Source organism: Triturus cristatus, chromosome 12 (assembly GCF_964204655.1).
Source record: "Triturus cristatus chromosome 12, aTriCri1.1, whole genome shotgun sequence".
NCBI classification, from domain to species: Eukaryota; Metazoa; Chordata; class Amphibia; order Caudata; family Salamandridae; genus Triturus; species Triturus cristatus.
The window spans coordinates 15,319,349-15,391,437 of NC_140595.1; the positions used below are offsets into that span (position 1 = coordinate 15,319,349).

Consider the following 72,089-nt stretch of genomic DNA (forward strand, 5'->3'; position numbering starts at 1 on the left):
CTGAGGGCCGCGACTCGAGTCGGCCATTTTGAATGGAATAAAGCCCATTAGAAACCTCTTATACCACGGATTCTGCCTCTTGTTATTTTGAGCTATTTACTTTAATTTAAGATTCCGCATGAAATTCAGTCCGGTAATATTTATTTTATTTACCACAGGGGTCAGGAACTGTCCACCCTGCCCCCTTTTCACGTTCTCCACCTTTGTTTTTCACCCCCTCAGACTGCGAGAGACAAAATGGCGGCCGACACTTCCTAGTTTCGACCGATTCGAATGTTTACTAAGATCTAACAACCAATCAGAATCGCGCTCGCGCACGGTGCGCGCTTACAGATATATATATGCTTTTAAATGCTATTTTCTCAGGAAATACTGAACAGATTTACACCAGACCTGCAAAAGGCACATCCCTGACCTGAGGACTACCTCTCTGCCAAATTTCAAGTAATTCTGTTCAGCCGTTCGGGCTGTAGCTTGGACTAAAGGTCCTATGGAAAAATGCATGGGGAAAACGCGTTTTGGGACCCCCCCTTTTTCTCAGCCCCCGCTTGACGAATCCCCCCGAGACTTTCAGGGAAGGAGCGGAGCGGAGCGCCCCACCTATTTTGAAAATTTCGCGAGGATTCGTCAATCGGCGCCAGAGTTATTCCAAATAGAATGTTGCGGATTTCCTATGGAAACACGATCCTAACTATAACTATCTACTGGCGACCGCCAGTAGATAATATATATATATATATATATATATATATATATATATATATATATATATATATATATATATATATATATATATATATATATATATGTATATATATATACACATCACAAATCTTCAATAAGCCGTTTTGGTGCTCAAATCAGTCACTGAGATCTTGTCATGTGAGGTTGAGGAGATGCCGAACGAAAGTCCATGACATGCACCGGTGACAGAGACACTTGCACATTTGTTGGGCTTCTATCCGCATAGGTTTTCATTTTGCATTTGTGAGACAAACCAGCAGTGTGCAGCTTATCAATGTTAGTAGATCTCGCAGTGGTCCAGTGTGGCAATTTGGTTCCCATGGTTCTCCCAGACATTAAGGTGGCAAGGCTCCCAACCGTGGTGGATTGGGGAGTTGACCTGCATGCACGAAGAGTAGAGTGAAGAACTGATTTGAGTTCAAGTCTTTCCAGCGCAGCGCGCTGAACGCTTTTCTTGATGTTGCTCATAAATCTCTGGACCACACGTTTCGCCTGTGGCCAGAGGGTTGTGCTTTTCTGATGCTTCGCATTTAAGTGAGTGATAAAGTCTTTAAATTTCTGACTATTGAAAGGAGGGCCATTGTCAGATTTCACAATCGAAGGAACACCCCATGTTGCAAAAATACTTTCTAGTCTCTAAATTACTCTCTCATGAGTTGTTGACGACAGATCTTCCACCAGGGAAGCACGTGAATATACATCAACAAATACTAGTAGATGATACTCATTGTCAAGGGGCCCAAAGAAATCAATTGCAATCTTCTCCCATGCATGTTTTTGAAGATCAGACATGTTTAATGGGAGTGGGATTGTTTTGGATGACAGGCAGGTGCACAAATGCTAAATAGCCAACATGGGACCCCTGTCTGACCTTACTGTCATACATCGGCCGTTTGACACAAGTGTGCCGGTGGCTCAACATCAACTCAGATCCATTTTGTCATACATTTATTTGCATCGTATCTTCAATTACATCCATTTATTTTTTATAATATAATCATTTAATCTTTGTCATTGGATACATGACTTGACATGCGCCATTAAAAAAAGCATATTTAAAAACATTCAACAAACACATGTACACCATTTGATCTACTACTCACACATACATTTCACATGCTCATTCACTACTCACTAATGTTGAATCGGAAAAAAAAACAGTTTGTTGTACATTTGCATGCATCTCAGGCTTGTTACAGGCTGATTACTGCATACTATTGTCACGGATGTTCTTCATTTGGAATTTCTTTACTTCTCTCGCAATACACTCAATTATTCAATATGTTAACAATACTATGTGACTTTTTACTTCTATGTAACACTTCACTTCCATGTGGCATTTCATGTAGCATGTAGCATATAAATTCATAGCATCATCACTTTATAATTCTTCATGAACTGTTGTTTTCTGATGTGGCGTGACCAGTTATCCTCAACATGCGTTTTGGCGTAGCGCCTTCCTCATGAGTGCCACAAACAAGAAAACTGGTATACGATTCAAAGCCTGTAAATATATAATATGATAATACTGAGCCCCACCTAGCAGCAGTGCACTAAAACTGAAGTGCAATTCAGTTAAAACCATATTTCTGGCCACCAAGTCCACAAAAGAATGAATAGATCCATCACCCAAAATAAAAAATAAAGAGCAATACTGTGTGGACATACGGTCTCCACCATTCGACAGAAGAAAATAGTTGAGTGAATTGCCTCAAAGCAGGCCTTACCAAACACGACCCGCCCAGGGCTACCGTGAAAGGGAAGAAAACTATCCAGCATATGCTCAAACGTGCTCCCAAAAGATACATGCGAGATTGTTTTGCCCACATGCAACTCCCATGGTTTTTGAGTGTAGGCTCTGAGAACCACCTACCGTAATTAATGCCTTTAGATGATCTCACTCATTGATAAAGGCTCGAGCCCTTAGATGTGGCCATTGCACAAATGACATGCCCGTAACTCCTTTTCAACTCTTTCATCAAAACGAGGAAACCACACTCGGTCCCGTACAGCTTGTTTAGTCACAACAGCTCCATGATCCCCCTCATGGGCCAGTTCAATCACTTGTTGTCTCAGACTCTCAGGTGTGACAATTCTAAACCCTCGTAAAATGATGCCTTCTGAGGGTAACTGAAAGTTCCTCCTGCACATTTTAGAATTTCTGGTCTTCAAGGTCATCATGAAGAGTTTGAGTATGTTTTTGCCACAATTGATGCGTGATAATGTCTTTGAGTATTAGCAAATCTCCATCAGTGCTGCTTTCAGCAATGATTTGTTCCACCGATATGGCAGCCGGGGTACTGGGTTTTAATGATAAAGTTAACATAAGCATCAGCCACTTTAGAAGTAGTGTCATGTATTGGTACCCATAAGAAGTAGCCAGGAGGGTTTTGATCTTTTTCTGGATGATGCACAATCGTATAATCATACTCCTGTAATCGCAAACCCCTCCTCTCAATGCGAGGGGGCATCTTGGCTTTAAGATTGAACAAGATGATAAGCAATACTTGGTGGTCGGTGACAACTGTGAAAGGCTTTCCTTCTGGAAATGCTCACAAGCCCACACCACAGTAAGGTTTTCTTTTTCAGGTAGTGAATGGGCATGTTCCGTCGATGACAAACATCGGCTGGCATAGGCCATAACATGCCTTGGGGCATTGGGATGTCCAGTGTGCTAGGCAAGGATTGCACCCAACCTCACTGGGCTTGCATCCACAACAGCCTTCGTCTGCAATTTCGGATCAAAGTATTCCATTTTGACGGTGTTCTCAATTGCACGCATGATTTTCTTGAAGCTTTGTTAACATTCATGTGACCATCGAAATGAAACATTTTGTTTCCTTAAGTCTCTGTACTTACAGTGGCAAATTCACATATATACCTTGAACAGTAAATGGCCATATCAAGGAAGGATTGCGGCATAGTTACATCTTGTGCCAGAGAAGTGGATGACAAGGCTTTTACTTTATTTGGATCCGGAGTCATTCCCCCATCAGAAAAGGTATGACCAAAGAACTTGAGTTTGGTTCTATGAAACGCACACTTTGCCGCATTTAAAGTGACACCTTCATCGGCATGCATACAACACTCTTGTGTAAGAGCTTTATCATGTTCCTATTGTGTGGCCCCGACAACTAGTATGTCATCACTGTAATTGAAAGCATTTGTGACTGGCTATATTTTGCAACAAAAGACATCCTGAAAGAGTTTTGCAGCTGATGACTCTAAGAAACGTAGCCTTTTATATCTAAATAAACTAACATGAGTCAAAAAGGTAGTAATGTACCTGCGATTTTCTTCCAGTTCGAGTCGGTGATACCCTTTGTTCAAATCAAGGCGGGAAAAGACTTTAACTCCATTCAGCTACGTAATCATGTCAGCAATGTGCAGACCTGGATGTTATTCTCTTCCAATCACCTAGTTCGCTTGGCGCATGTCAACGTAGATACGCACAGCTCCTCCACTAGCCTTCTTCAGTACTGCCACAATGGGTGACACCCATGGCATCAGACCAGTGGATCACTCAATGATGTTGTGCTTTAATAGTGTCTCAAGTTCTATCTCAACAGCCTTTTGTAAATGAAATGCAATTCGAAGATATCATTGAGCAACAGGACGGATGTCCTCCTTTATGTGAAGTTGCACTTTCATGGTCTTAAGTCTTCCTAGTCCATGAAACAAGGATGGAAAGTGATTTACTATCTCATGATTGGCATTGACATTGTAATTTACAGAAATCCGTCCCATGTCAGCAGCAGTATTGAAACTGAGTAAACATGCACTCGATGAAGTGCCTTGGAATACATGAGTTGGTGCTTGTACTTGCACCTTTTTATGCTTCACTGTTTCTATGAATGAACCATGACTTTGCAATGGTGTTGAAGCAGCCCACATATACACTTGATTTTCGATTGGGATAAATGGGGCTCTAGAGACAGTTCATTGTACTTTTCTGCTGGCATAATGTTTATCGACGTGCCACTGTATATGATAAAAGGTATGGAGCACTCATTCACTTTTAGTGTAATTTTGGGACAGTGTCCAAATGAATTTCACACTTTCACTTGTCGACCCAGCTGCAACCTGCCTTCTTCCTTGCAAGAAGCTAATCCTACATGTGAATGTCATCCAGCAGTTAAGCTTGACATTGCACACCCATCGTCCTCACTGTCGCTTGACAATGACAAACTTTTAGCTGAGGAATTTTACGACAACCAACGTCATTCAATTTCTACTTGCCTCAACTGATGTGGGCACTTGGCCTTGTGGGTGTGGTTGGAACGTCTCTGGAATTTTCTGGCATCCATTTTTTCTCGATGTTACGCACTTGATCTTTCCTCCATTTTGTTTTCTCGGTGTGATGGACTTGATCTTAACCTCCCTTTACAAACCATGAAAAAATGGTTCTCTTTCCCACAACCGTTGCACATGTGTCCAATGGCAGGATATTTACTTTCATGTGGAAAGATAAATCCACTTTAAAAACACAACTTCTATTTCTTTGGAAACATTACTTTATGGCCTTCTACCTTGCATTTCGACTTGCTTTTCACACTCAGCCCTGATTCGTTTTGGGTCATTCCAGCCTCTAGGTTAGCTGCTTGTCTGTCAGCTCTTCTTTCCACTCTGGCAGCCATGAGTACTCACAACAAGCTGAGTGTCTCTTTCAGCATTCGCCGGCTGAAGGAATCGGAGAGACAAGCATCTATCACTCTTGACGTGTAGTTCCTACCAATCCGTCGGACCTGTGCATTGTTGGGACAACATAAACTGATGACTTGGTCTCAAGACTGATTCAAGACCGTCCCCCACAGGAAATCTTGGCCTATAGACCAGCTAGCTCACAGTGCCACTGTAAGCCCCCTAACCTACCAGGGAGCAAATGGCTTCTGGCAACCACTGAACATGACAACCCTGATTCCTGAGGAATTGTGGAAACAGTACAGAACCTTTCGCCCTGTCCCTCGTGCTGCACTAATTCTCAGAGAAGTATACAAAGAATACACAGTGGGACATTTTCAATAATATTTATTGAACCAATGTTATTCTTGCATAAAATACTTTTGCTGCAACGAATAGTAGACAGAAGCACATCAACGTGATGACAAGCACCAAAAGTGTAAATAGTAGATATAGTTCTACCATGGTGCGGTAAAATTGTATATATGCAGGCGTATAAACAAGGCAGTATTCTAGAGTACTCCTACTATGCGGACCCTACTCTAGTTGTACCTAGAGTGTGTACGTGTAGAGCCAAGAATCACCACAAGGGACAATCCAACCCCATTACCTGTTGGGATAGAGTGAAGGACCCCATCTTGGTCACGAACTGGACACTCCTCACAAGATGCCAGACCGCTGCATGGTGGATTCTCTGCATTCAAGGACTCTCGATGTCAGCAGACGTGCCTCCTCTACCAGCCTATTGGGATGCCTATTATTTATAATAAAAGGTGGCCTTAATATGTGTGCATTAGTGATGTTATGGATATGTAGATAGCTGTTGTCACCTCATGGATGAAGATAGGAGGACTTTTGTACCCAGTGCGTAGAGGCCTAGTACATGATCTTCAAGGTGTCATGATAATGTTGTGCGAAGCTGAATGTGTGAACAAAGGAGTTTCAGAGAAACTAATCCAACATTGTTGGGCATGCAAATGTGTGCAAAAGTTCACAGCTGAAATGTTATTTTCTAGGGCAATGTAAAAAATAAGCTGCTTCCCTACATGGGCCTAACTCGGGGATATAACACCCACTCCTCATACTAGGGGTCGATGTAAAAAGCTATCTAAAAAGCCAGCATACCATAGATGGAATAAAAGGTTAAACATTACTTTTAAAATCGTCTAATAGCAAGCTTCCCTGAGACGCATGGTATCTTCATCATTGGACTCGTTGAACTTGCTATACTTGATGAGCAAATCAAGTCTTTCTACAAATTCATCCATAGTTTTACGGGCTTTCTGCCTTTCCTGACTGAAAATGTACCTTTCATAGTCGACATTCGGCGTTGAATTGAACTTGGTGATTAACACCTTTTTGATTTGACAGTACGTCACTTCATCACCTTGCGGTATTTTCTTTATCACTTCTTTTACCACTTTGCCCGCCAAATTCTTTAGATTTTTAATGATCTTTTTGTCATTTACTTCGTCCATCGCATCAATGAAATCATCAAAAGTTTTGATCTATGGAGCCCATCTTGCACCAATATTTTGCTTTTGGAGGTGTTGAAGGGAGGCGGTGTTTTTAAGATTGCGGCAGCATCGTAATCTGTTGAACTTTCTGCTGTTGAGACTGAAGCTCGCTCTGGCCGTGTCAGCTGCACACTGGGACTGGCACCTTCGTAAAGCACTAGCTGTGTGCTAACATTTAGATCATCAAGCCCAATCTCTGGTTGTGAGGCTCTGTCTTCTTCTTTGGCGGTGAGTAGTGGCTTTGTTTTTTGCACAGGTTTTTCACCCATCTAATTTCTTGCCGTTGTACCTGGTTTCTAATGCCTTTAGCATTTCTTTGCATCAGAAATGTTTTTTGTTTTTAGCGATTTTTTGCCTTTGGCTATCACTCACTTTAGCCCTTCTCTGTACCTGGTTGTCGATGCCTTTAGCGTTGTCGTACTGTATGAATGATGGATCTGTATTAGGCTGTGGTGCAGTGTCTTTTGTCTTGACTTTACTCGCAACTTCACTTTTTTCACAGCCTTGCGCTGGCAGGAGTGGCTCTTTAACTCCACGGACATATATTTTTTCCCTTCGACTGAGGCACACGTGGCATGCACGAGACGTTTGCTGGACCACGGCAAACTCTCTGGGAGATAATTTTCTGTTCTTCAGGTTGTGGGTTTAAGTAATCCGCTATCTCGTCTGCAGTTGTAGCTTCCTCCCCAGCCCGGGTACATGCAAAGGATCACGCCGCACACGGAGCTTGGTATTACACATCTTTATTCCTCAGCGTGTAACCGTTAACTAAACATTGTAGATCATGAATTGTATCACCCACGCACTTACGTCACTGTTCTACTGAGTCCAGCAGGAGCCAAAACAGTACTGTCATCTCTAATTCACAAGACTCTACGCTGACCCCTCAAGCCTTTGTTGCGGTCCGCACAATGGAGGTGCTGGAACAATTTTCAGAGTGGGGTGCTGGGCATTGATGTATACTGACGTCTCCAGCAATGGATTTTTTATAGATTCACAAGGTTGTATCAGTCCCTGCCACCAGATTGGGAATGATTCAAGCATGTGAATCTACGAAAGATACCAATGATGGAGAACCAGAGTTTCAGGTAAGCAAATTATTTCCTTACGTGCCATGAATGTACATTCAAAGCTGCTGATATACATTTCAAAATATTTGTATTTTACTTTGTATAGGAAGCACATTTTTATTTATACATGTTACAAAACCTCTGCAATACTGTAGTGTCTTCCTTTTACCTTCACCCCAGCAATAGTGTCACCAGGTAAAATTACAAGCTACACCAAACATGCAGGCGCAGGAAGGAACGATAAACACAGCTCTCCATGCTAAGAATGAGCAGGACTCTGTCAAACAAAGGTTCCGGAGTAATAAGTAAAGGCCTTTATTGTCAGTTCTCCACCTAAACTCCATGAAAGATGATATATGGGGGTGGTGCAGCACACTGCAATCCCCTGCTTCAGGCCTGTTTTGACCCTCGTGCCTGTATTCTGCCCCTGCTGTTTTTCTTCTAGACCTGTTTTGTCATTCTGGCTTCTGCTGTGCCCTTGCATGCATTTGTTTTGTCCTCTATCTTATTTTCTGCCTAGTAATCCTCTGCTCTAACTTTTAGGCCTCTGTCGGCGCCTTGAGTCTACTTAGGCGTAATGCCTCTTTCTTATTCCTTCAGATCCGTGTTCTGCCCCTCTTGTTTCTGCCCACCAATCTCCGTTGCTATATCGTGCCGCTGTGCTAATATTTACGCCTCTGCCCTCTCAAGCCTCAGTTTTGCCCCTCTTGTCTCACTATAACGCCCTTGGTGCACAGGTCTGCCCCTCTGGTCTCTGTTTTGCTTTAAGACCACTGTAGTGTTCTCTGAGTCTACCATGTGCCTCCCCTGATCTGCTGTACCATTCAGGCTTTTAATCTGCCCCAGAATTAACTTCTGCTTTTCCGGCCTTTGCCCTGTCCTGCCCTCTAAAGCTTCTGTTCTTCCTTTTTGTTCTCCATTCTGCGCCTTCTGCCCCTGCCCCGTATCTAGACCCTTGCTCTGCCTTTCAGGCCTCTGTGTTCTTAGAGTCATCTGTTCTGCCCGCATTCCTATGTCCTTTTCGTCAGTCCTCTGTTCTACCTTTCACACTTTTTCAGTCTCAAGCCTCTTTCGGTCCCCAAGACCCCTTTATGCTGCTCATTTCTCTACTCTACCCAAAGACTTAATTTCTGCCTTATAGGCCTCTGTCTAGTGCACTGAAGCTGCTCCCCTGACCCTTCAGGTGTGTTATGCAATTCATGAATCTATTCTGCCCCATTATGTATCTCTGTTGCCTCTTCAGATCTGTCTGCTGAAATGCTTTTGCAGGGTCTCTGTTCTTACCCACGAGCCCCTCTGTTGCCACCTCAGATCTGCTCTGCTTCTTAGGGCTCTCTTCTGCCACCTCTCATCTGTTCTGCCCTTCTTGTCCTGGCCTCTACTCTGCCCCTTAGGCCTCTCTGTCCACCTTAGGACTGTTCTTCCCTTTAGTGTCATAGTCTGGCGTCTCTTCTACCCCTCGTGACACACTTCTGTCCCTCAGGGCTGTCTTCTGCCACTTCTCATCTGTTCTGCCCTTCTTGTCCTGGCCTCTACTCTGCCCCTTATGCCTCTCTGTCCCACGTTAGGACTGTTCTTACCTTTAGTGTCATATTCGGGCGTCTCTTCTGCCCCTCATGACACACTTATGCCCCTCATGGCTGTCTTCTGCCACCTCTCATCTGTTCTGCCCTTCTTGTTCTGGCCTCTACTCTGTCCATTAGGCCTCTCTGTCCCACCTTAGGACTGTTCTTCCCTTTAGTGTCATATTATGGAGTCTCTTCTGCCCCTCAGGGCTGTCTTTTGCCACCTCTCTTCCATCCTTCCCTTCTTGCTCCTAGTCTACCTCTATTCTGCCCCTGAGGCCTCTGTGCTGCCCCCTAAGGTCCTTCCATCACTCTAAGTCCCGCCCAAGAGCTCGGCACGTCTATCATCCCTGGCAGCCAATCAGCGGGGCGCGCCTGATCCGGGTGCCTGCGCCGCTCGCGCACACAGATCGGACGGAGCCGGCGCCATGGCGGAGGTGAGCGGAGCTGAGGCCGCGGTGACGAGAGGGGGCGGAGGGAGGGGCGGGCCCGAGGGCTCCCGGGCGGAATGAGGGGGCAGAGGTCTATCTGGGACCCTTGGACCGGAGAACCGGCCCAGGGAGCCCCCGATGGCGCCCTCCAGGAACGGAGCTGCCAAATAGTGAGCTATTAGAATCAACCAGGCTGCCAGATAGTGAGCCACCGGCTGTGCGCATGCGCGATCAGTGCCCCGCCTCTTTCGAAACTTTCCAGCCTGCGTGTGTCCCCCCAAGCCCATCTCCAGGGGAGGGAGCAGGCCCCCCGACAGCAGCACAGTCACGGGGATACCCCAGGACCCCGCTCTGTGCACGAGAGCCTGTGCGGGACAGTGTGCAGGGCCCGGGCTGCAGGCCACAGGGCCTGCTGAGTGCATCACTCCTGCAAACATGCAAGCTGGCTGCAGCGTCATGCAATGGTACAGGGTGTACATGGGCTGAGGGCTGCACAGCAGTGCAATGGCTCTGCGTGTGCATGGGCCGCACAGCAATGCAACGGCATAGCCTGTGCATGGGATGCACAGCAATGCAATGGTACAACGTGTCTTAGAGCTGCAGAGCAATGCAATGGCAACGCTTGTGCATCGGCTGCAGGGCAGTGCAAGGGCACAGCCTTTGCAGAGCAATGCACCTGCACAGCGTGTGCAGCTGTTGTGCAGTACAATGGAACACTTGTTCACATTGGCTGTAGAGCAGTGTGTCATGCACTCCGGTACCAGGGCTGCAGAGCAATGCAAGGGAGTTGTGCCGTGCCCTCAGGTACGTACATTGGCTCAATTGTAGTGCAAGGCCAGTGTGTGCAACTGCTGTGACATGCAATGGTACAACTGCAACATGTCCATGTGCTGCAGAGCAATGTAGGGGCCATGTGTCATGCACTTAGGCTTCTGTGCCTAAGTTCTGTCATGCATTGGCACAGATAGCGTATACATGGGCTGCAGAGCGCAGCAGTTGTGCAGTGTGTGCAGGTGCTGCAGAGCAATGCAAGGGCGATGTGTCATGCACTCGGGCTTCAGTGCATATAAACTGCCATGCTATGTACACAAGCTGCAGAGTAGTGCAAGCGCAGTGTGTCATGCACTTTGGCTGCTGTGCAATGCAGCTGCCATGTCAGGTGCTTTGGCTGTAAAGCGGTCCATGGGTTGTGTCTCATGCACTTCAGATACTGTTCAGGGCAACTGCCATGGCGTGTCTATGGGCTGTTGAGCAGTGCAAGGGCGGTGTGCCATACACTTTGGCTCCTGTACAATGCAACTGCCATGGCATGTACACTGGCTGCCGAGCAGTGCAAGAGTGGAGTGTCATGCACTTAGGCTGCTGTTTAATACAACCATCATGGCATGTACAAGGGCTGCAGAGCAGTGCAAGCCTGATATATCATGCACTTATGCTGCTGTGCAATGTAACTGTCATGGCGTGTACACTGGCTGCAGAGCAGTACAAGGGCAGTGTTTCATGCACTTAGGCTGCTGTGCAATTTAACGGTCATGGCTTGTAGACGGGCTGCAGAGCAGTCCAAGTGCAATGCGTCATGCACTTAGGCTTCTGTGAGATGCTACTGCCAGGACATATACATGAGCTGCAGAGCAGAGCAAGGACAGTGTACCATGCACTTATGCCGCCGTTCAAAGCAACTGCCATGGCATGCACATGGGTTGCAAAGCAGTCCAAGGGTGGTGTGTCATTCACTTAAACTGCTGTGCAGTGCAACTGCCATGGCGTGTATATGGGCTGTTGAGCAGTGCTAGCGCAGTGTGCCATGCACTTAGGCTGCTGTGCATTGCAACTGCCACTGCATGTACCTGGGCTGCAGGGCAGTGCAAGAGTGGAGTGTCATGCACTTAGGCTGCTGTGCAATACAACCATCATGGCATGTTCACGGGCTGCAGGCAATGCAAATGCAATGTGTCATGCACCTGCCAGGACATATACATGAGCTGCAGAGCAGAGCAAGGACAGTGTGCCATGCACTTAGGCTGCCGTGCAAAGCAACTGCCATTGTATAATCATGGGCTGCAGAGCAGTGCAAGGGCGGTGTGTCATGCACTTAAGTTGTGCAGTGCAACTGTCATGGCATGTACATGAGCTGCAGAGCAGTGTAAAGGCTGTGTGTCATGCACTTAAGTTGTGCAGTGCAACTGTCATGGCATGTACATGAGCTGCAGAGCAGTGTAAAGGCGGTGTGTCATGCACTTAAGTTGTGCAGTGCAACTGTCATGGCATGTACATGAGCTGCAGAGCTGTGCAAAGGCGGCGTGTCATGCACTTAAACTGCTGTGCAATGCAACTGTCATCACATGTGTATGGGCTGCAAAGCATTGCAAGGGCGATGTTTCATGCACTCAGGCTGCTGAACATGGGCTGAATAACTCACTGCAATTAGGTTCCTGTTGCACACAGGCCTCAAAGCAGTGCGAGTGGGTGCATCGTGCACATCGCAGTAGAGCAATGCAAGGGTGATGAATGGCACAAACATGCAAGTAGGTTCATCGTCCACACAGGTAGCACAACCGAGAAAGAGCGATGAATGATGCACAAAGGCGTCTGCAGTGCAACTGCTACAGCATGTATACTGCCTGCACAACACACTGAAAGTATGTGCACCAGGCAATGGGAGGGCCTCCGTGCACATTGGAGGGGTGCATTATGCACAAGGTCAGTGAAGGATGCACAGGTTGCTGCGCAGGACACCATGAACCTACCTGCGGGACACCGCAAGTATTGCTATATTCACAAATATCGTGGAGCTATGGAAGAGCGTTTGTGCTCAGTGCAAGGACTGGACTGTTGAGATGGCTGCAGGAGTAGAACCTATAGTGCACCCTTCAAAGTCGTTGAGGGAAGAGCAAGTGTCTGCAGTGCGATTACGATGCAGTGCTATTCCAGAGGTTGCAAAAGGGCGGGAAGGTGCATTCAAATCCAAGTGTGTGCCGCCCAAGGTGTGCATTTTACAAAGCAGTAGATTGCAGTGTAGAGCAATGAGTACGAGGCAGGGCTTTCGGTGCAAAGCCAGTTGGTGCTCTGCATGCTGAAGTGGTTTCAGAAACAGCAAGCGGACGCAGTGCACACTACAGAGGTAGAATAAGATGCTTGTAGTGCAGTGCAAGGGGGGCATGCCACCTCCCTGAGCACCATAATACATTAACGCCTGCTTGAGGCACTCACTCTGTTATGTTGGCTATATCATCTTCGAAGTAGGTACACATGCAATTCCGTTAGAGATGTTATCCCTGATTGGCAGCCCCTGTCAGGTGTGGCTCGCTCTCTGAAATATCAATGATGCAAACGATACCCGAATTGGGAGACTCCAAAGGAGGAAATGACAAAACGATGGTTAGAACTGTATTTGGTAAAATATAGATCAAGGGGTAGCCCACCCTGCCTTCATCATAGTCCAAGCCATATTGTTAGAAGAGGGTGGCAATCCAACCACATCCTGTCGATATTTGTGGAATCCACTTTCATTATGATCTTATTATCTGGTGTGTGTGTGGCCAGTGGAGACGCTCATCACTTGGGCATCTTGGTTGAGTCAGTCGTTCCCTCTTTGCATCGCATTCAGTCTCCTCAGCTTGTCTTCAGCACTGAACCATGAGAGAGAGATTTAGGTGGAGACATCGATTGCATCTGTAGATGACTTAGACTAGCCTCACCCAAGAGTGGGCCTAGTAGCAGGTGCCGGATCTGTGCTGCAATTGACTGCCTAGGCACAGCAAGGATCATTTAGTTTACTCCAGATGTAATTCTGAGATTATCAGAGCAAGATTTTTCCCTCAATAGATGCACTGTGTCCGGCTGCTCGTGGCCTATCGGGATTTGTACTCTGAGCATGGTAGTCAAACATGAATTCTTAAGAACCTATAAACTACCACAGGCCGCATGAATTTGTCACGATATCTTATCTCTGCTAACTCAGATGAATGACAACAGCAGTGCGGGCCAGTGTCCAGGATCATACATTTCCCTAATGAACGTGTAGACCAGCTGCAGCTATTGCCCGTGGTTTTGTGGATCCAAAAGGACAGTAACATCAAGATGTCTTCTTTCAAGCAGAGATACCTACCCGCCTCTCCCACTGGGCTAAACCTGACACGTGTTTGTTGGCTCTTCATAGATACCAATTTCTGCCTAGGAATAGATAGGACAGAATGAGTGTCAACGAAGCAAGAATAAATACGGAGAGATCACATTGAATGCACAGGGCCTGTTGCCTCCAAAACACACACCTTTGAACGCATGCATCTTGACATTCGGATGTCCAAAACTCCACAAATAAACTTTTAAGTGGTGTATCATTACCAGGCAGCAGTAAAGCAGTAGAGGAACTGACCAACATCACGGATCTTGTACCTTGCCTCCTCCAAAGAGCTTCTGCTTCTGCGTGACTTTAATTTGCAGTGGAATGCTGATTCTGCAGTAACTGCAACAGGCTTTCATTTTTTCGACAGGGCTTTTTAGAACCATCACAAAAACTCGCACATTGCAAGGGATCTAATCTAGCCTTGGCCTGGTTATAGCAAACTCACACATGTCACACTGGACGTGCAAGTTGAAAGGTGCGATCACTCCATAGTACTTTAATACTCCATAGAATTCATCTCTAGAGTGAGCCGGTAATCTCTAGCAAGTCGCAAAGGAGCGGGAATGCTAGGAGTACATCATTGGATCGGTTGAGGCCTGCTATCTTCACACGAACTCCTCTAAAGCAAGAGTAACAACAGCCGAAGGCTGATTCACACCTTCCTAAAAGTTGAATGAATAACCTATTTGTTCCCTCAAAAGCCTTTGTCCTCCCTGGCCTGAAATCTAAAGCAGCACAGGGTAAAATACAAATCTACATATTGCACGCGCTCGCTACCTTCTTTAAAACCAAATAGAATCATCAACAATCGGACTGGAAAAGTCTTCAGCGTTGGTGAATCTCAAACTCCAAATACTCCTAAATATGATCATACATCTAATTAGTACTTGTCAAAAATTGCTAACTTCTTCAATAAGAAGATGTGAATGGTCTTAAGTGTGATTGCCTCTGCGGTGACTGCTCCTTACCCTGTCGCATCTACTCCAAAGCCTAACGTTGCCTCAGATCATTGACTTTGTTCAATTGGGTCTCCTTCGTGCTTGTAGGGGAAGTTATGTTTTCCAGTGTGAACTGTCAAGCTACCCATTTGATACCACTGATTCTGTCCAATGCTGCCTGCTCCTCTCCCCCACTGTAGAAATGGATCATTAACTCCTCCTCTCGCCAGGAGCATGTGCAAAGAAGGGCATGAAAAGGCCTGGGCGAAGGTGACGCGTGCCTCCTGGTCCCATCCTTTTGAGAAGGAGTCATATGCTTTAGAGCTTCGGACTCTTACGCATGCTAGAAGACCGCACTTGTTGCACCTTGTACATAGCACACGATTCCTTTGAGGCATACTTTCGGATTTTATGCGACATCCATTGTCAATATGTCATGAATAACACATGATTGTATTTGATCATGACTTCTACTAATTCTGTGTAGAGTTCTTCAGTGAACTACTATTTAGAATATGATTCATGGGAGACTAAACACACATTTATTAAATTTACACCTCTGCTGGAGGTGTCTTCTTGGCATCTTTGGTCACTTAAATTACTAAATAGGTGTCATTACCTTGGATAAGAAGTAACAGTTCACAAATGTTTTAATTTAAATTGACCAATGGTGTTTGGGTGCAGCTCATTTTCACACAGATCTGTGCTTGCGCTGCCACAATCGCTGTTTTTGTCGACCTTCTGTGGAGTCACTCAGAGGAGGTGGCACGTTCATCTTCTTAGCAGTAGTTGATTCACTGGAGGTGGATCCGGTAATGGATGCTTCAGATGTTGAAAATATTTCGTCTGAGTTCACAGTTTGGTTTGGCTTGGTTGTAGGGTAAAGCTTGAATTCTATCTGCCCTAAAGCCCTGGCAGGCCAATGGTACTGCGCTAAGGGGCAGATGGGGCAGCTCTGATTAAAACGAGTCAACCAATGAGGTGTCCAGCCTTTACTTATTAGTTTGCGTTTGCACCAGCATGCAGCATTTTGACCCCTTTGGAGTGCCACGCAGTTGTATTAAATGAAAAGAGGGAAAAAACGTTCTTGTTACTTGCTGTTGGTCAGCAAGTCAGTTCTTAAGTTTTTGAATATGAGGACCCCTCCGCTGAATCGCTATAGGTAATATGGGACATCGACGTAAGCCATTTTTGCAACCTGAACCTCAAAAAAATACACTAACAGAAACAAGTATACACCAAACTCATACACAAATGATAAAATATTCTATTTCATTCACAAGAAAAATATACAAAAATCGAAATGTAATTTTTATTCGGAGATTGGAGCTTTTTCAATGTCTAAAACATGAGGCAATATTCTAGACTCTACTATCACTTTGTCTTTTTTGCTCCTCACACATGCTCTATTTTTGGTAGGTCATACTACTGCTTCAGGCGATGCCACCGATTCTCTGTGTAAGATTCTCTCTGCTGTTATGGTGCTCCCATGAGTTGAGGATACAAACTTATTTTTAGCCTGCAGTTTTTAAACTCTTTCGCATTTACAGATTTTTTTTTTAAATTCCAATTTTGCCTGTTGTATATATGTACTTTATTAACCTGCTAATATTATTTCCTTTTCTAAGGAGTTGCGGTGTAGGTGACAGCTGCATGCTGTTTAAGGCAGTATTAATGAGTTATTATATTTGTTGGTGATTAGTTCCTAAGAGTTGTTCTCGCTACACTGGGTAGAAAGGTTAGTAGTAGGGGAGGACGTGCTGGGTTTGTGTTGTAGAGGAAGGAAATCCAGTAGTTTGTCCACGACTGGAGTGCGGACATCTAACGTTGTCAGGAGCTCCAAGTGTGAGAAGCAGGAGTCGGCATCTCAGTTGTATGGGTATTTACCCACTAATCATATTTCACCAGGGCTGTGGTGCGGTTTGGATTTGATGGCCTTTGCACAGTAAAGGCAGTGTATAGACAGGTATAGCTTGGCCCAAACATAGATCTTTAGAGATTTTATGGATAGTTGGAAGTCTGGAATGCTAAGAGGTGCAGGAAGACTGGCAGAGAAAAGGGTAGTGGGCTGTTACGACTGAGGGTGGTATTTTAACCGCTGCAAGCTTTTCAGAGATGTATTGCGAGGAAAGATGAGGCATGATTCCTTATACCATCTATGTGTAATGTTACGTCCTGTCCTCACATTGGCCACCAAATGGGGTCAGATACTGCTGTGCCTGCTTGTGTGCAGCCACAGCTGTGCTCGGCTGAAGAGGAGTATGATTTCACAGACAGCAGTATTTCATGGGATTCCACAATGGATCTCAGGTGTTCGCAGGGCAGTAGCATGTAGTGGTCTGTGTTTCCACATATGTTTAGCCATGGTTTGCTTCTACAGGTTGATGGAGATTACGGTTCACCTTGAAGCTGCACGCGGTGATGCTGGACCACCGGCTGTTTCTTACTTGCTGTTGTCTTTCCCTTCCTAGGCCTCGGTTGGACGGCAGAATTCAAGGATGGTGTCCTACCCATCCCACAACCAATGTCCTGTGGAAAGCGGATTTCAGACAGTAGCAGGTATTTTATCATTTTTAATCCTCTTATCATGTATTCGTTCATGTCTGCATGGATTCAAGATGCGCCAGAAGCCATGTGCAACAACTGGATGTGACCAGTCTACATGATTTCCATGCTGTTCTGCCATGGCGCCATGCATCATAGAACTGTATAGCTCTCCAAGAGCTCTGCAGTGAAAATATGCACAAGACTCCCAAGGCTTCCTGCTTCATGCCATCTTGGGGGCTCAACGGTGCGTTGTGGAAATACTTTAAGGATTCTTACTTGCGCTACAAAAGCCTGTATTTTTAAGGGTCTGTCGATGACTGCATTTGAGACTTTTGAGGATTCTGCGTTATTGAGACTGCAAATTCTGACTTCTCTGCGCACCAACCAATAGCCCGAGGAGCGACAGCTCACCTGAGAGGGGAGCACCAAGTCTTTAAAGTTACCCTCAACAGAATTCAACCCACTGTGGACTCAGAATTCTAACCATAAGATGAATGAGAACAAGCCGACTCATCAGCAAATGAGCAGTTTGATACCATAAAGTCAGAACACCTGAAGATAAGCATTGCTGCGGGCGTGGTGGTCTCCACCCTACACTCCCGTAGACGTGTCAGTCGCTGAAGAGCCTGACTTCAGTATTGAAAATGTAGTTGATTCCTTGAGCAGGAGGGCTTTTTCTCCTGCTCAAGTTAGCTCTCTTGTTGATATAACATAGATTTGAGCTGGGAGCAACTGTGATCCTCGCTATCCACTGGAACCACTTGCGCTCTCTCCCATTTCTGTGGTTCAGTGACAAACGAATGCCCTGCCTGAACAAAGTATGGTCCTTCTGCATCCACTTTGATTTCTTAGCAGGTAGCAAATTCTTCAGCTTGCCTTGGTCTGTGATTCAGTAGCATTCAACATAGATGCTGTTTTAATGCAGACTGCTCAATGCTGTTGCTTTCCCACCTGCCATCTAACTTGACTTTCTGTCCCACAGTGGTTTCTATGGCTTCGGCTGATCACCGCTTTAACCTGACTGAGATTCTCTCCCAGAGCTATGGGATCCGAGAGGAGAAGGGAGATGAGGACGCGACCTCTGACAAGGTCATGGAGGAGCTGGGGAAAGGCTTTGGCGATGCACAGGTATCGTACATGTGTGTCATACATAGGTTAGAGTGTCTGTAGAGCTCTTGGTATAGATCTTGGGTATGATAAAACCTGTGTATAAGATTGTGGTAAGAATTTGTGGGTTTTACTGAAGTCCTGCTTAGAGACATAAGTACGTTCAGATGCACAGATCGGGTACAGAGGTAGGATAGAGAGGTGTGAGTACATAGTTGTTTGCAGACGTCCAGGTATAGTACTTAGGTATGTTATGTTGCACTTGTATCTTACATTGATGTCTGTCGGGGTGTAAGGCTGCGTCACATGGGTATTGACAGATTCACGCTTGGAAAACGAGTATCTGTCAAAGTGTAAGGGTACAGTACGCCACATATTTTGCAGATGTGTTGCTGGTTACCCAACCCTTTGCTTTGCTACTTTTAATTACTTACCATGACATGACGGGTAGCCCCACACCCTTGAACTACGCATGTGTGATGAATGGAAGGGGACCACATTGTCCTCTTTCCATCCAGCTTGTTACAATTGTGTAAATTGGAGGGGGGGGGGGTTATTGGAGCTTTCCTCGTGTACAATATAAAAATGGATACACGCATTCTGCAAGAAAGAGCCATGGGACTCTACCCATGATTGTAAGTGCGGTGTATCAGTAACCCAAATAAAATAAAGTGGGGATGTTTAAAATGTAGTATATGGAAGTGATGCCTAAAATTGACTATTTCACATGCATGTGGTGTATTGCTAGATAAAGGGATGTAGAGGTTAGAGTGTGGACTTAAAGATCCGAAGGAAGGCTGGACATCTGCCTGTGGACGCAGTGATGTGCACAGGTTTGTTGGCAGTCAGGTGTAATACTTTGCACACAGGCACAGAGCATACGTGCACAACACTAGAGACACAGTATAAAAGGTTGTTCAGAGAGGGAGGAGGTGCACATGTGAGCGGTTGTGTTGGGTAAAAAGACATTTTAAAAAGACTGTTGTTACCGCTTTCATTGACAGCATCTAGTAGGCACTTATCATAACCAGTCACAGCATCTTTGATTCTATAGTGGGAAAATTAACTTTTTATGAAAGAATGAAAAACTAAACATGAATAGTGCATGCTGTAAACTGCTACCCAAAGCCCAGCAGATGACACCGTGCATCACACCATACCTACCTTTAAGTATGTTTTTCTGTATGAATGATGCTCTGTGGACCACCTAGGATGCCACAGGCTGCTTTCTGGACCATCTCCTGTCTTGTGTTCTGTTAGGTGGATTTGTAAAGCCCGCTTATCACCAGAGTGCTAGCCAGAAGCTGGAGTAGATGAGTACGCCGATCAGGCTCCTAGTTGAACAGCCAGGTCTTTAGTTTGTTGCAGAACACGAGTGGCAATGTAGAGCGTCCTCCCGATGTGCTTCCATGGATGCGGGGTGTCTGTGTGAGGGAGTGTGGATGGGCGTAGTTGCCTGGTGTGTTGAGGAAGTTAAGGTGGTAGTTGAGGTAAGCAGGTTTGTTGTTGTGGAGGACTTTGTATGCGTCGGTGAGCAATTTGAACACGCGGCGCGTCTGAATTGGTTGCCAGTGTAACTCTGAGGAGGGGCATCATGTGTGATCTGCGGGGGATGATGAGGGTGAGTCTGGCGGCAGCGTTTTAGGTAATCTGAAGTCTTTTGTGAGTTGATTTGTGATGCTGGCATAGAGTGCGTTGCCGTAGCCTAGTCTGCTGGTGATGAGGGCCTGGGTGACTGGGCTTCTGGTGTCAGTGGGGAGCCAGTTGAATATCTTACGGAGCATACTCAGGATTAAGAAACAGGATGAGATGGCAGTGTTCACCTGTTTGACCATTGTGATTCTGTTATCCAAGAAGATGCTGAGGTATTAAGCTTGGTCAGTGGGGGTGGGTCCCAGGTCGGTTAGCCAGCAGAAGGACTTCCATGGAGAGCTCGTTTCCGAAGATCAGGACTTCTTTTTTATCGGTTTTGAGTTTTAGGCAGTTGTGTTTCATCCAGTTAGCTATGTTGGGCATGCAGGTTGTAAAGTTGGTCCTTGTGGTGTGGTTGTTGTCTGTGAGGGAGAGGATGAGCTGAGCGTCATCTGCTTAGGAGACTATGTTGAGTCTGTGGGATCATATGACATAAGCAAGAGGTGCCATGTAGACGTTGAAGAGGGTGTGGCTCAGCAATAATCTTTGAGGCACTCCGCAGATGAGCTTCTTGAGTTTGGAGGTGTAGGGCGGGAGTCAGACTCAAAGGCTCCTGTTGGAGAGAAAGGAGGCCAACCAGGTCAGGACGGGACCATGTTTTCTGGAGTTGTCGAGTCTTGTGATGAGGATACTTAGGGAGACGGATTTGAAGGCTGAGGAAAGGTCGAGTAGTATAAGCGCTGCAGTTTCCCCTTTGTCCATGATAGTTCGGATGTCGTCCTTTGCTGCGATGATAGCGGTTTCTGTGTTGTGGTTGCTACGTAATGCAGACTGCTAGATGTCCTGGAGGTGGTGGTGTTCAAGATGGTTGGGGAGTTGTTTGTTGATAACTTTCTCCACGATGTTGGATCGGAAGGGCAGGAGTGAGATGGGTCTGTAGTTACTGATGTCTTTTGGGCCTGCTATGGGTTTTTTCAGGAGAGCTGTGATATTTTTGTCCAGTAAACTTCTGCTTTGGATGGAGGCGTTTATGATGGTTGTGAGGTGGGAGCTGATCAGAGTTCCTCCTAGGTTGTAGATCTGGTGGCGGCAGGTCAGTGAGTTCCCAGAGTGTAATGTGCTCATGATTTCTGCTATGTCTTTGGGAGTGAGTGGTTTCAAGTTTGGGATCTGGTGGTCAGATTTGGTGGCGGTGGGCAGCTGTTTGATGAGGACTTGTGTCATACATTGGGGGTCGAAGTTGCTGTAGATGTTAAGAATTTGCTTGTTAAAGAATTCGGATAGGTTGCCGCAAAGGTCTTGCTGGATTTGGTGGCGGCTGGGGAGTTGGAAGAATGTTTGACAATGATGAAAAGCTCTGTAGTTTTTGCAGCTGGTTTCCAGTCCGAAAGCAAGGGCTGCTTTTCTGGCCACGTTGATTTGGATGTGATATTCTCTGAGCTCAGCTTTGTATGTGTTTCTTGCAATGGTTTCCTGGCTGGTTCTCCGTCTTCTCTCCAGCTGTTTGCAGTGGTGTTTGAAATTACTACAGCCTTCAGTGTACCGGCTGGCTCGCGTGTTGAATTTTGATTGTCTGAGGACCTTCAGGGGTATTACGGTGTCTGCGCCGTGTGTGATCCAGTTATTGAAGGCTTTAATGTCAGCGTGCAGGTCGCCGATGAGCGTTGGTTGGTGGTACTCAGGACGTCGGTCCAGTCTGTTTCTGTTATCTTGTTCCAGCGGCGTCTGAGGATGATATTAGTTTGAGCTATGGGGAGTTGGGGTGCATCAGTGAAGAAGTGGGCGATGGAGTGGTCTGTCCAAGTGAGCGGAGTGAGGAGGCTGAATTTGATCATGTTGCCGGCTGTGGCAATGGGGTCGAGGGTGTGTCCTGTGTTTTGGGTCGGGCCTTGGACAAGCTGGGCGAGTCCGAGGTTCTCTAGGCTCTCAAGTAGGTCAGTGGAGTTGGGATCTTTGTGATCCTCAAGATGGTAGTTGAGGTCTCCAAGTGAGATTAAGTCGTTTGGTGATTGGGGCGAAGAAATCTGTGAGGAGATTGCTGAAGGTGGTGTGTGGTCTGGTGGTTTCGGTAAGCTAGGGTGCCTTTAATGGTGGTGCGGTTGTGGGTTTGTTGTCAGCAGTACATATTTTCCATGAAAGTCATGTTCTCATCGGTAAAAGTGGTGCAGGTGGTAGAGTCCTTGTGGATGACTGAGAGTCCGCCTCCTGACTTGTTCGGTCTGTGCTAGCTGGAGATCTTGTAACACAGTGATAAGGCCATGCCGATGGTGGGTGCCGATGAGGGGTTGAGCCAGGTCTCGGTTAGGAAGAGTATATCCGGGGAATGTGTTCCGATGGTGTCCTAGATCTCGGGGGCGTGTTTGTTGAGAGATCTGGTGTTAAGGAGCATTTATGCCAGGTGGGGTGAGGCATGTGTGGAGCGTGCAGTGGTAGTGCTGGTGCAGGTGAAGTGGCAGTGAGTGCATGAGAAAGATCCTACCATGGTGTGGGGTGAGGCGTAGAAGCAGCTGTTGTGGCGGCATCTGGTGTTGAGTGCTTGTAGGTGGGAGGCTGTGTAGCGACGGTGTTAGGACGGATTAGTGTTTGCGGCGCTGTGTGTGGTCCAGGCACGGACGGACACAGAAGGGCTTGCCTTTGGTGTGCCAGTGGCACGGTCTATCATTAAGTAGGTCCTGGGAGGTGTTGGGTGTACGGAAGGGTGGAGTGCAGAAGGCAAGGGAAGGCACACGTGGGAAACTAATGTAAAGACAGCCATTAAAGCATGGGAGAGTCTCAGGGGAGAGCAGAGAGGAAAATGAGCACAAAGAAAAGCTGGCACAAAGGAAAGTGGAGAAAAAAAGAGAGTGAAGAATGAAAATGGGCACAAATGATACGTGCAAAGAGTGAGACAGAGAGTGGAGAGCCGAAAACAGACACAAAGGAATCAGTCCTGAAAGAAAGCGCGCACAAAGGAATTGCTCTTGAAGGAAATCCGGCACAAAGGAAAGCGGGCAAAAGTGTGTTAGAGAGAATGAACAGACATAGGAAGATGACCCAAAGAGTAAGGGAGAGAGTGAATAAGAACAAGAGAAGGGCACAAGAGTGAGAGAGAGATCGAAGGGAGGGCAAGAGAAGGAGCAGAGAGTGAGAGAGGAGTTCAGGAACAAGGTGGGGCCTCAAGGCAACGAGGCAGAGTCTGAAAGGGCCTTAGACTGGTTGAAGGACCAGTCCATGTAAATGAGAGCTGTGGCTAGGCCCCTGGCCATGCAGCCGGCTGGGTTTGCTTTGTGTGTTGGGCCAGAGGTGGAAAGATGGAAGTGGGTCCTATAGATGGGGGCTTTGGCCATGTTCTCTCCAGCACCATCTCCTGATATCTGCAACTGCCTGGACTCTGTTTCTCTGCCTGCATTGCGCATATATTTTTTTACACCACCCTTTGAGTGTGACTTCACTTTCTTTTTTCTTTGTGTGTTTCCTCAGGACACCGACATGCCATTCGAGGAGCTTCTTGCGCTCTACGGTTACGAAGCTTCTGATCCCATCTCGGAACAGGAAAGCGAGAGCAATGATGTCCCCGCTATCCTGCCAGATATGACCCTGGATAAGGTAAAGATGTCTGTGTAGCAAGTGTCCGCATGTGTTGGGAGTGCTTTGACTATCAGAAATGGAACCTGATGGCGGCACCTGAACTTGTGATAATCTTTGTGATGAATAAGACGTTTTCCTCAGTTATGGTTATAATCCGTGAGCTTTGAGTTCTGGGTTGGTGGTTTCCATCCTTTAACAAACCTTTTGAACATAGAGAGTGTCTCATAATTAGTGTTTTTGAGCTTGTTGATAGGTTTTCAACAACAGCATTCTCACACTAATGCGGGCACAAAGTAACACTTTACTAATAGTTGTAGACTCCTAAGCTGACCTAGAGGAGATCACAAACGTGCACATCACACAGAAAGTCTTGGGTTTCTGTAGCAGCACTTTAATACAAAAGGACCATGTGTCTGCTGCAAAACATTGTTGAATGCTTGAACTCTGTTCCTGAAAAAAATCGAAAATATTGAAAAAGGTCACATGGAATTAAAGGTAAATAAAATGAACTTTAGGGAAGCCATAATTGTCATGGTGCAGCTGCAGTCTGACAGTCGCTTCTCTGGGTGCTGCCCAGCTTCAGGCACCTCTTGCCATCGGCTTTGTTGTGGATAGTTGTGATAGAGGTTTAGAGAATGACCAAAGTCAGCCTGCACGGTGGAAGCATGCTAAATGTCTTCAATTTCAGAAGGAAAAGGGACACTCGGCTCCGTGAGTTCACCCGCTGTTATATGAAGAAGATTGGCCTTCACCAGAGTCATAAAGGTTTCTCAGTGCTTAGTCTGGGGTGTTCAGATTAGAATCACCTTATTGCTAATAATCAGCAGCTTAAAGAATTCAAAATAATATCAACATATGCAAGCAAAAGACCCTCTGAAGAGGCTGGCCAACACGATGCTTAATCCAGTATGTTACAGAACATAAGAATACGATGCTAACCACTGCAGCAGATCAGTGGGTGCTCAGTACTCATGGTGATCACACATGTGTACAAGTGTAACAGTGTGCATCTGTGTGTATCTACCAGTTTTAGTACCATCATTGGACATTTAAAGAACATAAATTCCATCAGGGACTAGTATACTGCTAACCGGTACCCACTGTCGTGTCTATAAATCTCATGTCTTCTAGGATTTGAGAACAGGGTACACTGACACGATAAAATACCTCCTCCAAGCACTACCTTCCTTGTGGTTTCTAGTTGTTCACTATTGTCACAAGTGTGGATTGCCTGCTGAATATTGAGAATGCAGTTTCTCCTGTGCAGCACTTGGCCCCAGTCGGTCAAATGGAAATTGTGGGTATTTTGTGGCAGGCTGCAGCTATAGTCCCCCAGCTCTTCTTAGCCTTAGATTGGAAGGACTTGTGACTGTAAGGAGACAGCAGTTGGTAAGACTTGTCTGTAAGTCACTCTTCGGCCACTGCAGAGGTGCAGGGGCCCTGTCCACTCGCAGTAAGGGCTTCCACGCTGCATGGATCCAAGGAGTGGTGACCTCTGGTCTGAAGTCTCTGTGGATTATCAGTCACTTAGACCAGTGTTAGACTTTTAATGATAAATGTTACCAGACACTGGAATGATTTAAGGCTTTGCAGAGTTTTGTAATGTGTATGTACAAGGATACGGTTATCCCACGTGCCCTGTGTCAGGACGGCATGAGAACCACAGCTCTGTCCTGGAAAGCCTCAGATTAACTTTTATAATGCATCAGATATAGCAACTCTGAGGGGTCATTTGACGCTTTTAAATTTAAATACAAGCTGCTCGTGAAAGTACAAATTACCGGAATCAAATGATGGAAAAGATTTTAAGCTAAAGGAATAAATCCTGCTATTCCTGAAGCTGCTCCTGACGAATCTCATCCTGTGTGAAGAACTTAGAAGAGTAATTCCTAAAATACAGGTGTGGCAGGAGTGAGGCTAAAGAAAATTTGCAGAGATATGAATACAATTAAATAATACTTGAACCTAAAGTTAATCCTTTAGTTGGAGTTAGATGGTTCTTGGATATTACAGTATGGGGTTCGAAGGGGTCTGGAGATTTGACAAGGTGTGGTGATTTTGGGAGTTTTAGTGGAAATGTGATATAATACATGGATTCAGTGAGGATGCGCTGTAGACATGATCTGTGGGTTCAGACTGAACAGACACCACCCTGATTTCATTCCTAAGACACCCAACATTCTTCCTTCCAGAGGAAAAGTTTCTTTTATCTATTAATAATTGTAAAAAAGTGAATTTCACGACTGACTACGTCAAATACTGAATCTACATAATAAGAAAACATCTGAAAGATTGTGGTCTAGTCAGTAGAGGAGAAAGTAATGTTTGAAAGATATTTTAATTTTAAAATATATATATGAGAATGGTTAGCCATTTTTTTTGTAGACTATATAATAATTATTTATTTGTACTACTTATTTTTATTAACACACGCCGTTTTGTATTAGATTCCTGATTTGCAGTCTAGTGTGTGTGTATATGTATATATATGTGTGTGTGTGTGTGTATATATATATATATATATGTGTGTGTATATATATATATATATATATATATATATATATATATATATATATATATATATCAGAGTGGTAGTAGCCATTCTGTAGTTATGGTTAGGCTTGCCAGAGATAGGAATTTCTTGCATTTTTTACCCCTTAACAACGTTGCACCAATTTGGACGAATCTCCCTGACACTTTACAGCACTATTCCTTGTTGTACATTGGCGGATGATGGAAAGTTTTGCGGCGTTTGGTTAAGGGAGTGCAAAGAAAAAAGGGGGGGTACCAAAATAGATTTGAGCCCAAAGGTATTTTACCTAGAGGTTTTATTAGATGTAGTGCAAAAATGGCTATACGATTTTAATTACATTTCGCAGGAATGTACAGTATACTGTGTAGACCATCCTTTTTCACATGGCAACTAAATTGGTTTAGTGATGGCTAAGTTATACGGCAAAACAACTTGCCGATATTAGTTGTCACGATAGTGCTGTGGTACTACCGCAGTAGATAGTGATGACATCACAAAATATGTTTGGCTACTAGCGAATAGTCTACAGCGAAAAGGCAGCCATGTTGGACTGGCTATAGAGGTTTGGCTGTGTTCTTTACATTAATATCAAAAATAGAGCTGGAGAGTTTATAAATGTACTGTAAGTAGGCTTCAGAAAGCCCACATACGATAGTAGTGATAGGGATAGCTGCTTATTATGTGTTTCGGGGCTCGAAAAATCAACAGGTCTAGTGACTTGAAAAATCTACTCGACCTAACTGTAATGTACGTGACCCATGAACTGGTCTCAAATTGAGTGATCCTAGGCAAATATTTTGTCTTGTGGAGCAGCCTTTTCCTTTATCATCACATAAGAGAGCACCTTCAAATATGCAAGTTCACTTTTTCTGCTGTACAAAAAACTATTGTTTACTAAACTAAATGTTTGCTCCATGTATAACAAGAATCAATACCATATATAGGGTACACATGATCCTTGGCTTGCCTTTTAGTTCACTAATAACATTGTCATCTGGGCAGAAGCAGTAATAATTTCCAGTTTCATAAATATATTCTTAAAGCATGATGTGGTAGTGCACTGTCATTTACAGATCACATATTTTCCATTGAAATGGCCACAAAAGTTTCCCACTAACATGTAGTTTTATTGATAATAGCGCATAAACCATGTTTGTAAATTGGGTTTAGGCAAAAAAAAAATATATTTGCACATTACTAAGTACAGGGTTTTAATTTGTTTTGAACCTATCAAAATATTTATTTCACCACAGAATTAAAAAAATATTTCTTCATAACTAGTGAAATATATTTGAAATGTTTGAACAGTTCACTTTACTATTTTAGTGTTGTGTTTGAAAAAAGCCTTACATCTTACAGCCTTTCATTTCACATAATTTCCACAGTTCATTTATCACACAGTTCACTTTACAAAATCCTCTAACTTCAGTCACAGAAAGAAAAATAAATATAGGAAGACAAACTGACTTTTGACCTCAATTTCTGAAAGCCAGCAAATGTGACAAGTCGAGCCCTATGTTTATTTTTTTTCTAATTTACGGACTACTGCGGTAGCACCTTGTTGGCTTTTAGGAAGTATTGTGGTACCAGTAAACTTTTAAAAAATCACAATAAACATAGAAAAGTTGGATATGGCTATATCTTAGGTTTGAAAGGAACTGTGTTCTCAGAAATGATGGGGTTTGAGATGTCATAAGTTTTGTTATAAATGCTGGTTAGTGTGAAAGCAGTGGGTAAAGAGGTGTACTAGGTATAGTAATGTGAAGATGGTGCATTAATGATAAATTCAAGGTATAATTGTAACTTTTATATTTTTTGTGTACTTTAAGTTTGGTTTGTATAGAAAAAAGGAATAAAGGTATAGTCATTTAAGTATGGTGCCTACATTAGAAAGTTAAGGTATAATTATAACTTTAGAATTTCTAATGTTTGGGTTGTTTAGGTTTGGTTTGTATAGAAAGAATAAATAACGTTTTCCTAACTATAACTAAGTTTTCAACTGTCGTCTTTTCATTGAATAGTATTATACGTAGATGTTAAACAACAATGTAAAGTAGTGGGAGGATATTTTTTTTTATAATATAGATATTAAGAATGAGAGGAAATTGATTACTTGAAGGACTTATCATTGTTGTGTATGCTGTTTGTGTTGTATTTGGTGAATTTGTCCTATGTTGTGAATAGTAAATCTAATTTAAAAAAAACAACTGTGCATGTTGATCAGATCTCCAAATGTGCTCCAGAAAGGGCCCTACAATTGCCCCAGTTCTCCCCACATTGTAGACTTTTGTAACAATATGTTTTTGTATATTTGTGTTGGTAGGAACAGATTGCAAAAGATTTACTTTCAGGGGAAGAAGAAGAAGAGACGCAGTCCTCAGCAGATGAGCTTACTCCTTCCGTGACCTCCCATGCAGCCTCTGACCTATTTCCAAGCACCACTGGCTGTAAGTGTGTCCTGCTGCTATCTTATGGGGTATTTTTTTACGTTTGTGACATGAACACTCATAAAGGAGCAGGGAGCACAGGTTTAACACTAAACTCTCCGTCCTGTTGTTTGGGTCAGTGTCTTGAATAACTCGTGCTTAGAGCCTACCTGTTGTATCCCTTGTTGAGAGGTGGTAGAGATGCCATCCCACTAGGCTGCTGCTGTGCCATCTTGGGAAGGTGGCAGTTCCTCTGGTGTTCATTGAGGGGACCAGGTGTGAGGAGCACGTGAATGGTCTCAGATTGCCAGAAACCCTGGTGCGAGTGAAAGGATTACCAATCTCAGGCTGTCTGTTTGGTCAGTGGATTTTGTCTCAAGACTTGTTTGAATTTGACACGGACATGCTCACTAAGTACTTGGGTTGTCATTGAAGCATGGAGCAGTGCGCCCAATCAGCCACTTAACCTAATCCTTTTTTCCCTAACAGCAAATTACCTCGCAGACGAAGACAAGGAGTCTTCTTCCTCCGCTTCCACTGCCTCTTCTGATGATTCTCTTCCATCGAACGACTATAAGAAGGTGAGAAACCCAGTCTCGTCCTTCTCTGGTGGGACTAGACACTCGTGCATCATGAACCTCCACTGAACAAAGTCTCTTCAGTGATTAGAAAAGTCATTTTACATTTGCAGTGCATTCCCACGCTTATAGTGCAATCTGGTCACAGTGTAACTCAACCAAGGATGTGCCGTCTTCCACACCTATAAAAACAGCTCACTTTTGATAAGAGGTGATATTCTTCAGCTGAAATTGCAGATGAGTGTGGCTGTATTAATTTTAGAAGTGAGGGGTGCAAAGCTCCCTCCAGGTAATGATGTTAATGATGCAGTTTGCAGTGGTATATAATGTCACCTCTCTTTTGTCGCGTTAACTTGTCGTCACTTACCTGCAGTTGACCTGTGCAGCAACAAGTACTTACGCTTGTACATCACTTCCAGAAGTGCTGCCATTTGAGGTGGGAGGGTGGGTCTGTAAGTGGGGTAATGGGTTCCTGATTTAGCATACGTTGGCAGGTGTCCGCATGGACAGCCATTGCAGCTGAGGTGCTAGTCCAGACCCGTGGTTCCGCTGCAGGTTCAGAGGTCATTTCCATGGTTGATGTGCAGTCTGTTTGGCTACCTGCGCTGAAGAAAACTCCATTGACCCTGCTTTCCCTTGTAACTCTTCTCTTGTAGGAGATCATGGTGGGACCTCAGTACCAAGTCGCCCTGCCTCCTCTTCACATAGATCCTCAGAGTGAACAAGGTGAGAGTGCTGGACGCAGAGTGAGCTATTGGGGCTAGGGAGTTTATTCACTTCTTAGTTTCGATTTTGCAACAGTTTATCTAGAATTCGTTTTTCTTCAGTAGATGTGTGGTCTGGTTGCTACCGTAATACATATATTTAGAAGTACACATTTCTTAAAGTAAATTTAATTCATGATTATTCTTTGGTTTCATACAATATCAATAACTCAGTTACAAACAAAGTGGAAAGGGAAAGCAAGCAATAGCATCTGAAAGGATGGGCAAAGGCCGTAGAATATTGCACTGCCAATACCGTAAAACTATAGCAGAAAGAAGACGCTGTGCTGTGGCTGCCTTCTGAAATTTACTTGCTCTCTCCTTCTTCTCAGGGTCGGAGGCAGAGGATCTGTTGCTGTGGGACCCCAATGTCCTCCCAGAGCAGGAAGTTGAGGAGTTCCTGTATCGTGCTGCCAAGCGGAAATGGGATGAGGTGTGCAACGACAGCCTGCCTGAAGGGGAGGCTGTGAAAGACAACGAGCAGGTACAGCTGCGCACGCCTCAGTATTGAACACAAGTCCTCAAAGCACTTGATCTGTATTCGTGTGTGATCTGCTGGTTGTTCAATGAAAGGGTTTCTGACTACTTTACTGTCAGGTTGATTGTAGAATGAGAGAAGCGCAATGCGTTCCCACCCTGGGAGCCATAGCAAAGACTGGTTTCCATCCTTGGGTACCGAGTGCCATGTGCTGACTGATGTGTATCCATGGACATCATTCAGGCTTCTGGGCTGCTGTGCGGCACACAGAGAGGTCACACAGACGACCCTTCAGCAAAGCTGCCAGCCGGCAGAGATGTACACCACTTTCGATAGTCTTCCTAAAAGGGACCCAGGGAGATTGCCATACAGATAAAAAACTGGAAGTGCTGTTGGGGACCTGAACTGGGGTCCCCGTTCACACCAGTGATAGATGATGAAGACAGCCAGCGACGTAGAGCCGCGAGCTCAGTCATGCTAGCGAACAATAGGTTCACTCACAGGCTGAACTACATGCAACTGGTGAGGGTTGTTTGCTGTGGTGAAACATAGGGACGTAGCGTGGATTCTCAAGAGCACGTCACTGGGGATTAGGGTTCGGAGTGTCTCAGAGAGGCAGATGAACGTATTTCTGTGAACAGAGAAGCTTGTTGTATTCATCCTCTCGCTAGGTCTGTCTTCATATCCTCCTTGATGAAAAGGAGGTAGTAACGCTGCAGGTAAGTTTGGACGAAAAGTGTGCCCAGAGGTACCTGAATGGGCTTGACCCAGTCCAGCGGTCTTTCCCCGCGGTGGGCAGGGAGTCGCATTGCTTATGTTTTCTGTTCACTGGTAGCCGGCTTCTTTGAGGCTCCTCGGCCAGTGCTTCTCGTTTTGCATTCACTGACTGGATACGTTTGTTTTGTGTTGTAGGCTCTCTATGAACTGGTGAAATGTAATTTCAATACAGAAGAGGCGCTTCGCAGGTTGAGGTTCAACGTCAAAGTAATACAGGGTAAGTCGTCCCCACATCTGGCCGTAGAGGTGCCCTGTTCTACTCCTCTCTGTCCCAAGAATGAAACGGCTCCAAGGGATGTCCTACAATGTGTCTAGTCTTAGCCTTGTTATGTAGCAATAGCGATAGGTAGATCCTCTTGGGCTGAATGGACAGAATCGTTTCTCTAAGGTGAGAAGAATGACAAACGCCCTCCTCGTTTCTGAGACTGGACCGACCCTTCTGTGGCCCGATGAACCCTTCCATTCACATGGAAGTAGACAAAACTCCCAGGCCTGCTGGACTCCTAGGGAACACCTTGTAGTGGTTGGTACAGGGGGCGAAGCCAAGCCTGGCATGGCTTTGTCTTGTTCCAGGAGAGCTACAGGGGCAGAAGATTATAGTTTATGTCAAAGTTGTTAACTGTAGATACCAGGACTTTATCTTGTAGTGTAGGGGTTACGGGAAAAAATAATTATAGTTTCTGTATGTCCTACAGTTTAACCAAGAAGTATAGGGCTTTTTTCTTTAAGGTGGGGTTAACGGGGACTAAAGATTGATTGTTAATCTCATAATCATTAACATGGCACAGCAGGAGTTTTTCTTACAACACAGGGACAAAAAGGTGCAAGCTATTGCGAGTTTGTGTATCTCATAGTAGTAAATCTAGAGAACAGAACTTTATATTGCTGCTATAGGACCATGCCCCCCTGGATCCCCTGCCCTTCTGGCTAGAAGTGGTGCAGACAGGGTGTAAGAAGGGGGTGTCAGAATCTCAGGATTTATAAGTTTTACAAACTGATGCATGGTAATCTCCTAACCCGAATGCTTCTTAAGAATTCCCATTTTTCTTTTCTCTCTCTCATCGACATTCTTAACCGCAGCATTCTCCCAACCCTCAATGTGATGTCATTTCCGTTTCCATCTTGATTGTCTTTGCCTTAACTCTCCCTACCCATAATGGAGGTTATTTTCTAAAAATTGTCATCGCTAGTCCAGATTCCTAAAAACGAAACTGCTGGGGTAGCAAGAGCCTGTCTTCGTGCAACCTGGAGACAGGGTTTTCATCGTGTGTCACGTGGATGAGAGGGTCCCGTCGAGAGCGCAGTGGTCATGTGGTTGTATAAAGCCAATTTCATGTTAACCTTTCAGCTAACCACTTTGGATCTCTGGCCCCCATTGGTGTGTTTGCCCCTTGTCACAGGCAAATCTCCAGACACGTGACATATTGTCTTTCCTGTTACTCCAAAGCTTTATTTTAATTTGCTTATGGGGTGTGATGCAGATACGTCTGAATGACCTTTTGTTGCATCTATACGGAGATAAAAGCAAACTCCTGTTCCTTAGGTGCTCGGATCGGCTGCGCTCTACATGCTTCCAGAACCAACCCGACATGTCAGTGTAGTGCACTACACATGCATTTAGAATGTGAAAGAGTGTAAGGGACTAGTTTTACAGCCAGTTACATGGGATACCGCATTAAGGTCTCGTGCTCAGCGCTCTGAAACCGACTGAATAGTTCACACACATACAAATTGTGTTTGACCAAGTCGCTGGTTTAATGACAAACCTTGAGCCATTTTCAGGCCAACCGTTTACAGAAAGGTGGCTCTGTAGGAAAATCAATATCTAGAAATGAGCTTGCAGGCAAATGCTTGGCCTTTTTTTGGCGAGTGGATTAGATAGCATTGGGGATGTGGCCTCCTGGCTGAACCAGTGTGCAGAATGCTTCAGTAGCCAGGAGGCCCCAGAAGTTAACCAGACAAGAATGTGAAAGTGTTGCAACCAAACACTGGGTGTCTTCACAGATCGGATGATCGGTTGCTCACCCTTCTGTTTAGTGTCTACATGCAGAGGTGTGCCCTGCAGCCAGCTCCCAGGTTTCCTGGACCGCCATACACTGACCTTTTGTGGCTTCAGTTGTTCTTAATGTGTGGCGCCTGTATCTCTCTCTTAATCTTCCTTTCTCTTCTTTCCCTTTATTTTGTCACTCCCATTACTTTTTATTTGCATCTACTTTCTGTTCTTCATTTGTCTCATTTGCCTTTGTATTTTCACTTTCTAATCTGTATTTCTTGCATGCTTCTCACCCTCTGCCTCTTTTTGTGCTTCTTTTTGTGCAGATGAACTCTGTGCTTGGAGTGGGGAAGAAAGGCGGAACTTTGAGCATGGGTTCAGAGTGCATGGGAAGAACTTTCATCTCATCCAAGCAAACAAGGTAAGGCCATCTGTTTCGTATTATGTCCTTTAAGAAATTGTTTTCACCAAGTGTTCAGTAAGAGCATGTTTTACTTCTTGTCTACCAATCCTTTTTCTGCATTCATCCCAACGTCCAGCTTCTCGTTGTAACATCTTCTCTCCCACCCCTTAAGGTGCGCACCCGCTCTGTTGGCGAGTGTGTGGAGTATTACTACACGTGGAAGAAATCGGATCGATATGACTATTTTGCACAGCAGACCCGCTTTGGCAGGAAGAAGTGCAGCATGCACACCGGAGTCATGTACGTAAAGCTATCTCTGGGGCGGGCTCGTTCTGTCATACTTTTCTTTCCCTTGTCTGCCGGGCAGCTTCACCACAGATTCTTTGAAATGTTTCTTAGAGCTTGAAGGAACCAAGAGAGGGTCTCCTGTCTTTGCAGACTTCATTTGAAAATACTGTTTGTGGTAGACTAGTCGTCCTGTGTCCCCTCCAGAAATTATGGACCCAAGCTTGAGGCCACAGCAGTGACCCGTTGGCGGAAAGTCATGGATCGATATGCATAGCCCTCGATGGAAGGGCTAGAATGCTATCGGAATGTTCCACCCACCGAAAGTTCCAACTGAAAGGCACAGACCCAATAGAATCATTGCAATGGAGGCTGAGGATGTCCACCAGGCAGTACCGCCTCTGTCGCTGCATTGTCTTTATGGAACCTCCCAGCATTCCAGGGTGTAACATTGAATGCTGTCTTTCTCCTCGTGCTGATGGTGCTGGGGTTGTGTAGTGTGTGACACGTGTTCCTATGCCCGTTCCATGTGTGCAGTCTGTGACGCTCAGTCTCACCCATCCTCCTCTCCCGCCTATTTCCAGTGGTACTAAGCTTGCTCATGCTCTGATGTTGTTCCCACCCACCCATCCTCTCTCTCTTTCCTTTTTAGATCTTACCCAGTGAGCTTTAGCTTTTTATTGTAGAAAGACCTATTGTGGACAATAGCAATACTTGAAGTGGGCTTTGGGTCAGCATATTTATGTTCACTGCTTGACTTTCATGTCCATCTCATTTGCTTCTTTCTAATTTGATGACTTTCCTTCCTCTTTTGTTTGTTCCTCACCTGGAGCATATATTCTGTACCATCCTTTTGATTGGATGACTGAAAATTCTTTTACTAATCATTTTCATGAAATTACTTTTTCTTCTGCTTCAAGCATTCCATACGAGTCCATGTCTTTTCTTGCTCTCTCCTGTGTGCTGCTTTCTCCTTTACACACCCAAGTGTCCATTGGCTCCCACACCCCTCTACGAATCCACCGCCCCCTTCCTGTGTTTCTATCCTGCCCCTTCGTCTTCATCCACACCGCTCCACAGCAGTTTTACTTGATTCCCCTCAGCTCCACTTCTCCGTTGTTCCCTATCCCCCCAACCCCACCCTGTCCTGTTATTTTTATTTATTTAAAAAAACATTTTTTAGGAGGGCTTGGCAGATGCAAATTGCTGCCTGGCTTCTCCTTTCTGAAAGTGCACTTTCCTGCACATTTTATTCATTTTTTAACTTACCTCTCCGTGGTGGGCATGCGCCTTCTTGGAATAGGAAATTTAAAAATGACAATGATGTCATGACATATGCAGGTGCATAGGTGGTGACGCACGCATATATACATCATCATGCGTGGTGTGCACTGTAGCATCATACTGCGTTAGTTCACATACGCAATTACACAATTGTTCTTTTTACGATGCTGTTACGCATCCTCAAAACCATATATTTTTGCTGATTGTAGCTCAATGTGTCTGCACTGGCCGAGGCAAAAGGTGAGACCTTTTAGCTTTACCGGTGTGAATTCGAATAATGCAAGAGCGACACGACTAGTGACTTGCCTTATGACCAATCTTCTTCCTCACTTGTTTCCTAACAGTGCTGTAGGTACATGTCCTAGGATATGTATTCTAATCCGTGCCTTTGCTCTCTCTTCTAATAGTGCTGGTTTTATCGTACCCCGTGCGATGCTGTCTCCACTGGCAGGTCTTCTTTCCTCTTTCAAACAGTGCTAGAGTCCATCGATCGATGAAATAGCGTCTCACTCTTCTTACTCGCTCCTTTTATTAAAAGTGCAAGACTTGCACGTCTTGTGATCTACATTCTCACCCTACTTTTTTTCCTGTTCTACTAGTGCACGGATCACATATTCTTTGACTTGCTTTGTAACACACTGTCTCTTCTTTTTCCGTTATTGCCAGGATTGCGGACTCTGTGATTTACTTTATCATACGTGGTCTCCGTGCTAAACTAAGTTGGCATGGTGGACAAAAGAATGATGGGTTGGAATGCTAACCCGAGCGATTGCCCATTTCTGAGGTTGATCAAAGCATTCCATCCACCACTTGTTTGCATACTTCAGTGTGATGCCATAAGGGGGATGAGTTTGCCCAGAAATGGGTTTCGTGCACACTGTCACTGGAACTATGCTGTACCCGACTGACGAGCCCCAATCAAGGCGATGATGGTCTTTGGTCGCTTCTGTTCTAGTTCAGGGAGGACCTGCTCCGGCAGTTCAAGCTGAACTGTACCCATAGGAGCAGAGTTTGCATATGATGGGCCTAAACTGAAGTTGCATTGTGTGAGAATAACAACAGACTGGGATGTAGCACCGAGTAATTACCAGTGGCTGAGATTAATTCGAACATTCCGCTCATCACTTTTTTGTTTATTACATTATCACCCATCACCATTCCCACTTCCTTCTAATTGACCTCCCTGCACCAGAATAACTTACGCGACCTTTTCTCCAGCTACAGTAGAACGATCTGTGACCTGCTTTTACGTGCATGCTTTTTTTCCCTTCTCTTTACTGTAATGTTGATCATTGTGAACCTGCCTACACTGTCTCATGTGCTCTCCCCCTCTCTTTGATGGTGCAGGGATTACATGGACAATGACTTGGATGGTGGTGATATGGAATGCATCAGCCGACCCCTTAGTTCTCTACCTGTACCCTCCGCCCCAAACTGCCTGGACTCCCACTTTAGCCAAGACCACCTGGGCATGGATAATGCAGGTAAGTCCTTCTGACCAGGCTGATGATGTGGGCCCTTAACCCGCTCTGTTGACCTATGTGGAACAGTTTGTATCCCAAGCAGCTGGCTATTTAAACATGAATTCTGTTTACACCAGAACAGCGCTCAAGGGTCATATCTCATTTCTAGGCACGTAAAGGAACCTTTTCCAAAAATATCCTTCCAGATATTCACCAAATACTTCTGTATTGAACAAAAAATCGTAGCAGATGTCGGTCTTTCGCTCTGGATCCACCAATTCTCGATTGGCTGCAAGCCTTTGCATCTGTCTGTGTTTAAGAGAGATTACTCAAGCTTCTACGACTGTGTTGCACCCATGTGTGCGTTTGTTGCGAGTACTTCTGCTTCTTAATCCTTCTTTCTTCTCTCATGACAGATCCTGGCAGCGTGGGGAGCACAGCGTGCAGCGTGGGGAGCTTGAGCGGTTCTGGACACGGATATGAATGTAGCACTCCCTCTGAGACAAATTGTTCTTTTGATCCTGTGGACGAACCCTCCGAGATCCCTTCCCTCTGCGACAGGGGCCTTCTCCACACATCGGACGCTGGGTTCTACCAGCTGCCGACAGGTCCGGACCCAACGGACCCTCAGGACATGCTTCCAAGTGTTGGTGGGCGCATAACCTTGGACTTTGCTCTCCCAGGGGGAATTAATGAGGGGCGCCCCCTTCTTGCCAATGTGGATTTGGGCCATGATGCCACGGAAGATGCTGCCACCCAAGTGTCGTTATCAGTTACGGATTTTGGGCTGATTGGCCTCCGAGATCTAAACACTTTCCTGACGACACACCCCTCTTGCGCATCGCCTTTGGTTCATTCTGAATCTTTTTCTCAGTGACATGATTGCCTTTCGCAAGTGAGGCAAGAGAACAAGCAGTGACACTTTCTGTAGCTCTGCAGCGGAATACAGGACGCGGGCCGCTTTAAATCTACAGCTGTGGGGTGCCTCCAAGATTTCCAAAGAGGCGCCTGTTCTCTCCCCCTTGGTCCAGACTCTCCTGCCTGCCTCTGTTCCTTTTCTCTGACCTCAAGGAACTTGGTTATGAATTCGCAGGCGTTGTCCGGCCATGAAGGATTTTGCAGAGTTTGCAGCTCAGAGGAATATTCCCTCCTTCTAGGAGAGGAGAAATGATCCATGGTTATCATCCGACCTATTGGCCATTGAGCAGTTAGCAATGGCTCGACCACCTGGATAATACTTGTTGCAATATTAGCAGTGACACTCTCTCTCCAGTCGCCTCTGTCTCAGGAGGTGGTCGGTAGATGTCGTGCCAATTGGGTCAAAGGGAGGATACGAAAGCATCTCTTGAGGAGATCCGTTTACTGACCAAAGGATCTGCCCGCGGTCATTCCCTTAGGCCTTGGAAATACTTCCTTCCTTCAGTGAGCCTGAAAAAGGCATTAGTACAGAGTTAGTTTTTTTGAGAGATTAGGGAGATTTTTTGAGAGATTAGGGACACGGTATGAGACATTTTGTGTTTGAGGCGTTCAGCCTAGCAACACTTGAAAGAACTGAGAGAGTGGTAGTTTCTAGTTTAGATTAAGTTATCTAGGAAAAAGAATTGTCTTTAGGGGGTCCCACTGTACCCATTCTGCACACTTGTAAAGACCAAGCACAGGCCCTGGGGGACCTGGGACTTTGCCTCTTTGCCAATGAAGGGTACCGCAGGGGTTGCCCTCCAAGTCAGTGTTTGTGCACCTCAGAAGTTCAGCAGATGCATCTTGGATGTGTTTGCCACACCTTCTGTGGGTTCTGGTGACAGGGCCTTCATTTTGACGCACAGGTGCTCCAGCACAACCCTCTGAGTCCTCATTGAATGTTGTTTCTCAGCCAATCAAATCGCTTCCATATCCCAACTCGAAGAAATGTTGAACTTCTCGTCGGAACAGACGTGCACATAGCTTACAATGAAAGAGATTTTCTGCCTTTTTTATTTATTGTTTATTTATAAAAACAATTTGAGAAGCGTGAATAAACTTTTTGAAAGTGATGAAGCTGACCTAGTGGTTCTCTCTGTTGTCTCTTGGTTGATAGAACACATCTTCTGGTTCTCTGTACTGCCTCTTACGTGGTGGAACAGTGGCTCAGAGGTCTCACGAGTGTGTTAGTGTCTACAGTCGTTTCACTGCTGGTGGTTGCAGAAACAGATTAACTCGTGGGCGCGCCTGATGCTCTTTTCATAGGATTGGCACATAATGATCCGGGCAGTATTCCACAAAGGTAGACTTACAAACAGTGAGGGAACTGGTGCTGAGAGAGCTGAGACTTGCACTGGTGACTGAAACTGGCTTTAGTTCATGAGACTTGCACCTTTTAGTGAACCTTTACCTGTACCCTGCTTCTCTGTCTCCGGGCTATGTTCCCTCTTTCTCCTCCTGTGACTGTCTAGTGCATGGTTATTGTCAGTGTTCTCCCTTGCTGTTCTACTCTTTTCTGTCAGCCCCTCTTCTCCTGTCTCTGGCTTGCATTCTCAGTATTTGCTCCCCTCTGTTGCATGTTGTGCAGGTCTATTGATTTCTTGTCCAAAGCAGCTCTTTGAGCTCTCTACAACCAATGCAGTGTTTGACTCTGGTAGACTTCTGCTTCCTAAGGCAAGAGTTCGGAGTACTAGAAAAAGACACAGTTATTGTAAAATGTCATTTGTGCAGCACACTTAAAATCCTGGTGTAGGTTGCAGGACTTATTGTCTGTCTGGTTAGATGGAGGCCAAAGCCTGCTTGTATTGTGTGAATGGTTGCAGGCCAGAGCCTGACTACTCCAACAATCGGCAAGCCACAGCCTGCTGTAATGGTTGGACGATTGTGTGGTCAAAGAGAAGCTTAGATGGCCAGAGTACGGCTCCAAGCAGGGCTTGGAGATGCATGGCTGTTTGCTACATGTAGGTATACCTGTGTCCGGATGAGAGGGGGAGGACGAAATGCATTTGTAACTACCTTACACTCGCGCCATCCTGAGGCGTCGCTCACAGTATACTCGTTCGTAGGCTCCAAATGATGTCGCGAAAGATGGGTAATGGTTGGCTGGTTATCGTTTTGTGAGCCTGTTAGTAGTTCTAGTGGGTGTTTGTCAGCTGTTTCATAAGGTTTACTATTTCTCCTAATCTTCTGGCTCAGTTATCTGTTTGCATGCAGATGCCAACCAAAGTGGCCTCTCTCTGAGCTGGTTGAAAAATCCAGAGGCTTGCATATAGGTTCCAGCATCCAATAGAGGTGGCAAATTATTGCTGATAGACAACAGGATCGGGTGGTGTCCCCGACAAACGCATGCTTTCTAGATGGCAATGAAGCCACTAGTAACTTAATACAGTTAAGCCCCTTCATTGAGCCAGGAGGACAACAGATAACGATTGACGGAAGCAGAGGCCTGAAGTTGTTACTAGTTGTAAGTTCTAAGAATGCGTGTATGGCACCTTTATCCATTATTTTACGCTGGGTGAAACCAGCGAGCGGGCATTCGTTTTACCTAATTTACTGGATAGTTTACTGCACGTTTTATACATAGCCTTGCTGGTTGATTCATGTGTTCACAAGACTTGGTGTTAGTTAAGGCAGAGAGAAATCTTTAGCCTGAATTTTTAAGTTGACTGACCTTTCCATTGTTGGGAATGAGATACCTGTAAGTTGAGTGAATATGGTGGAGATACATCAGAAAAAGTAATGAGAGGACTGGAGGGACGATGAGAAAATTGGAGCTGAGGAGAACTAGAGTGGGATGAGTGAGCGATGGGGGACCTGGAGGAAGAGGAGCCGAAGTGGGCAAGAGGGACGTAGGAGCAAGGTGGTGAAGGCAAAAGAGAGAGCAGATGTGTGATGAACAGGAGAGAATGGATGATAGGGGATAGAGAGTTAGTGAAAGAATGAGAATTTTGAAGGGAAGGAGAACTGGAGCATAATGAGCGATTATTAGGGACAAGCAAGCAAGATGAGCAGTAGCTGCAGAGAAGTGGTGTATGGGAGGAAAGAGCATGGTTGGGTATCGTGGAGGAGAGCAAGAGTGTGGTGACGATGAGAGAAGCTGGATGTTGGGGGATAGCAAGAGTGGGGAAGGTATAAAAGGAGAGGAGAACAAGGGAAAGCGAAACGGGGTGGGGGAGGAAAAGTTAGGAGAAGAGACAGAAGTATACGAGAGCCAGAACAGCTTAGAAGAGAGAGTAGATGGGCTTAAGCTTGAACAGTTGCTTTGCATCCGAGTCAATGGGACGGATACAGTGTAGAGAGATGAGTCTATTGAGGATGGTGAAAGGACTGCAGGGCAGGTTTGGTCCTAATTTCTGGAGGCAGAGAGTTCAGGAGGTTGGAGGCAGCTGTCAAGAATGAAGCTGTAACCACCTGGTTAGGTGGGTCTTCGATTCCGCGGGTCTGCAGGGGGGTTAAATTCATAAATTTTTACCTAAAGGAATTAGGAAGAATTGCAGAAGAAAATCAAATAATTAAATATACAGTTTTATGATGATTATGGTTTTTAAAGATGAGGCCGATGTTAAGATGCAGCACTTTATGGACAATATAATCGGGTCTTTGATTTTACGAAGTGTGGAACAATGAATGAAGATTGTATTCTTTTATTAATGTTCTATTTTTATAAATAGGATGCATTAAGTAATGCAAATGATTGATGTAACAAGAGATTCCGATAGTAGGAATGCCCAGAAGAAGGCTGTGTTTGTTCCTAAGGGTTCTCGTCCCACTGGAGGTCTTGAGTAGATTTACAAGGAAGGTGGAGCTAAAGAGTGGATAGCTTTGTAGGCTAGACATCGCAGCATTAATTAATTTCTGGCCTCAATGGGAACTCCGTAAAGCTGGATTAGGATTGGAATGATGTGGTCAAATTTCTCTGTTGAAGAGAAGAGTCTGGCTGGGGCATGTAGGACACATACGAGAGGCATCAGGGCAGATAGGGAATCACCTTGTCAGACCAGCATTGTCGAGGTCAAGACGAGAGAAATAGTGTACAAACTGCTGTTTTTAGGCAATCTGGACATAAGAGCGGTTTTCATTGTTTAAGTACCTGGAGTTGAAGGTAAGCCACTTTGCAATTCTTACATGGGGTAATACAGGAAGCGGAGTCCCGTGTGATTCCAAGGGATAAGACTGTCTGCGAAAGAGAGGGAGAGAATTTGGTAATGTTTAGACGCCTCAGCAGGTTAGAGTGTAAGATTTTTTTTGTGTTCAGGAGATAACGGTAAATTCTGCCTTTTTATGGGCAAAAGTGAGGAAGTTTGCCTTTATCCATGTCTGAAGGGCAGTTCATAGGGCGAGTGTGTCTGAAAGTGTTGTGGGTTTCAAAACTTGTGTGTCATCTGCCTGTTGATAAATAGTGACACCTGTCCCTTTGCAAATTTCAGACAGTGGGTTCAGACACAAGTTAGAGAGTGTAGAGGTTAGAATAGAGCCTTGGGGAACTCCATGCGTGACTGGAGCAGGATCCGCGACAGTGCTCTATCTTGACAATTTGAGAATGTTTGGAGAGAAAGGAGGCAAAATAAGTAAAAACTATTTACCTAAAGCCAAAGCTGCTTTCAAAGAGGGACAGCAATCAACTGTGACCAGTTTTGTTGAATGCTGCTGTAAGATCGAGCAGAACGAGGAGTCAGGGAAACGCCGGCGTCTAACGTTTTGGATATATCATCAGGTGTTTTTAATGGGGGGGGGTTCTGATTCCATGACCCTCGTGAACCTTGACTGGAGAACAGTAAGCAGGTTTTCATTGTTATTGATGTGTTCAGCGCTCTATAGGAAGATGCCGTAGGGAGGTATTGTAGAGCATGTACAAGGTTTGGTAAGATGAAGGTAGACTTGAGAGTCTAGCCAGGTTCAGATGGGTGGTGTCGAGGAGTGTGCTCGGGGAATCTTACTTCAGACCTGAAAGAGGTGTTTGCACTCAGTACCCTGGCTGGTAAGCAGTGGACTCTGATGGTATCCATGGGAGATTTCTACTACCTAGCTTTAAAGTCCGCCTCAGGAACCCTGTGTGATGCTGGTGTGTTGATAACAGCTTGTCATTTCCAGGTACCAATGATTGGCTGTGGGGTTCTCTGCATTTCGTTCATGGAGCCTGACCTGCATTCACAGAAGAAGCTTAATGTACTAGATAGCAGTTAAAGTGAATTTCCATATTGCTGTATTTAAAAACTTTAAAAAAACAGTGAACTGGGAAGACAGATAACCCTAAACTGAGAGAAGCCGAACATGTCAGTGATCCCCTTGAACCCACTGTTCAGTGCACTGACATCAGGTGCCTCAGGTCGCTTTTCCTCTCCCTGAACCAATGATTTTGAGGTATTCTTGGGGTGTCACACAAAGAGAATGGCGATTCTCCAATTATCATACAGAGAGAATCTTGATTTCATTAAAGACTACGGAGGCCAACATTATGCAATAACCTTTTATTGCTGCCCCAGCATGCAGCCCTTTAAAGAACGCACATCATGAATAAAAACATTCCAATAAGAACTTGTAATACAGCATATAACACCATGGTAACTAGGCATCTTCCTCTTAAAGCTGCGACGAAAAACAGCGAATCCCACGTTGCTTTATTCTGAAGACTTCAACTAATTGCACTTGACTTGGTTCGTGAAAGTCTCACAGTAACAAATACTCTGGAAAAGAGGGAAAAAAATCAAGTCATACCAATAGGAAAGAAATGCAAGTAGACATTTATAACGCTGCGAATAGAAAATAATAGACTAAAAAAAAAAAAACAATAATAATGCATAACCCACAACCAAAAATATTTACAATTTCCTCATTGTAAAGTAACACATGGGTGTGGCGGGTGGGATAATGTTAGCCTCCGTAGTCTTTAATGAAATCAAGATTCTCTCTGTAAGATAATTGGAGAATCGCCATTTCATTGCAAGACCGGAGGCTCCCATTATGAATGTTTTAAGCTTCCCTGCAAGTGAACCTCCTGCCCAAAACCTATGCTGGCCATTGCACCATGAGATAAGTACGCTCCAAATTTAGACAAATCTACCCCTGCTTCAGACATCACCGCTGTCACCCATCTCGAAATAGTAGCTGTCAATACTGCCTTATAGGGTGTGATAAGAGAGATTAGTAACTTATCCTCGCCATGTGGTCTAAAATCAAGCATGCTTTGTTCATAAACTTTTATGCAAATCACAACACATAGCTTCTTACAGTTGGTGAAAGATGTTTTCAGACATTGTTGTGGTTCTCTTTCATAACTCGAACTGAACCCCTTTTGGAGAGTAATATCTATTACAGATCTCTAACGCCTTAATCTCTGAAAGCTATTAGACAGAGTAATGTCACCAACTTCAGTGATAACTGTCTTCTAGAAAGCAAAGAATTATCAGGCCAAGAAACAAATAGGTCAAAAAACTGGTTAACGTTCTATAAAGAATTATACCTAGCCCTAGGAGGACGTTTACGTCTTATTCCTTTCATTACCTTGCGGATCAAAGGATCACTACCAATAGCAAAGTCATTCACTAGAGAGTTTTCTGCTGAAATACCCAATCTGTTAAATGTTCTATAGTACAGGAGCCTCCACAGGGTCCAAATTCCGTTCCAAGCACCAACTACACCACTTTCTCCACACTCCTGTATATCTGTTCCTTGTCGCCCACGATTTGTCCAGTAGGCTCTAAGCCTCTCCTGAAAGGACTGAGTATCGGCCAGACCTCCCAAAATCCTCCAAACAAGAAGGTTCATGTTTCTTTCTAACAGAAGAGGATGCTTTCCCCTTCCTGTCTGACCAATAGGCCTGAATTCCCTGGAATCAAACGTGGCATTTCCACTGCCAACTCCATTACACTCGGAAACCACACCAGAGTGTTCCAAAATGGAGTACCCAAGAAGGTGCTGCATCGCTTTCTCCGTACCTTTAGTAACACTCTCTGTATTAGCACAAAAGGAGGGAACGCATAACAATTCTCTTCGTTCCAAACTTGGAGCAAGGCATCTACTGCCAAAGCCTTGGGGTCTGCCCTCCAACTGTAGTACCGATCTACCTAATAAGCCCATCTGCTGGCAAACAGATCCACCTGAAACGGAACCCCACAGGGTCTGAATCCTTTAGAAAAACAGTGGAATCAGCTTCAAATCGCAGAAATCCCTTCAAAACCTCAAGTTCTAGCCTGCTCTCTTGTTCTGATGACCGGGAATAAACTCTGCTTTCAACAGAATTTTCTGACTCCAACAGAAATACAACATTTTCTTGGCCAGGTCTGCAAGTTACTTTGACCTTGCACCCCCTAGGCGATTGATGTAAGATACTGCTATAAAATTGTCCAATCGGATCAACACAACCCTGTTTCTTAGAGTGGATCTGAAGCTCATCAAAGCATTCAAACCTGCCATAATTTCTAAGCAATTTATGTATAAGGGAAGTTCCTCCCGGGACCACTTCCCCTCAGTTTCTATATGTCCAAGCTTTGCATCCCAACCAAGGTTGCTTGCATCCGACTCTACCGTATAGTCCTGGGCATTTCCAAAAATGTACTTGCCATTCCAGCTGTCCAGTTTGCTCCACCACCAAAGAAGGTCCTCCCGAGCCTCCTGCGACAGAGAAATTGTGTCTGTGTACCATAGATCTTTCTTAAAGTCCATGGATTTCAACCTCTGTAGAGCCCTGTAATGCAATGGAATTGGGGAAACCACTTGAATGGAAGAGGACAGAAGGCCAACAACTCTTGCCAGACCTCGCAAACTCACTACATCCTTTGATATACATCAGCTACCTCCTTCTTGTCTTGGACATTTCTTCTGTGGAAGACGCAACTGAGTCATAATGGTATGGACCTGAAACCCCAGGAACTCCAAACTCGGAGTAGGAATCAAAAGCAACTTCTCCACATTGATAATGAACCCAAAGGCTTCTAAAAGATCCGTTGTCCACTTCATGTGCTTCAGCAATTCTCCCTGATCTTGAGACATCAGCAGGATATTCTCTAGGCAAATCACTAAACGCATACCTCCTTCTCAAGGAGGCAACTACTGGTCATAGGACCTTGGTGAAACACTAGGGGCTGAAGAGAGACCAAAGGGCCGACAACAAAACGGATAAATGACTCCTTTCCAACTGGACCGCAAATACTTCTGAGAACTTAGGTCCATGGGGATTGTGAAGTAGGCGTCTTTGAGATCCAACTTCACAAGCTAGAATGTCCCTCAAAGGATGGATTCCTTCCATCTTGAAGTGTCTGTAAACTAGAAACGTGTTCAGTTCCTTTAAGTTTATCACTGGACATCGGCCCTTTTCCTTTATCTTTAATAGGAAGATGGTACTTGCAAAACCGTTTTCCGGGTTGGGGACCTTGCAAATTGCTCCCTTGAGTAACATTTGAACCACCTCTGAATCTACCAGTGCTGATTGCTCCTGATGTAGGACCAACTCCCTTGGCTGACACCTTTGGTAAGGTAACTGGCAGAACTCTATCTTGAAACCCTTCACAGTCTGCAACACCCAAGACTCGTTTGTTATGGCTGAACAATTTGAGGCAAAAAAACGTAACTTCCCCCCTACCAATGAGTGGGAAGAACCAATAGGAGGGAAAAATCTTACCTTGATGTCCAGCTCCCTGGAATCTGCCGCTTCTGCCTCGTGCGTGAGGGGATCGACCTCTTTGTGGTAAGAAACTACTGTTTGCACATAAGCTCCTTCTGTAACCCCGCTGGCCCTGCTGGTAGTACTGGGACCTCGATTGCCACGGCTGACAGCCAGTCCCATCCTGTCAGCCCTTCTAAAAACTGTATTGTTAAACATGCACCTCATGTTTGTTTGTGTCTTCCTTTCGGGTCTCCTTGTTAGCAAGATCTCCCAACTTAAGGTTTATTCTCATTAATATGTCTCTCCTATGCTCAGCAGTTACGCCAGCATTGGCATTCCGAGGAGGCATAAAGCCCGCTGACTCTGGCCATGCAGAAGCTCCATGTCCACGGGGATGCCCTTAAATGAGTCCTCCTCAGCCAAATCCAGTATTCTGGCAAGTGGACCCAGAGTCTCTAACTTATCTTGCCACTGTTTAAGGCAGCGCTCAAGCCCCTTCCTAGGGTTCCTTCCTGTCTTAAACAGGAAGGTCATTAACTCTGGATCTAAATTAGGCGTCATCCCTGATTTGTTATTGAGAAAAGGCCTGGGACACTACGCCGTCATTAAATTTCGCGTCTCCTTATCCAGGGATGTGTGAATCCAGAACTTGATAAAATATGTTATGTGGTCCATAGGCCACCAATCTGATCCTCTCGGGTGTGCAATATGGTTAGGATTAAACAATGGATTTAGGCCCAGATCTCTGTACTGGGGTGAATGTATGACATTGGTCTGCATTCTGTCCATCAACTGGTGTTTTTGTATTTGTCACCCCGAGTGGGAAGGGTATGCCCAGACGTGGGTCCCCTGCTCTTCATGTCTCTGGAATCAAGCTATCCTGGCTGTAGAGGGGTGAAACCCCGAAACCGGTCCTAGGATGCTTGTTTCCAGTCCAGGGAGGACCTGGCTTGGCAGTTCGGGCTGGACTGTTCCCATGAGGCACAGGGTCAAGACTGGTTTGCATATGGCTAGGTTCAAACTGTAATGGCATGGTGAGCAAAAAAACGATGGATTTAGGCCCAGATCTCTGCACTGGGGTGAATGTATGACATTGGTCTGCAATCTGTCCATCAATTGTTGTTTTAGGATTAAACCTCTCCACCCGAAGGGTCTTTAGGTGCCTTTGAACGAATAAGCTGCTCCAGGTCCTCATCGAGGAAATCGTTAAGGTCTCTAGTGGATCGAAAACATATTTGCTGGCCTCTTCCTCAAAGTCCATTCTAAATGGGTATTCCTCATTATCAGTTTGAAAACTGCGGTCTCTTGTGCCATGAAGGTCACTCGATCTTTTAGTCCTACGAGGGACACCCATGCTATTTGTGCCAATATAGCTGCTCTTTCTAATTGTGCCACTATGAACTCCTGGGTCTTCTGTAGCGCTCAGGCAATCCAAAGATTGTTCTCGCTTTTTTGCAGCACTCAGCCTGCCCACAGAAAGTACTTCAGTATGAATGTGTCTGGTCTTTTTTGAGGGCTCACCTCCTTTCCTAGGCAAAGGGGTTCCCTCCGCTGAAAGGACCAAGGAGTCCTCAGCAGGAGAAACACTTTTCCTTTTAGTAAAAACGGCTTCCACTGCCTCCTTCAGGGAGGATTTAAACTCCCTCTCAAAAATTTCAGAAACATATTTTCATTGAGGGGAGAATCAACAGTTCCCTGCACTTCATTATCAGACATGATTTCTCAAGAAAAGGAACTACCTTAAAGGGGGCCCAAAGTAGTACCCTACCCTTGGGAATATACCTTTCCCTTTCCTTTGTTATTATTTAACTTTTTTTTTTAGTATCCCCAAAAACTTTTATTTCAGATGCCTCTAACTATTTTCTCCTACTGTTTCAGCTGATTGCGACAGTTAAGAGCTCGCGCTACCCGCGCTGCTATGGTAACGCGTTACGTTATGTACGTCTTGCTAAGGCGGCCTAAGCCCAAGCAAACCTAGCTGCTTTGTAGGTTAGTCCCGTTTCTATGTTTGAAAAATGCCTCTTCGCAGAAGGCGCATCTATGAAGATGCGGGGAAGAGATTTCGAGGGGTCGCGGGTAGCTGCTTAGGTTTACCCTTAATACATGCCCCTGTCAGCGAAGTGTGAGGGCGCCTCCTTTGCCCCCCGATTCCGGGATAATTCACATAGGCTGTGCGCCTTTACAAGACATGTGGTTGAATAGCAAATAATAGAGAGAGGTCACAAGAAGTTCCCCGGGCCCCCGCAGCTCTTCCTCCACCTCCCTGTTCTATCCGGAGGGAGATTTGAGTTTAGCCTGGGTGTCCTTTAGGGCTGCGCAGTTAAAGAATAGCGGGTGCCACGGGTAACAGCCCATGTCTCCGGAGCACTGCTAGTTCTGCACAGTTAAAGAAAGAGTAGCGGGTGCCGCGGGTAACAGTCCGTGTCTCCGGAGCACTGCTAGTTCTAAAGAAACCTGAAGGAAAACATAACAACCCAACCAAAAATTTGAAGGGAGTGAAAAGAAAGAACACTGAGAAAATTTAAGGTAAGAAAACAGGTTATAATTAATACCAATACAAGCTAAGCTAAAGCAGAGTGAAGGCTTACTTAACTGTAGAGGAGCAGCGGATAAAAGAGGAAGATGCCTAGTTACCATGGAGTTGTATGCTGTTTTGAAACTTCTTATTGGAATTTTTTTGTTCATAATATAATGTAAGTTCTTCAAAGGATGCTTGTTGGGGCCGCAATGAAAGGTTATTGCATAATGGTAGCCTCCAGTCTTGTAATGTAATCTAGGCACATCAAATCTAGTTGTTTATATTCTTCCCTCTCCTATCATTAATTCATCCAAAAACATTTTCTGTCTGCATGTGCTCTTTTGCCATATATCTGAAATATAATGTTCGAGGCATATGAGCTGCAGATTACACACTGTGCATAGTTCGCCATCTGGTGTTGGGCCCGGATGTTGCAGTTGTTTTTCTCTTGGAAAGTCTTTGGAAGTCACAAGGTATGTGACTCCTCCTTTGGATCATATTGCGCATGGACTTCGGCTCCATCCTCAGATTGTTTCTTTCCGCCATCGGGCTCGGGTGTGATCTTTGCGCTCCAGTTCGGAACCGTTCCAGTTTTCCTGTTCGGTGCGCAATCCTCCCCCCTTCGACGTTATTATCTCAATCGCGTTCTCCAACACTCAACGCGACTCTCAACAATCTAAGTCTTCGATTCCGGTCGTCGACGAAGGCCTTCGGGCCTACCTGGGCTCCGTTCCTGGCTGATAGAAAGGACTCCATTTAAGAAGTGTCCTCGATGTGGGTCGAAGTTTCCCCACACCTATCTCCATGAGGTGTGCAACCTCTGCCTCTCCCCAGAACACGAGGCAAGGGACTGTCCAGCTTGTGCCTCCTTCCAATCGAAGAAGACGATCCGGGACCGACGAGCAAGGAGGACAATGGCTCACTCGTCGACTTCGATCTTTGAAGAAGGCGTAGATGTCCCGGAACAACAGCACACCGAAGAAGGCCTCGTCAGCGCCTCCGAAGCTGACGACTTCGACGTCGAGGACATCACTCCGGCACAGAGGGGCGTGAGTACAGACATCGACCCCGACCCTAAACCCCCCTCCACGCCATTGAAAAAGACTTTGGTCACGCCATCGCCTTCGGGCCTAGGTATGCACCAAAAGACTGCTTCCCATACCTCGCTTCCAAGCCCGGTTAAGAAGCCCATCAAGCCTTCAGGCAGCTCGGGCTAGAGCCAGCCTACCCTCGGTGCCGAAGAAATCTCATCGGCACCGACACCGAAAAAGAAAACGCCCCTTTCCTCGTCTGCGCCGAGCTTGACACCGAAGCTCTCGGCGCCGAAGACTGGCACCGGCTCCTCGGCACCGATAACACCCTCGGAGCCGAGCAAGAAACCGAAAAGCCTCGACTCCCAAACCTCGAAGCCGAAAGCCACCTCGGAACCGAGGAAGACAAGAGACATTTCTAAACCCCACGGTTCGAAAGCAAGAACCAGTGCCGAATCAACGCTTAAAAAACCCACGGCTCCGACACCATCGGCACCGAAGGATTTGCCCCTTACAGACGAATTGTTTCGACCCGATCCTTACCAAAAAACCCTCGTAAAGGATCCAAAGACTAGGCATTTGTCGCTTAGCACCAGAAAAAGATCACTGGACAATCCTGCACCAGCTCCACCACCAAAAAGGTGAGACTTTGCCACCTCCCCTTTGAGGATTCCTTCACCTCTGCCTCCACCTCCTCCTCCTCCTCCTTCTCCTCCCCCACCCCATCATTCTCCCACACCATCTCCATATGAGGATGATGATGACATTATTTACGATACAGGGGACGGGGCGGACAACCAACCAACAGGGGACCCTACTCCTACAGGCTCCCCAGACCCATGGGACGACTACAACATCTCAGACGTCCCTAACGTCCCGCAGGACGATCTTTACCCTTCTAGACCCTCCCCCCCCAGAGGACACCATGGGCTTTAACCAGCTACCCCATAGGGCTGCCCGCTACCACGGGGTTGATCTCCACACAGACCCCGTAGAGGACTTCCTCTTAGATACATTCAACACTGCACAAAGGTCCGCCTCAATCCTGCTGATGCTTAAGGGGGTTATTAAGCACGCACCAGAGGTTTTTAAAGACCCAGTTAGGGCCAGGGTCATTAACCCACGCATTGAGAAAAAATATAAAGCCGCCCCAACAGACCCACCCTACATTAAAGGCCCCGCACCACTAGACTCCATGTTAGTCTCCAATGCGAGGAAACTTGCCAATTCCCAGGCATCAGGTGAGGCTCCACCACCAGATAAGGAGTCTAAACTCCTAGACGCCTCAGGCAAACGGACGGCGACCCAGGCAGCCAACATCTGGCGTATCGCTAACACCCAAGCGCTCCTAGCCAGATATGACAGGGCACATTATGATGAGCTAGAGTCAATCATGCAACACCTCCTTCACAAATAGAAACATAAGGCCAACAAATTGATTCAAGAGGGTAAAACCATTACAAACACTTCCATCCGTTGTGCCCTTGATGCAGCTGACACTGCCTCCAGGGCAATAAATACCAGCCCCCTTCTGCGTAGGCATGCTTGGCTACGCATCTCAGGTTTCAAACCTGAGGTTCAATATTCCATCCTCAACCACCCCTTTGATGAGACACATCTGTTTGGTCCTAATGTCGATATAGCCCTCGAAAAAATGAAGAAAGACACAGACACGGCAAAATCTATGGGAGCCTTGCAGTCGCAAGCTCCCAGGCGCTCCTTTCACCGTTCCTCCTTTAGAAGCAACACCAGAGGCTACTCCTCCGACCGCCTCCACTTCCTACAAAACCCCTAACCAATCCACCTTCACTAGGGGTTATCAAAGAGGCAGTTACAGAGGTAACAATAACAAAGGCAGAGGCAAAACTAACACCTCCCACTCTGCCTCCAACCCCACCCAGTGACTTCCCTCCACTTCCCCCAGACTATTCCACTCCAGTCGGGGCAGACTCCACAATTTCCTTCCTGTCTGGGCTACCATCACCTCAGACAGATGGGTACAACAAATAACCCAATCAGGCTACTGTCTAGAGCTAACATCTATCCCCCCCCCCCCCAATCATTCCACCCAAACAGCGCCCAATGTCACAGGAACATTTGTCACTTCTAAAGCAGGAGGTAATCTCCCTCCTACAAAAAAAATGCAATAGAAATAGTTCCTGCCCACCAACAAAACTAGGGAGTTTACTCCCTATATTTTCTCATACCAAAGAAGGACGGCTCTCTCAGCTCCATTCTGGACCTCAGACCCCTAAACCAATACATACACTCAGACCATTTTCACATGGTCACACTCCAGCAGGTGCTTCCTCAGCTCTCCCAAAACTACTTCCTGACCACAATAGACCTCAAGGATGCCTATTTCCACATTCCCGTTCACACCGCTCACAGGAAGTTTCTCAGATTCGTAGTGGACGGTCACCACTACCAATTCAAAGTACTCCCATTCAGAGTCACCACAGCGCCACAAGTGTTTACCAAGTGCCTAGCAGTAGTGGCAGCACACCTGAGAAGACAACAAATCCACGTCTTCCCATATCTAGACGACTGGCTTATAAAAGCCAGCTCATACAACCAGTGTGTACAACACACTCACGCCATGATCCAACTACTTCACGACCTGGGCTTCACAGTAAACTACGCCAAGTCCCATCTGCATCCCTCCCACGTACAACAATACCTCGGTGCCACCATACACACCTCAAAAGTGTTAGCCTACCCCAGCCCTGCCAGGATAGCAAGCATACAAGCTCTTCGCGCCAAATTTCAACCTCAACACTCTCTTCCAACCCAAGTGTTTATGCAACTTATAGGGATGATGGCCTCTTGAATATTCATAGTACCTCATGCAAGACTCAAGATGCGTCCTCTCCAAGAGTGCCTAGCACGCCAATGGAACCAGGCTCAAGGTCAACTAACAGATCTGGTGTTGGTAGACGGTCGTGCCCACCACTCTCTGCAGTGGTGGACCACCAAAAACCTTTCCAAAGGGCGACCGTTCCTAGAGCCGGTTCCTCAAATAGTTCTAACAGCGGACGCATCGCTCTCCGGCTGGGGAGCTCATCTACTACATCTCAACAAAAGTTACTCCACATCAACCATCTGGAGTTACTGGCCATATTTATAGCCCTGAAAGCCTTTCAAACACACGTCTCAGGCAAGGCTGTCTTAGTCCGCACAGACAACATGACAGCAATGTACTACATCCAAAAACAGGGCTGCACACACTCTCTGCACCTCTCTCAGCTAGCACAGACCATATGGAGGTGGGCCATACCTCAAAACATTTTTCTTCTAGCACAACATGTCCCAGGAGTTCAAAACACCATTGCAGATCTGTTGAGCCGTCAAACTCAGCAAATCCTTGAGTGGGAACTTCATCCACAAGTTCTTCAACCATTCTTTCAAACGTGGGGGCAACCACAAATAGACCTCTTCGCCACCCACGAAAACGCCAAATGCCCAAGCTTCGCCACCAGATATCCACACCCATTGTCCAAAGGCAATGCGATATGGATGAACTGGTCAGGCATGTGAGAAGTTGGCCTGATATATGATGTCACTAGTTCTAGTGTACACCTTGTATCAGTCCAAACAACCCTTATGGGGATTGGTTGTAAAGTCAACCTTATAGACCAGCTATCCTAGTGGTAGCATGGACAAGAGCAGTCTTAGGCTAAACTCTGTATGGCATGTGAAGCCAGCTGTTATACCATTTGCAATCCCTTGAATACCAAATGAAAGGACACCACAACAGATATATTATTAAAAATAGAATGTATTTATTCTAGTCAAAATACCCTCAGCACTCTTTATGAGATTCGAGGTAAGTACAACACAGTCTTATTTAAGCATACATAAGTCACACAGGTAAGTAATACAGTTAGGCCCTAGGGGCTACGCAAACCATATACTAAGTAAGTGGTATAAGAACCACTGTCACGAACACAGGTTAGGCCTAGGCCTAGGGAATCGCTGGGGCTACACTATCCTATCAGTTGCTAGGCAGTGGGAGGCCCAGGGGATTCAGGTGCAGAGTGGAAACACTCACGCGTAATGCGTTAAAGTCGATAGAAATAGTAATGTTTAGAAATTAAGAGTTTTAGGACACTTCGGAAGGAACTAGGAGTTAGAGACTTGGAAACTAGACACTAGGATAGTCAATACCCTTGTGAGCACCGGAGTACTCAAGTTACCTAGCCCACGGGCTGCGGGTGCATAGGTGTGAACTTGCGTCGGGTTTCGTCGTCGACTCCTATGGATGCCTGAAGAAAAGATGCTGACAGGCAGTCAGTGAAGAGTGTCCGGTGGATTCCAAGGATGGAATCAAGAAGGAGGATACCTGCAAGCAGAGGGGACAGAGTCTAGGTCACCAGCCAGGAGCCGGGAAGGAACCAGGCGATGTCGTGAAGATGCAGGTGAAGAGGTGAAGCTTGTCGCAGCAGCCACGGGTACCAGGAGGTGTCTAGGACGACCAGAACCAGGAGGCGAGCTGTCCCACGAGGGCTCTTGCTGTCGGCGGCGTCGATGTCAAATTCGGACCCAACAAGCCTTGGCAAGCGCAACCCACGCAGGATGAAGGATTCGCTTCTGTTGCTGACCAGGAAGGCCTGAGGTGCTTCTCTTTCACAGGGAAGCAAGGGCCAGTCTGGAGGAGCCAAACCAGCGGTGAAAAGTCAAGGGTTCATCGTCGCAGAGGTTACTAGCCAACGGGCAAGCAACCGGACAGACGCGTCGAGCAGGAAAATGCAGAAGGGCCCCACGCAGAACTCGTGGAGTGTGGAGGGCTGATCTTCGGTGCAGATTGTGCTCGGGGTTGGGGCTTCTTAATCCCCAGAGCACAACTTCGAGGATGCCTCAGAAGCTGCGCTGGAAGCAAGTAGCCAATTTTCCCAGGTAGCCGGTCCCACGTCTCTCGTCGCCTCCACAGATCTCAGCTTTGCTGTGGATGTGGATCAGGGTCGGAGAAGTCTGAAAGTCAAGGCGCTGGTCAGGCTCTGCAGTCGGTTCCTCGTAGAACTTCGGGCAAAGCAACCGGCAGGTCTCTTGATGGTGCCTGTTTGCACAAGGTGGCCACTCCTTGGCCACAAGGGAGATTCTTCAGTCTTCTTCCGTAGTCGAATGTCGAAGGTCCAGAGTTTCTGTTCAAGTTTCAGTTATCAGGATAATCCAAAGTCCTAGGGACTCAGCTCCCACTCTTATACTAATCTGGGGGGCTGGGCTACCAGCTAGGTCCCTCCTATGGGTGGGACCAGGAAGGGGGGTGGTTACACCCCCTTCCCTTTGTCCAGTTTCGCGCCAGGACTGGGGCTGGAGTGCCCCAGCACCGGTTTGAACCAGACTATGCATGGGACACCTTGTGTGCCCCAGGCAGTGTCTTGTTTCATTCATTCCCTCCCTGCCCCAATACACTAAGTCCTGTCTAGGGTGGTGCTAGCACCTCCCAAGGCAAGAAACCTATTGTCCAGGCCACCCTCGCTGAAAGGACTCCCAGCAGCAGGAGGTCAGACTTGTGTCTGTGGCAGCAGCATCCATTTTGTGATGCTGGGGCTCTGGTTAACTTTAACCGGGTAGTAGGTCTTCAACATGTCTTCTCCCTCTAGAAGGGAGGAATACTATCCTCATCGCCAGAAATGGTGTGGGGTTAGTATTCCAAAGTGTTAGACACCTTACACGACATGTTTTGATAAAGCCAAACCATAGTTACCATAACCGCGAGGATTATAAGGCACTTTAAGAGTATATGGTAGGCGATATCATAGAACAGCTATAAGGACATGGTTCCGAAAGCTGCAGACAGGCTCAGCTCATGCTAGAGCACCATCTCACATGTTACCAAGCACTCTGCCTTCAGGATTGTTAAGGCCTGCCATAGGAGTGACTGATAGGTTACCCATGTGTCTATATATAAGGTAGGTGTAGGAATACTACACCTAAGCAAGGGGTGATTACACGACCTTGCCCCAGCTGAGTGATCAGCCAGTTGTGTCATAATGGAAGGCCAGCCAGGGGTGGCATAATGCATGCTGCAGCCCCTGGTAGGCCTAGGGTACACCCATGTCCTGGTTACCTAAGGTACACTGTACAGGGCCCTAGAGGGTGATCCTTACCAATTGGGTTATGTACCTAAAGTACATAGTATGAATTTAGAGAGAGAACAGCTGGGCTGTGGGTCTGATTAGCAGGCCCACAGCCACATGTAAGTTGTAAACCAGTGAAGCAAAAGCAAAAAGTGGGGGTGAACATAGAAAGCAGACCTTACTCTCCTACAAGGCAGATTTGCGTACGCTTTCCGCCTCTCCCACTCATTCCATTAGTGGTGCGCAAACTACAGCAACATTCCCTAACTCATCCTAGTTGCTCCAACTTGGGCCAGACAACCGTGGTACACCACATTGCTGGAACTATCCGTAGTTCCGCACCACAAATTACACCTCTCTCCACACCTCTTAATCCAGAACCATGGAGAGATCAGACACCCGGACCCAGCTCAGCTCAACCTTGCCATCTGGCTCCTGAAATCCTAGAATTTGGTTACCTTAATCTTCCCCCTGACTGTATGAACGTCATTAAATAAGCTAGACGACCTACTCCTAGAGCTTGCTACGCAGCCAAGTGGAAACGTTCCGTGATTTATTGTCACAACAATAATGTCAATCCCTTAGATGTGTCTATCCAACACATAATAGGCTACTTACTACACCTACAAAGATGCAACCTAGCCTACACGTCTATTAGACTACACCTTGCTGCCATAGCAGCCTATCTACAAAATAGACTGCATCTATCACTCTTTAGAGTACCTGCCATAAAAGCCTTCATGGAAGGCCTCAAAAGAATAATTCCCCCTAGAGTGCCACCCTCACCGGTGTGGAACCTAAACATCGTTCTCACAAGACTAATGGGGCCTCCATTCGAACCTCTACATATATGCGAGCTTCAATTTTTACCATGGAAAACAGCTTTCCTTGTAGCCATTACTTCCCTCAGAAGGGTCAGTGAGATACAAGCACTCACCATTCAAGAACCTTTTCTGAAAATGCATCATAATAAGGTGGTTCTCTGCACTAATCCAAAATTCCTTCCTAAAGTCATTTCTCCCTTTCACCTCAATCAATCTGTGGAACTGTCCGTGTTCTTCTCACAGCCACAAACCATTGCAGAAAGAGCTCTACACACCCTAGACGTCAAAAGAGCTTTACTCTACTACATCAAGAGAACACAACCTTTTCGCAAGACCAAACAACTATTCGTGTCTTTCCCACCACCACACAAAGGTAACCCCATCTCCAAATCTGGGATAGCTAGGTGGATTGTTAAATGCATACAGATTTGCTACCACAAAGCAAAACGAACGCTATCTGTTCCCCCTAAAGTCCACTCTACACGTAAGATAGGGCTTCCATGGCATTTTTAGGGAACATCCCCTTAGATGATATCTGCAAAGCAGCTACATTGTCTACACCGCACACTTTCACTAAACACTATTGTGTAGATGTGCAAACTAAGCAACAAGCTAGTGTGGGCCAGGCTGTCCTCAAAACACTGTTTCAAACAACTGCAACAGATACTGGTGGTCGCCACTAGGAGGGGGTACTGCTACACAATCTATGCACAGTGTGTAATCTGCAGCTCATATGCCTCGAACGGAATATGCTACTTACCATTATGCATCTGTTCTTGGCATGTAGAGCTGCAGACCTACACACGCCCACCCACCTCCCCGACTACCTTTATCTGTTCCAGTTTTATCTTATTTAGATACAGCACACATGAGCATCTTTCCTGTTTATTACAAAGCTCCATCATTTCCCCGCTGGCGAAAAACAATCTGAGGATGGAGCCGAAGCCCATGCGCAATATGATCCAAAGGAGGAGTCACCGACCTCGTGACTTCCAAAGACTTTCCAAGAGAAAAACAACTGCAACATCCGGGCCCAACACCAGAAGGCGATCTATGCACAGTGTGTAGATCTGCAGCTCATATGCCAAGAACAGATGGATACTGGTAAGTAGCCTATTCCTTTTACTCCATTAGTCTTGTACAAGGTAATTATGTTTGAATTTTCATGGCAAAAATCACTTGTGCAAATCCTGTCTACAAGGCCAATGTCCTATTTTTCATGAAAGTTCCTTTGTAGACAAGTACCACTGCTGACGAGATACATACTCACGTTTCCTTTAAAAAAAAAAAAGAAAAAAGCTGTCGCTCCAATCACAAGCAACATTGACACTGAAGACATAAGGGAGGTAAGCAGTGACGTGTGCGAGACGCTTGTGCCATGGTCAACAGACGTCCTAACAGTGGTGGCCACAATAATAGTAAACATTGTGTCTATACTAGATCTAGATTAGGGGACCTCGGGGTAGAGGGTTCTTAGCCCCTGAGCAGTGATGCCTCGCCTCTAAACGTGAACGCACCGTGCCTGTCAGAGGCCCACTGAGGTTATGTCCTCACTCTCCAGTAGGAGAAGAAGCGACCATCAGAGCTCATTTATGAATCCTACGGGAATAAATGTCCTTTTGCAACAAAGGTACCCTTGAAGAGGCGGCGCCAATGGGGGATGGGAAAGGAGTCTACTATGTATACCTCTTCATGGCAAAAAGGATCAAATTCTGTGCCCCCTCTTAGGTTCTCATACTCTACCTTCTTTGGCGTGTACTCTGCCCAGTTCCTACGGGGTGGCTTCTTGACTGAACTTCGAAGGACACATACTTCCACATTTGGGTACATCCTGCCCACCATCCGCACCTGAGGTTTGCGGTGACTGCCAAGCATTGTCGGATCACTTAATTTTGGGATAATCTCTGTTCCTGAGTGTTCACCAGATGTTGGTCTTTGGTGGTTTGAGAAAGTGCCTCTTTTGCATGGTTAGCCCCCCACTTGTGGCCTGATTTTGATGTGGTTTCAAATGTGGTGCACAGGGTCCCTACTATCCAGGTCCCTGTGCCAGTGCTCCTTCCTAAAAACAACCTCCCAATTGGTAATTCTGCCCCCTGTAAGCCCCTAGTAAATGGTACCCTGGGCCCCTTCTCACTGGGACCATGCCACTGCCCTTGCAGCCTGCATGCCTGTGTGAGGGATAAAACAACAAAGTCGACATGGCACCCAGCTAGCACTGCCTGACAGTATAGGTAAGTCACCCCTCAAGCAGGCCTCATGGCCCTAAGGTAGAGTGCACTATATTCCAGTTGAGGGCATATCTGCATAGGCAGATGTGCCCCTACAATATTGGGCACCATTATCCAATATTGTAAGTGCCAGTGAAGCTATAGAGTGTACATGGGCTGGGAACTCGAGTTCCACAGCACCATGATGGGTTTACTGAATATAGGAGTGTTTGGTACCAAACTGCTCCTCGCAATAAATCCACACTGATGCCAGTGTTGGATTTATTGTACCATGTACCCAGAGGGCACCTCGGAGGTGCCACCTGAATCCCTATCAACCCTGGTGTGACCGGCTGTAGGCAACCAGCCACCACCAGACATGTTTCTGAACCCCTGGGTAAAGAGCCCCTGCTCTCTGGGACCAGAAACAATGCATATCCTGGGCAGAGGTGTCATGCCTCCTCCCCAGGATGGGTCAATGCTCGAAGAGGGAATTATCAAAGGCCTGCCACCTTTGTAATGCGACCTCCAGCCTCTGCTGCTAGCAGTAGATGGCAGCCCCTGGTTTACATCCCTACTTTGGGCAAGAAAATCAGTGGGAAAATTCAAAAAGGTAGGAGGTGTGCCCACCTCTGCCAACCCCACCCCATAGGTGGGGGGAAGCGAGGTGAAGCACAAATGTCAGTCTCCGCCATCTTGAAGATGGGGGGACCCCTCCAATCAGGGCTAGGTCTATGCCCCCTCCCATAGGAGGGTGGCATAATAGAGAATGTAGCCACCCCAGGTAAGGTGCCCATTAGCCCTATCAGCTACTCCCCTAAAACGCCTCCTAAATTTAGTATTTAGGGGGCACCCCAAGACCTAACCCTCAGATCTATGATGACCTAAGAAGAAATAAGACGCCCGGCAGCGGAAGCCAGAAGATGACAATGCCTTGACCCTAGCCCTACCGGCCTGTCTTCAGCTTGGACAGCCCTGCATCCTGTCTTGCAACAACAACCTTCAAAACCCCTGGGAGGACTGTTGCCTTCAATTAAGACTCCAATCGCCTGAGGACAGCAGACCTGTCCAGAAGAAACCGACTCCTAAGATTTCGGATCCGTGTCTCCTGCCCACTCTGCACCTGACGCCCACAGTCCGAGTGGCTCATCTGTGCAGTGATGTCTCACTGGCAATCCTGACCACGTGTCCAGCGTTGGCTGACCTCTCCTGCCTTCCACGACGGCACCTGCAGTGTGAATCCAGAGGCTCCACCCCGACCGCGACCGTCTCCAGTAAGAAGATTCTGATGTCCAGAGGCCCCCCTGCACCCAATGCTCTGGGGCCTTGGTGAGCTGAACTGACGATACCCCTATAAGCCCCTACATCTCAACTTACCTCTGCTGTCTCTGGTCTTCCTCCTGCAACCTCCGGTGCCACGCCTGCAGCCTCTTTACCGTCAAGAAGATCCTAATTGAAAAACATTGGGCGCCTGTTCAAATTTGCACCCTGCACCCGGCCGGCCCTTTGCTGCTAGTGGTATTTTTTTGGTGCTGCTTTTTGACCCCGTGCTTAACCTAATCCCCAAAGCTTGGCCCCCTGCAACCAATCTACTTACCTGCAAGCAGTGTGGCTCCAGGCACCCCCTGTCTCCATTGGAAATCATTGGGTCGAACTCTGATTTTGACCTCTGCACCCAGCCGCCCCTGTGCTGCTGGTGGTGCACTTTTGTTACTTACCTGACCCCTTCCCCTTGCTGATTTTTGGCTCGGAAGACTGAATCTGTAAGTTCGATACTCACCTGTTTAACCGCACTATTGTTTTCCCCATTGGATAACAGTGGACAGTGTGAAAGCATTTCTAAATGTCGTTTTTTTGAACATGAAAAGTATTTTTGATAAAAAAAGTACTTACCTTATAAAAGTACTTACCTCATTATGAAGACATGAGTCTTTAAATAAAGCACAAAGCATAAGTTTATAAAATTGGTCTGGATCTCCTTCTTGAGTCGTGTGTCTTTTATTGATCATGTGTGTGCAATAAATGTCTTGCACTCCTCTGTGTTAGTTCTAAGGCTGTTCGCCCACACTACTACTAATAGAGCACTTTGGGTTTTACATTGAGTCCTGTACACTTTTGGGGAATCCCTAGACTCTGTACATGGTATCACCACCTGGTGATAATATATACAGAGCCAGCTTCCTACAGATGGTGAGTCATGTCCGACAAACTCTCTCATGGATGATTGGTGAAGTTTTTTTTCCAGAAATGCCACCCCCCAAACAGCAAACTATTTGGTTACTCTAGAGTCTGGGCTTCAGGCTTAAATGTTTGAAGAAGAAACCCCGGAACCCCCTTGGATTTTCTTGGAACAGACTCCCAGGGCATTGTTAGTCTTCCTTTAGGGGAAGGCAGGAGGTCTAAACGCTTGGGTTATGCACTTCTGGGGCCATTCTGACCACCTACAGTTGAGATGATAGTGCCTCATGGCTGCTGGTGAGTGGCATCTGCAGTGCTTGAGGCAGCAGCTGATCTTCTCTTTGTAAGAGGACTTCAGGTCAGGGTTTGTACCAAGAAGATGTCATACTTTTTAGGCACCTTTAATGGACTTGTGGTTAGAGGTTACCACAATCACCCAATAGGTGGTCTGACGAGGGGGGAGAGGCTGGGCTGTCGCACTGAAACAGAGTGTTCTCAAACAGACATTTCAATATTGGACATGGTCGCACTTTGTTAATATTTCCTCTTAGTGTTTTTATCTGACAGAAACACATTAGTTATAGATTCCTTACCTTAGAATTACCCCCAGGCGTCAGACTGGATCCAGAAAGTTTTTTTGTCAGCAGTACCTCTGCGCGTCGGAAGGTGGCGTCGGTCGGCTCCGCGTCCGTTGTCGGCGTCGTGGTCACCGGGATGATGTTGCGGCAGCTACTTAGATGCCGCCCTCGTGCGCTGACGTCAGTTCTTTTTTCCGGGAAGAGCGGTACCTCAGTCATTTTTTGACTAACTTTTTCTCGACTTTTGTCAACTTCTTATTCCGAGTCTTCAACTCTGAACAGGTGCATGAGGGATGCCCAGTTTCAAGTCCTGCGGTTCCTGTAACCGACTGATGTCGTTGACGGATCCGCACTGCATGTGCCTCTTTTGCTTGGAGCGGGACCACGACCCTAAGTCGTGCTCCGACTGTCGGTCGATGGTGCCGAAGGCTTTGCGGGAGCATTCCCGAAAGCTGCTTGAACACCGACAGTCGGCTCCGCGCCGCTCGAGGTCCCAGTCGAGAGGGAGGTCGAGGGACCGGTTGAGGTGCCACCACCATTCCGGTTCCAAATCATCCAAGTCTTCGCACTTGGGGTTTGGTAAGTCGAAGCATAAGAAGTGGAAGAAGCATCGTCGCTCTTCGACTTCTCCTCGTTGGTCGGCCGACCCGACGAGGCATGCGGGTGGTGCCACTCCCGTGGCTCCGCGTGCGGAGCCCGATGGGTCTACTCCGGGCTTCCCTCCCTTTCCGGGACCCGGAGCGACCTCTGCCCAGCTTCGTACGTTCTACGAGGTGATGCATGCCATCTTTGGGCGGCCCAAACCCACCGGCGTGCCTTTGGGCCCCGCGGACTTGGTTGGGGTGCCTAGGTCTTCGCTGCCGGGGGCTCTGGTCCCGGCGCCACAGACCCCCCTTGGATCCAGATCTGGTGGCGCCGGTGGATGTGAGGTCAACCGGCGCCGCTTCCTACAGCACCACTACCTTGTTTGACGGCAGTCGGCTCCCCGGCCGACGTCGAACCCGGCCTCCAACCCGACATGGACACGGAGCCGGACCGGCATCGGCCGACGCAGAATCCGGCACCGATGGGTACTTTTGTCCCTGTGTTTCACCCTGGGCCTTTTTCAGCCAGATTGGCAGACAGAGGAGGGTGAGGAGGACTGGGAGGGGTCAGGTGACCCTTTAACTGACCAGTTAGATGCTGAGCAGGACTGGAGAGAGGAACTGGGGGATGACAGTGGTCTTGACACTCCTCCCGACCTTGGCATGTTGTCTCCTACTACCTTGGCTACGGAGGAGGAAGCGTCATACGCAGTGGTGTTGCGTAGAGCAGCCGAGGCTCTCAACCTCGAGCTTCCTACGGTGGCGGTCAGGACTAACCTCCTGATTGAGGTGTTTCAACCGGCAGAGAGCTCTTCGGAGCCCCTGCTGCCGTTTAATGAGGCCCTCACCGACGTCTTTTTGGGCACGTGGTCCAGGCCCAACACAGGGGCTCCCGTGGACAGGATAATCGCCCGATGCCACCGCCCCGCCCGGCTCCGGGCGACCCCACTTTCCTCTCCCAACACCCCATCCCGGAGAGCTTGGTGGTCCAAGCTTCCACCTCCAAAAGCGCCTTTCCTACCGCTCCACCGGAAGTCAAGAAGCTGGACCACCTTGGCAAGAAAATGTTCTCTTCCGCCAGCTTAGGACTGCAGTCTGTAAACACTGCATGTCTCTTGGGCCGTTATTCGCACTCAGTGCTGCCTCAGTGTCCAGAGGAGGCCCGGGCAGTGCTCTTCCAGGCTGTTGCCGCCGGGAGAGATGCAGCAAAGTTTACGATCCGTTGTGGGCTGGACACCACCGACTCTCTGGGCAGGACCATTTCAAAGTCGGTAGCGCTTCGGCGCTACGCCTGGATGAGGTCCACTGTCTTTTCAGGGCATGTCCAGAACGCTTTGATGGACATGCCCTTTGATGGCCGTCGCCTTCTTGGCATTAGAGCGCTTCAAGGACTCATGGGCTATGGCCAAGTCCTTGGGCCTCTCTTCCTGTCTGGCACAGTCTGCTTTTCACCCCTTTCGTGGCTATGGAAGGGGTACCCCGCTATGTCCCACCCAGGGCCACAGGCCGCAGCAAGTTACCCAACCTTCACGCGGCCAGGGACGTGGAAACAACCGTCGTGGTTCCGGGGGCCAGCGGGCGGGCCAATCCACCAACCCCTCCTCTGCAGCAGCCTCCAAACCCTTCTAGTCCGACCTTTCAGGCCCATCAAACGCCAGTGGGCGGCAGGATTCGCCATCACCTCCCCCACTGGCGCACCATCACTTCAGACAGGTGGGTTTTGCAGACAGTCCAAAGGGGCTACTCCCTCCCCTTCAAGACTACCCCTCCAGTCATGCCACCAAGGTACCACCGCATGTCAGAGGATCATCTGGCCCTTCTCCAGCAGGAAGTTACGGCTCTCTTGGCCAAGGGAGCCATCGAGCGCGTTCCTGTCCCAGAAGTATGTCGTGATTGTTATTCCCTTTACTCTCTGGTTCCCAAGAAGGACAAGGGCCTGAGTCCTATCTTGGACCTCAGGGACTTCAATCAGTTCTTCCGGAAGGACAAGTTCAAGATGTTGACACTTGCCCAGGTCTTGTCGGCCCTCGACCCGCTAGACTGGATGGTAGCGTTGGACTTGCAGGACGCTTATTTTCACATCCCGTCCTGCCGGCCCACCGGTGTTACCTGCGGTTCACAGTAGGTTGCGAGCACTTTCAGTTTACCATGCTCCCCTTTGGCCTTACCAGCGCCCCTCGGGTGTTCACGAAAGTGATGGCGGTGGTTGCAGCTCATCTGCGCAGGGTTTCAGTCTTGCCCTATCTCAATGACTGGCTGTTGAAGGTGGGGTCGCCCCAGGCAGTCATCTCCCACCTCCAGACTACAGCCGACCTCCTGCATTTGCTGGGGTTCTCCATCAATGTGCTGAAGTCGCACCTGATTCCCTCTCAGAAGCTTCTCTTCATCGGAGCGGTTCTCGACATGACGCGGTTTCAGGTCTATCCTCCCGAACAGCGAGTCCGGGATATTCGGGATATGATTCCGATCTTTCAGCCTCTATCCTGGGTTTCGGTCAGAATGACCCTGAGGCTGCTGGGCCTCATGGCCTCCTGCATCATGCTGGTCGATCATGCCAGGTGACATATGCGGGCTCTGCAGTGGGACCTGAAGTTCCAGTGGGCGCAGCATCAGGGATATCTGTCCGATTGCATCCAGATCTTGAAGGGCACTTGACACCATTTGCAGTGGTGGCTCACGAACCGGGATTGGGTCAACGGCAGATCCCTCTCCCTTCCCCAACCAGATCACTCAGTGGTGACAGATGCATCCCTTCTGGGATGGGGCGGCGACTTGGGAGAGGCGGAGATCAGAGGCCACTGGTATCCGGCGGAGTCCGAGCTTCACATCAACCTTCTGGAGCTTCGGGCGATCCGTCTTGCACTGAAAGCATTCCTTCCCTCATTCCGGGGAAGAGTAGTGCAGGTGTTCACCGACAACACCACCTCCATGTAGTACTGTGTAGGAAGGTGAATATCTGACTATGGTTACCCCCAAATTTTTGCCTAGTGTCTAGCTGTTTTTTCGACTTAGTTGGCCTGAGATCCTGCCATTCAGGATCTCAGCCTAGCTGTTCTCTCTTTAAAATGGACTCCATGTACCCTAGGTACATACCCTTTTGGTTGGATCACCCTGTGAGCCCCTGTACCAGTGTACACTAGGTACCCAGGGCATTGGTGTATCTAAGGCCTACCAGGGGCTGAAGCATGTATTATGCCACCCCTGGCCTGGCCTAGCAATTTGACACAACTGGCTGATCACTCAGCTGGGGTAAGTTGGTGTACCCACCTCTTACTTAGTTATAGTATACCTATACCTAACCTTAAATGGAACACCTGGTAACCTATAAGTCACTCCTATGGCAGGCCTTGACAATCCTGAAGGCAGAGTGCTTGGTTCCATGTGAGATGGTGCTCTGGCATGAGCTGAGCCTGTCTGCAGTGGTCGGAACAACTTCCTTCTACCGTTTCCAGGTATCGTCATACCATATGCTCTTAAGTGCATTATGAACCTCGCGGTTAAATGCTATCTTTGGTTTTGGCTTTACCAAAACATGTCGAGTAAGGTGTCATACGAATTGGAATACTAACCCCTCGCCAATTCTGGCGACGGGGGTTAGCACCCTTCTAGAGGGACACGACATGTACAGTACCTGAAACCCGGGTAAAATCAGACATAGCCTCAGCTCCACAAAATGGATGCTGCCACCACAGACACAAGTCTGCCCTCCTGCTGCTGGGAGTCCTTCCAGCTTGGGAGATGTGGACAAAGGGTTTCCTGCCAGGGGAGGTGCGAGCACCACCCCAGACAGGATTTTGTGTATTGGTTAGGCAGGGCTTGAAAGGAATCAGACATGCCTGAGGCTCACAAGGAGCCTCGGTGCATATGCCAGTTCAAACCGGTCCTGGGGCACACCAGCCCCGGACCTGGGGCGAGCTGGACAAAGGATTGGGGGTGTAACCACCCCCCTTCCTGGTCCCACACTTGGGGAGGGACCTAGCAGGTAGTCCGGCCCCTAGAATCCGCTTAAAGGTAGGAGCTGTGTCCTAAGACTTCAGACATCCTGGAATCAACTTACTACAAAGAAGAAGACGGGAACTTCGACGCTCTGCTGCACAGAGGACTGAAGGAAATCTCCCCTATGGTCAGGGAGTGACCATCTTGCTAACGCAAGCAACAACCAGCTATTCGATGTCTGCTTTGCCGCCGCCTCCCGCCGGAGCCCGAGCCCGAGCCCAGAGCCCGACAAGACCTGGACCTCCAGACCTCTCACCGCCCGATCCACAGTCCCTGAAAAGAAGGAACCCGTGGAGGCACCGAGACACGTGGAGCCAGCCATCTTGGAAGACCGACGACAAGCTGCAAGCGCGACAACAGAGGCTCCCTCCAAGTTGTGCTTTGGGTCCTGAAAAGCCCAACCACCGAGCAGCATCTGCACCAAAGGTGAGCCCTCCAGCATCTCCACAATCTGCGTAGGGCCCCTCTGCATTTTGTATCTCGACGCGCCTGCCCGGTCCCTGGCCCGTTGGCTAGTGGCCATTTTGGCAACGAACCTTGAAATCTATGACGCTGGTCTAGTTGCTCCAGACTGGCCCCAGCTGCTCTCCAAAGGAGCAGCCCCTCTGACCTTGCTGGTCAGAACAATCAGCTTTCCTCTCATTCCACGACTCCTGCCTTTGCCAAGGCTTGTTTGATTCTTTCGAGTCGCCGACACCGCCGACAGCGAGAGCCTGCGTGGGACAGCTCGTGAACCGACTCCTGGACGTCGTCGACCTTCAGGGACCACGTGGCTGCGGAGACAAGCTTCACCTCATCACCTGTTTGCACCCGACATCGCCTGGTACCTACCTGGTGCCACGCCGGTCACTGGCTAGTGACTGTGAACACTGTCCCCTCTGCTTTCAGGTCTTCTACAACTCCGATCCACCCTTGGATCCAACGCAGCTCTTCTGGACCGACCGCCTGCAGCATCTTTGTCATCAGGCTCCATTGAATCGATAGAAGAAACCCGACGCACTTCGAGACCTATGCACCCGTTTCCTGTGGGTGAGGTAACGCTGGCACTCCGGTGCCCAAGTGTAGAGAAACATCTCTAGTGTCTGTGTTTTGAATCTTAAGTTCGTAGTCCATCCAGAAGACCCTTTCTGCAGTAACTTTTAAACTTTTACGCACCCATTGAAAACCTATGGGAGCCCGCGTGTAACTTTCCTCACTGCACACGCGACCCGTGGACCTCCTGGTCACTAACTGAAGTTAGCTCCTTGTAGGCCCAGCGATTCTAGAGGCCCTAGGCCTTTTCCCTTTCCTGTTCGTGGTACTTATACCACTATTTTAGTATATGGTTTGAGTGGCCACCAGGGCCCATCCATATAAAGTGCAACTTCTGTATATTATAACATTGTCTTGTTTAACGATTTGTGTTCCTGTGCTCATAAAGAGTCTAGGGGATACTTTGAGAAATAAATACATATATATTTTGAATATATATCTGTGTGGTGTCCTTTCATTGGTATAAAGGGGGGTTACATATGGTAAAACAGCCTGCTTAACACGCTTTAACGAGTTTAGCCTCAAAGACTGCTTAGCCTACGCTACCACTAGGGCAGCTAGTCCGAAAAGGTTGACTTAAATCCACACCATAAGGGTTGCTTGGCATGGTACAAGGTGGTCACTTTAACTAGTGAACATCATATACCAGGCCAACTTCTCACATACTGCAACAAACAGGGCGGGGTAGGGTCGTGGACCCTATGTCAAGAGGCCCTCCGTCTCTGGGCATGGCTGGAACATCAGGGCATATCCCTGGTGGTTCAACACCTGGCAGGTTCTCTGAACGCCAGGGCATGCAAACTCAGCCGCAGGTGCATGATGGATCACGAATGGCGTCTTCACTCGGCGGTGGTGCAAGGTCTCTTTCAACAGTGGAGAGATCCTTGGTTAGATCTATTCGCCACCGAAGAGAACGCGCAATGTCAGCAATTATGTGCGTTGGAATTTCCAAGGTGGCACTCGCTAGGCGACGCTTTCATCACAAATGGAGTTGCGGTCTTCTATACACCTTTCCGCCTATACCACTTCTGCTCTGAGTGCTGAAGAAGATCAAGCGTGACCGGGCCCAAGTCATTATTGTGGCTCCGGACTGGGCTCAAAGAGTATGGTATCCCGAGCTGCTCCACATGGCCATCGACCCCCCCAATCCGACTGCCTCTTCGCGAGGATCTTCTGCCGCAGCGGAAACGGAAAGTGGGGGAGGATATTTCTAAGCATTCTTAATATTCCATAACTGCAGGCTGCTACCTTGCGTGCTTGCTCCTTAAAGTCTAAATTGTGGTCTACCCATACACCAAGACTCTTGATTTGGGCTTTGGGCGAGTGGGGAGGGCCAAGACAATTAGGCCAGGAGGAGGCTATTCTCCTTGCGGAATGATTACCCAGGAGCATCAGTTCTGTCTTTGCTCCATTAAGTTTCAGCTAGGAATTGTCCATCCACCACGAGACCTTTTCCAAGCAAAGTGCCAGGCCTGGGACTGAGTTGTCCTCTTGACTGAGTAACACCACTAGCTGAGTGTCATCAGCATACGTGACGATCTGAATACCAAAGGGTATTACTATTTCTGCCAAAGAGCTCATATAAACGTTAAATAGAGGAGGGCTCAGGGACAAGCCCTGAGGAACCCCACATCTAAGAGGCAATGAAATAGATTCTTCTTCAAAGACTACGAAAGAGCGGTCTTCTAAGAAGGATTGTAGCCAATTTAGTGCGGAGCCCACAATTCCAACCTTTCTGAGCCTTTGAATAAGTAGCTGGTGGTTGACTGTGTCAAAGGCTGCCCTGAGATCGAGCAGAATTAGTGCAGCGCAGCCTCCACTATCCAGAATTTTCCTCAAATTCTCCACCACTACCACAAGTGCTGTCTCAGTGCTCTGCTGGGATCTAAATCCCGTCTGAGTGGGGTGAAAACAATTATTGTTTTCCAAGAATGTTGAGATGGTGGAATTTACATGCTTCTCAGCCAACTTCCCTATTCCTGGGAGCAGCTAAATTGGGCGATAATTAGCTAGTGTTTCTGGATCGAGAATAGGTTTTTTTAAAAGCGCTCTAACCATAGCCTGCTTCCAAAGGGGAGGTACTAGTACCTCCCTTAAAGAAGCAATAATTACTTCTAAAATCACAGGAGCTACACTCTCAGAGACTAGGTTTAAGATACTAGGGGGGGCCACATCCGTAGGTGCTCCAGATTTTAGTTGACTCAGGATCCCCTTAAGTGAGGACAAGTTCAATGGTGGAATAGTTTCTAATAGCTGAGTGGAGGGGCTCAATGGGGGTTCTGTCTGAGGGGCAGGTGCTGCAGGAAATGATTTGTAGATAGTTTGTATTTTGTCATTACAAAATTCTGCGATTAAATTGCACCGTAGAGGAATATCTGAGATGACGACAGGGGGAGTACAAAGTGATTTGGCAATTCTAAAAATTTCACGGGGACAATTGGCTGCTGAAGCAATTTTCGTTTCATAGTAAATGGATTTAGCAGCTTTTATTTCCAGCTTATAGGTCCTTATTCCAAGTCTATATTTCATTTTATTCGCAACTGTAGGATCCTTCCTCCAGGTCCTCTCTAGCTTCTTACTAGCTTGCCTAAGTTCCCACAGTTTTGGCGTATACCAAAGATTATGGTGAGCTCCTGTTTTATTGTGAGTGCGTCACTTCGGCAGAGTCATGTCCAGCGATGACTTAAACCATTCGTTGAGTTTGTCATTAGCAGTTACTGGGTTAGAGTCTATGGAGGGAACAGTTTCCTCCAAAAAGGCTGTCCAAGATTCAGTCGACAGTTTTGCCCAGGGGCGTACAAGCCTAAGGCTTTTCTCAGCTAGCAGTGGAGCGCCTTGCGCTGTCCAAGTGAAAGGAATAAGGAAGTGGTCAGATCAGGGTAGAGGGGTAGGATCAGTCACCAATAAACTAGGGGCATTAGAATAAATAGGGTCAAGTGTATGGCCTTTATTATGAGTAGGCCTGTTAACTAGTTGTTTGAATTGAAGCATCTCTAAACCTTCAATAAACTCCGAGGCAGATAAGACCGAAGCCTCATCGAAATGTAGGTTGAGATCCCCAAGAAGGGTAAAGTTGGGAAGAGAGCTGGCCAATCCTGCAACAGTATCAGGAAATGCTTTACAGAAATTGCCCGAGGGGCCTGGAGGACGATACACTAGAACACCTGAACAAGTATTGGTATGGGATATACCTATAGCAAAAAAAAGACTTTCACAATCTTGCAGCGGATTCAGGGTGGTGCGGCAACCAAATATGTCTTTATGAATAATGGCTAATCCGCCTCCTCTCCCTGTTTCCCTGTCGAGACTCTGAATTACATATCCCGGGGGTAAGGCTTGAACAATGGCGGGGCCACCGTCTGCATTCAGCCAAGTCTCAGTCAGAAAGAGGATATCGGGATTGTCTTCCTCTAACAGTAGGTAGATTTCTACTGCATGCTTAGATAATGAGCGACAGTTGAGAAGCAGCATTCTGACGGCCACTTTAAATGGAGGGACTTCATGATCTGTAAGCACAGGGCAAAATTTAAACTGACAGAATCGGCATTCTTTAGTAAAGCCATCAGGAGGCATAGAGTGTAGGCACTTACTAATGGAGGATCCACTATAGCTCTTAAGTTCGTTACTGGTATAGTTATATTTTCCTCTGGTCCTGGCCAGGTGCGGACGGGCGCAGACGGGCTTGACTTAGGCGCGCCTCTGGCGTGCTAGCGGCGCGGTCACGTCATCGGTTCTTATGATGCCGAGTGAGCGTGACTGGGCAGGCGTGGCAACGTCGGGACTAGAGCGCTGACCTGCTAATGGGAATAATCCCGAGTGTCAGGAGAATGTGCAAAGCGCAATGACAACAGCTGAGTTAAAACAATTGAAAGCCCCCTGGAGCATTGAACACAGCTCCGTAGTGCATGAAAACAAAATACAGATAAAAACCTCGCAAGTCAGGTTTAAAAACAATTAAAAAGCCCCCTGAAGCATTGAACACAGCTCCGTAGTGCAGCAAAATACGGTATATAGATAGAAACCTTGTTAGTCAGCATTCAATCTTGAAGGGTTATCTTTCAGCCATCTCTGCTTTCCTTCGATTGCCAGATCAGCCTTCACTTTTCAAGTCCCCGGTAGTTAACCGTTTCCTGAAAGGCTTAACGCATCTTTTTCCTCCAATCCCTTTTGTTATGCCTCAGTGGGACTTGAACCTTGTGCTAACCTATCTTGTGTGTGTTCCCTTTGAACCACTGCATAACTGTCCTTTACGTCTTCTGACTCCTAAAACTGCTTTCCTGATAGCCATCACTTCTGCTAGAAGAGTGAGTGAGCTCCAGGCTCTTTCTGCAAAACCTCCTTTCCTGTCGGTTCATCTGGACATGGTGGTTCTCAGGACCTGTCCATCCTTTCTTCCTAAGGTGGTCACTGCCTTCCACATCGGGCAGACCATTACTTTGCCCACCTTCTTTCCACCTCCGCATCCTTGAGAGGAAGAAAAGAGGCTCCACCATCTGAACCCAAAGCGTGGGCTTTCCTTCTATCTGGATCGCACAAAACAGTTCCGGGCGGATGATCAACTTTTTGTTGGCTACGTGGGTGCAAAGAAGGGTCG

At 46.9% G+C, this 72,089-nt stretch overlaps 1 protein-coding gene across 2 annotated transcripts; it reads left to right on the forward strand.

Moving 5' to 3' along the window:
- Positions 1-9,932: 9,932 nt before the first annotated feature.
- MIER2 (MIER family member 2) lies at positions 9,933-38,938 on the forward strand. Of its 2 annotated transcripts, none has more exons than XM_085637987.1 (13): positions 9,933-10,013; positions 17,543-17,630; positions 18,601-18,746; positions 23,817-23,942; positions 28,781-28,904; positions 29,373-29,464; positions 30,118-30,187; positions 30,558-30,709; positions 31,616-31,697; positions 33,800-33,894; positions 34,049-34,176; positions 36,793-36,929; positions 37,325-38,938. In XM_085637987.1, exons 1-13 carry the CDS (start codon positions 10,005-10,007, stop codon positions 37,783-37,785), a joined length of 1,710 nt encoding a protein of 569 aa, XP_085494113.1. In that variant the 5' UTR covers positions 9,933-10,004; the 3' UTR covers positions 37,786-38,938. The 2 variants fall into 2 exon arrangements, with proteins under 2 accessions (XP_085494113.1, XP_085494112.1); XM_085637986.1 differs by lacking the exon at positions 9,933-10,013 and adding an exon at positions 10,049-10,177.
- Positions 38,939-72,089: the final 33,151 nt, after the last annotated feature.

What these genes read in the sequence shown, in the direction of transcription:
- MIER2 (XM_085637986.1), top strand. Translation starts at nt 10,085, where the DNA reads ATGAGGGGGCAGAGGTCTATCTGGGACCCTTGGACCGGAGAACCGGCC. An exon ending in CGGATTTCAGACAGTAGCAG is followed by an intron (nt 17,631 to 18,600) that starts GTATTTTATCAT and finishes TCTGTCCCACAG; the next exon opens with TGGTTTCTATGGCTTCGGCT. An exon ending in CATCGAACGACTATAAGAAG is followed by an intron (nt 29,465 to 30,117) that starts GTGAGAAACCCA and finishes CTTCTCTTGTAG; the next exon opens with GAGATCATGGTGGGACCTCA.